The sequence below is a fragment of the Eurypyga helias genome, unplaced genomic scaffold (genome assembly GCF_000690775.1).
Source record: "Eurypyga helias isolate BGI_N326 unplaced genomic scaffold, ASM69077v1 scaffold6690, whole genome shotgun sequence".
Classification (NCBI taxonomy): Eukaryota; Metazoa; Chordata; class Aves; order Eurypygiformes; family Eurypygidae; genus Eurypyga; species Eurypyga helias.
Genome location: NW_010227526.1, coordinates 1 through 50,494, shown reverse-complemented (window position 1 = coordinate 50,494; position 50,494 = coordinate 1). Strand labels below are relative to the sequence as shown.

The 50,494-nt window shown below is 40.3% G+C and overlaps 1 protein-coding gene across 1 annotated transcript; it reads right to left on the bottom strand.

Moving 5' to 3' along the window:
- Positions 1-10,075: 10,075 nt before the first annotated feature.
- LOC104513181 (ceramide synthase 6-like) lies at positions 10,076-43,170 on the bottom strand (the record flags this gene model as incomplete). Its single annotated transcript, XM_010156455.1, has 7 exons — positions 10,076-10,237; positions 12,352-12,375; positions 13,384-13,540; positions 30,342-30,448; positions 32,273-32,401; positions 39,064-39,156; positions 43,098-43,170. Coding segments are annotated over 7 exons (745 nt in total), but the record flags the coding sequence as incomplete, so codon positions are not given.
- Between the last annotated feature and the right edge of the window lie 7,324 nt (positions 43,171-50,494).

Sequence of the window (50,494 nt, the reverse complement as noted above, 5' to 3'; positions counted from 1 at the left end):
TGAACCTGAAATAAACATATGCACACATAAATCACTTAGTCCCACAGGCAGTTTACAATACATTTTTAACTGCATGAATGAACTACACTGAATAATTATGGCAATATTCTTACCTTTTTGAAAGCAATGGTTGCAATCCAATTACATCTGGCTTTACTGCTGAATAGGATTGTATGCCTGAAAGGCTGGGGACAATGGCTCTGATTGCCAGACAGACAGACTCCATTCTTTTTGTCCTTCTTATTCCTAATGACGCTCACAATGATACACAAGGACCCTTCAGAATGTTGAGCTTACAGACAAGTTGTTCCAGCAGAGGTAATGAAGCCCGATTTCCTACAGATCTGTGGTTTATGTCCTTAAACGGTACCATTCTCTTCACTGCCATATCTCAGCTCTTTTTCAGTCTCCCCCATGGGTAACAGCCAGCACCACTCCCGAGTTATGCTAATCTAGCCTCTGCTGGGCTGCTGCTAAAGCCGCAGGACAAGGGTTGCTCTCTGCTTACTTTTCCTTCAGAGTGGAGCAGATTTGGGGTTCTCTTCTTTACCTGGTTGCTGATTTTTACTACACTCTAACAGTGACAGCTGCAACACAACCTCCTTTTCGAATCTGGGCTAACTGAGCAACGGGTTCAAAAGTTGTTAGGGAGACTGGCAGGGTATGCTAAAAATAGTGTTTAATCAAGCCACTGCATAGTAGTTTTTATATGACCTTATATATATTTTAAAGGGGTTATGGACTGAAATGATGACTTGACAGATACAATTAGCATTGATTTGATTTCCTTCCTGTTCAGTCACAGCATGTTGAAAATGCTAATTGCTATTGACTCACCTGTTTTGTGACTGATGGATTAACTCTACATGGAAACATGCTTTCACTGACTTGCCTCAGCAAATTCTTCTGCACTGGCTACTGGATCATGGGCTCATTTCTTCACTATCAAGTTCTAGAGCACCAGAGCTTCAGATGCAATAACTGGCTTGCTAGAGAAACAGGTCTGTTGAACGAACACCAATACATCATTATTGTTTCGATTTAGAAACATGCTATGCTTACTTTACAGTGATGGCAATTACCATGAAGGATTCCAGGCACTTGAAGAGCAGACAGCATACATTAACTTTTTGGCTAGGTGAGGAGTAGGTAAAAGTGATAGAGGGCTGCCCTTGTGGGTGGTGTACTAGCTGTTAAAAGTTAAAGCAAAATACATTCAAGTAAATGCTTACCTTGAAGGTTAAAAACAAAAACAGGCAAATAATTAATACTTAACTTTCCAAATGATGCTAACAAGAGATAAACTTCCTAACCGTATGTCTAACACATCCCCATTAATGGACAGAAAATGCAGCAAACTGGTAATTGTAGTTCTTTTAACATCAGTTATCAGTATCAGCATGGCTTTACTGGCCTGTATTTTCCTACACTTTGTGCAAAGGCAGACAAGTCATCTGATAAAATCTTGTTTCTAAAGGAAAGAGGGAAAACCTCTTCTGACATGCAATCCTCAACACTGTCATCTGCATCTCTGCAGCAATTAGCTGTCATTTTAGGCTCCAGCCTTCTGTAAGGTTAGTCCATAATTCTGACAATCTGCTTGGTACTGTGTTAGAGAGGGACCATCTTTACTAAGTGCTGTGCTATGTCATCGCAATGAATCAAAATACCAAATTTACAGTCAATGTTCATGCAATTGACATGAGAAATGGGTTCACTTTCCTCAGCTGGTCCTGCTGAAGTTACCCTCTATAATTTCTCAACTATATCGTTTGGTGCAGAACTAGCACAAAAAGTTTGCATCCAATCTTGGTTTTGATTGTGCATCAATCCTCTCCAGATGGCAGCTGATGTTAGTAATCAGTTTTTTCCTCTGCCAAATAATATAGTTAGAATTGCATAGAAGTTACCTGTTAAATCTTATAGATGAGTTTTTAGATAAGAATTTTCCCCTTCCAAACAGCTCAGTTTGTGCTGGATGCTTGGACTAGTTGCAAGAATAGCACAGACTCTCATAGCTTAACTAAGAGCAATCTCAATGGTTCACGTGCTCTTTGGCAAAAATTAATTTCCTTGAAAAAATGGATTCAATTAGCAGGAAATTGCTATGAAAGGGGAGCAGCTATTTAAAGAACACGTGATGAGGAAGCTGCTTCTAGTCTGGACAGCAGTCACGGCTACTTCTTACATCCATCAGGTCCAGAGTGTAGGTACCACAACTCAGATCATTACTTCCTCAATGTTGCTGAAGCACCAGATGTTTGGACCTACATTCTAAGCCATCTAGATCACTAATGTGTAAATCCTTCTCCAGAGCTGGCATAAGGATTAGGCTGTCCCATAAACTAACAGCTATAGGCACTGATCGCACTTGGAGATTGTTCAGTGAGAAACTGCATATAAAAATGAGGTATAGTAACATCCAAATCTTTTGGCTGAATTAAGTTTAAATACAAATTAGATGAGAGGCATCACGAATATAACTAAAATAGCAAGCCTTTCTAGTAGGAAGCAGCTATTTCAAAGATACCTTAAAAGAGCAACAGTAATGAAAGTTACTACTACTGGGAGTTAAAAGGGGAGGTTATCTTTAAAGCAAGCCCAGAAACAGGACAGAAAGTTGCCAGTTAGGTTAATGCAGGAGGGAGCCGATGCGATTTTAATTAAGGAAGGATCATAGTCCACCTCTGAATTTCAGGATTATTTTTTCATGTGGAGATATTGCAAAAAGTTGCCTAAATATGGCAAGAAATGCTAGTGTCATGCGGTTGTATGGGAGCCTCACTCAGTCCTATTCTGGAATGAGTAAAAACTAAGCTGCACAGTATTTTCTAAAGAGAGTTCGTTACACTTGGAAATGTTTAAAAAAATACCAGAGGTACAATCGTGTTTTTCAGATGGTTAAGAGAGGATATTAATTTGGGAATGTTGCCAACAAAGTAGCTTTAAAAAGTGCAATATCTTTTCATCTAATTAGTGAACTATAGCACTTGCATCACAAGCTGGTCATGCTGCTCTTACAGATTTGACTACAATACTCAACCAGCTTGTAATACTTGATTTTATATTGCACCTTCCAGTTACTAAGAGCTAATCATTTTGTCACATCTAAACAATTACATTTGAAACTCAAAACCTTACAAATATCTAAGTGTTGCATTCAAGCCTGCATTTAAGCAATCCCTTTACAAGAATGGCTAAAGACTTTGCAGACTCAGGGGTGCAAGAAGATAGACAGGCATAAAACACTTTTCTCAAGCATGTTTTATTCTAGAGTGATAAAGCCACCTTCTAAATTACAAGACAGAAGGCGTGTGAGCCTTACCCTTGCTCCCTGCTCCACTGCATGGTGATGAGGCCTCCTGTGGCCACTACTGCCCTTCTACTGGCAGAGCTCTGTAGAGTTAGGCCTAGCATGGCACATGCCTTAAGTATACCATAACTGCCTAGTTAATTCACAGCTACGGTTTAATTAATTTGCCTTGCACAAATAGGTTTTAGATTATTGGAACTAACTTTTCAAAGAACTGCAACTTCTGGGTTTTACAGTCCAGGGAAGAGGGCAATCACTGGTACAAAACTGGGATATGCAAGTTCGCCCAGTTTCTTCATCGTTACTCCCCCTACCAATATTCATTTGGTATCTCATACATTTTAATACTGTGCTCACATATTAAAATTCTCCAGCACGTGAACTCTATGAGAAACAGCCTGTGATAACTATATGACATCCTGGAGTCCTCTATACCTGAGCACATACTGGCATCCTGCTCTGTGATACCCACTTAAGAAGGTAACCCACTGACAAGGCTAGAGAGTGTAAAATCTGCCAAAGGGCAGGACCAGCGTTCTGCAGAACAGGGCACAAAGAGGACCCCAAACCCAGCATAAATTAGGGAAACAGCAACCCTCCACCCACACTAGCAGAGCCATGACTAATGGCATGGGGTGGGAATCCCTCCACACAAGCACCCAGACTCCGTCCATCACAGCATGATGAGCTACTGAATCATGCAGCAAGTTGCCCATCCAGCACAGTTACATATGTGGATTCCTTCCACTCACCTTCTGTACCGCAGGAGACTCTGGCACCAGCTTTTAGCTCTTCTAAAGCAGCTCCTGTCTTCTTCTGAGAACTACTGTGTTTCTTGTAGAGAGGGACCTTTACAGACTTAAAGGCAGTATATAAAAAAATTAATGCTTTTTCACATTACTCTGAGCCATTTTCTGTACACAGTGGCTCCCCTTTGTGCTGTGTAAGTTGAGGGGTGTACGTGGAATAGGAAGCAAAAGACATCAGACATAGCATTGAACAAATTCCCACATAATTAAATATCTTCTTAAATGCCATATTAAATGCATTACAAGCTTCTCTCTATGTATTATCACAGAGACATATTAACAACTACAGCAATTAGTTCTTCAAACACAATGCAAATCCCCAGGCACACTTCTCTTCCGGAAGCAAACTTCAACTGATGTGTGGAGATTCCTATATAACCAGTATTTGTGTTACGAGAACTGTTACTTCAGTTTTCTGCTGAAGTTGTAGAGTATCTTCATGCATCCCATTTATTAGTATTTCCTCATCAACTTTTACTGCTGCACTGGAGCCTTCCTGACAATGGCATTTTGTAGGTGTTACTTCAGTGAGTGTATGAAAGCAATTCCAGCTCAGTGCACTGCTACACATGGACAGCTCCTTAAATAAAAAAAAAAAAAAAGCTTTATCCCTCCTCCTTTTAATAGCAGTGAAAAAACACAGAACCCTATCAAAAATCAGCAAGCAGATTTGGTCGACTGTAATGGTAGAGCTCAAAGATGCAGCTTCCTTGGACAAAGTCAAGAGCTGCAGCTGTTTCTCAGGAGAACCACTGCACAACAGTGGCCTCTTCTCTCATTTCCACAAGTGGTCAGTAGGTGGCGTTTTGCCTACTGACAGTCTAGCCTGAAACATCTCAGTGAACATCTACTTCCAAGAAACTACTTGTGTAGATTGAAAAAAGGCAGTTTTTCCAAAGTGGGTCCAGCCGGACACTCAGAAATGACTGACATGCAAAATTTTACTTTTGAAATCCTAGCAAAATACCTTCTTTTAAATAAAAATATTTTCATTTGTATAGAGAGAACTTGTTCTTCTAACACCATTACAAAAAGTTTCATATAAAAAGAAACATTAAATACCACAGTGATGATTTGAGCAAAGACATACTTGGATCTGCTCTAAAAATGCTGGAGTCTCCAGTGTGGATAACAATCTTTGAGCTAAAACAAAGGAAAACATTGTTTGCATTTCACAGAAAAGAGAAGAAAACCGACACTACATTCCTAATATTTATGTTTATTATGAAAGTGTCTCCAAATTGAAATAGCCCACAATACTGATTGGTTCCAGAGATTTTATGAGGATAAATTATTTTCCATATTAAAAAAAAAAACAAAACCAAAACCCAAACAAACCCAAACCCAACCGAGTTAAACACAAAATGACCCCCAAAGTTCTACACAACAGCTTTACATGGAAGGATTCTAGCTAGTACATCACTGTGCCTGGGACAGTGGAGTTCCTACAAATCACTGCATTTCTGAAAGAGTTGCTCAAGCACAAGACTGTCATGAAAACACAGGTGAAATAGTGCCATCTGCCTCACCCTGACTTGCAACAGGCAGTCAACCTGCACAGTACGGTATGAGAACTCATGTATGAAAGTTAAACCCCAGGACTGCAAGAAGCTGAAGCTCAACAGAAGCCAGAAAATGTGTTTTGTTGCACAGATGCAATATGGTCATGTAAGAAAGTAATTTTGGTCTGTTATCTGACGTGATCATTGATACGGCTCTGAAACATAATTTCCTAGTATTTCCTACAGTTTTTTTAATTGAAAGCAATTTCAAATACTGAGAATTCTGTACAGACACACTCAAACACTGTGTTTTCATTGCAACTACAATCAGAATTCTTTGCAATTTAAAGGCTATGCACATACACCACTTTTCCAAACTTCCACTAGTGCTTTTAAAAAGAAAAGACAAAAAGAATAAGGTTGTCTTACTGAAGTTCCCATTAGGTCCCTGTTCCAAACCAAAACCAGTCAAAACAAGTAATACAAACTGGTTTTGCTTATGTTTTAAAGGCAACTGTAGTTTGCAGAACACTGAAGTTAGGCCTAATAGGGTCTACATTACAAGAAGGGTAAAAAGTACTCAATAGCTCCTCTCACACAAATGTCACAAGAAGTAGACAATAGAAGACATACAAAAATGAGTTGTAGCAAAGAGGTTAAAAAAATACCAAAGCATCAACTGTAGAAAACCAATGGCAGCCCATATTTCTCCGAGAATATGGAAGGCTGCAGTAATGAGGAGATGAATGAACAGGCACGAGGCTTCCTACTAGAATACTCTGCATAAAACACACATGGTGTCGAAATCAACCTGCGTTGATCGTCACTGACATTTCCTGCAGGGTAATGGCTTTCACCACCGTGTGCCACTCAGAACCAGAAAGTGATTTGCACTTGAAACAGATACAGATGTAAGACAAGAATCACTTCACTGTAAGCAAAGCTTTAGTGCATGTGCTTGGGTCTCAGAAAAAGGATTTGACACTGGCAATCGCACAACATGGTCAGAGGCTGATAGGAGCATATGAAGCTGTGACACCTGTTCAAATTCTGCTGGAATCATTAAATAAATAACACATAGAAAAAATTACAAAATGACAACAAGGAAACAGCATGGGACACTTTGGTATTTTAGAACTAGCACTATTTCACATTGACAAAGATCCAAAAGACTCCAACGTCCTCCCCTTGTTGTTTGATCAGATATTTCTACCATTTTCTGCAATGTTTGTTTTTTATGGGAAAAAAACCCTAAAAAACAAAGTCCCCACAACAAACCACCATGTATTTTTCTTTTGATAAAAAATATGCCAATATTGGAAAAAGTAAACAAAAGGAGACCTGAATCTTATTTTACTATATTCCAGGCTGGCTAAGGAGAGAAGACAAATTCTTACTATTTACTAATAAACTCTACATATCATATTTCCTCATTTTTATACTTCAACATCTCAGCCACTGCGTTGTGTACTGTACCATAAAAAGGGAGCATAGAAGTTGAAGACAAATAGGTTATAGACTACAAACCCTAATTTCTGAAATTACTAAAATGACAATTCTTCAAAAGGTATGAATATACCTTTTAAGATCTCACATTTACCATGAGTCATATGAACAATTTCAATCAAAATTTTGGAATAAGTGTGATTATCCTCTAAATACTTGATGGCCTCCAAAAGCACCTTGCAAAGCTCTTTGTCAGAGAAACAAATTCAAATGCAAAAGGAAATAGTTGCACAACACTCTCTGCAGAGTGGAAGATGAAGCCAAAGTTTTGGCATCCATTAGTTAAAGCAACGAACCAGAACACACTGCCACATACGATCACTAAAACACTTGGTCCTTCCTATGAAGGACAGAAAAAAAAAAAGTGTGAATTTTGAACTTCCATTAAAAAATTGTGGCATGAAAGTTTAGTGATTGTTCAGTAAAGTTTAGCAGAGTCCTCAATTTTTCCTTACTCTTATCCCATTTCCACATACTACTGTATGTAAACGATGTTGTGTACACTGACAGTTCAAAGCAACATTCTGTGCCCATGTAAGAAAACATTTTGCCAGAATGCCATTTGTGTAACCATCTTTCCAGAAGGGAAATGGTCCGGTGGAGGTAGTAATCAACACCATGAAAGAGGTCTAGTTAAACTGTTATTCTTAATTACCATCTTAGTGGGTCAGATTTCAGAAATTATAACGTTCAATTCATTCAGTATATCCCAGGATGGTTTTGTTTTAAAAACTCGGTATCATCTGGACAGTAATTATTAAACAATTCTGACTTCAAATCCCATGGATGGCATACGTTCTGCTGCAATCAGTATAACCTGCTCTGCAGATAAGTGTATGGAATGAGAAACACTGAAGACAGATGAGAAAAATTAGAGGCAGAGAAACCGTCTGGGGAGGAGGAGATTTAAATAAGACTCCCTTGGACCCTCAGATATATTCATAGACATATAAGCTATGCAGCTGCTGAATAGGCAGCTGAAAGGTTACCTGGCTTTTTAAAAAGATGCTCTGTCTACAGTAAAACTGGCAGTGCTCCTTCCAAGATTTAAAATTTTTCAGTTTCCTTACCTTTATTGTCTACTAGGTGGAGTTACTGTTTTTATTCATGCCATTCTGCCCTTACTTTTAGCACATTTTTTGCTAACACACAAGGGTCCCTAATAATAATAAAGGTTTCAGAAGTTTTCAAGAGTGAACAGCAAAATAGGACAAATCTCATTTTTTCAAAAGAAAGAAGTGGCAACACAACTTTCTTCAATGGAGTCTGTATAAAACAGAGCCTTTAAACCTGTTTTATGGCATCAAAAACCATCAATATTTTGCTACTTGCATAGGTGGAAGGAATCAAACATTTCCTGGCTTAGAGTTCCAGCTGAACACGGCACTCCAATCGCTTTGTGTATAAAAAGACACACTGTTAAATTTTTTTCCTGGTTTGTTCCTTCCTTTTTTTTTTCCTTCTTTTCCTTTTAATATATATGTAAGTCTTTGGTCTATAAGCACATTGGTTTTGTGTGCACATACACAATACTGTTGAACAGTAGGTTGCATAGAGTCTGTTACCCAAGAACCTCACCTACTTTTGGCACTGCTGTCACAAATCACAGGAGAGTGTCCTGCAAGAGTTGTATGATCCTTAGCATCCTACATCAAACTTTAATCTAGAGACTGGAAGAAATGTGTACATAGTGATTAAAAAGATGTTTAATTTGGGTGTTACTTTGTCTTCTCTGGGACACAATTCATAAATCTTAAATGAAAAAGGAGTGTAAAATTATTTTACAGACACCCTTCATTTTATTTCTAGATGTGATGAAATACCACTAAGCAATCAAAGTTTGCTGTGAATTATGTTAAGTGAATTTTGCTCAAGTTTTCATGCATTTAAAATAAACTACTTGTAGTAACGTATGATATTCTGCCTTCTCACTCTTCACCCTACCAAGAAAGTGGCAATAATTGTAAGAATGATACCTCAACTGAACTGTGTCCGAGGAAACAATGAACTTTCATCTGCTGTTTTTCCATTACACCTCTGCTCTCATCCATCTGAACCTGAAAGAACAGCTTCAGGAGTGAGGTCTGGAATTGCAGTGGTGCACTTGAACAAACATCTTTCAACACAGAATCTCTGCAAAAAGTTAAAATCTGTAGAGGTCAAAAATTGCAAGGCAAAAAAAAAAAGTGAGAATGAGTTTATCCTAATTGTTGACATCAATGCTTTTGGGTATTTGCACAACTAATCAAATCTACTTCTAATGCAATTAACCACCAAATTGAATTTTCAATTACGCTAAAATAATACCCCACAGTTACAATAATTTTTTCCTCAAATCGCTAATTGACCACATTACCTACTACTCAAAATATCAATCCAGTGTTTTAAAACTTTATGTTGGAGGAATGGCCACTGTGATTTGATAGGCAATTTCAAAACCAGCACTTTAAAACACAGAGATTGCAAAAATATCTGAAGCAGATGTAGAATCTCTAAAGCTATGTTCTATCTTACTGTAAGTAACAAATCAAGCAACTATTACTTATAGCAGACTCAGGAAAAGCAACAGGGATGGACAGAAGAGATCTGAGCATGATGCTCTCTACCACCGAGAATCCCAAGAGAGAAAAGTTTGAGAATGGATATTCCCTTTTGTCCAGAAGTTCCCAAAAGAATACAAAATAAATAATATTTCAAAGACAGTACAAGTGAAAATACTGCCCCCATTGTGTCAGTTACATACACATACAGCATGCCTACGTATACAGAACGGTGTGTTGTCTTCATTCACAAACAGGAAATATGGCAGTGCACTATCAAAATGCTTTGATACTCCTAATTTTTTCTGATGCTGAGTTATATGAAGAAACTGCATTCACAACTTACAATTTACTTCCAGTAGCAAACAGTTCATTCTGTTCATGTCTCACGATTGAACTCAAGGATTAATGCTCCTCTGAGCAAGTGCCACCAGTAAGATACCCGTTTGTCCCATTGGCACCACCGGTCCCATTAGTGGTGATAGTGCTGTGCAGGGTCTTTGAGCGAGGTACTGTTTCTTCCTCATCTGAGCTTGACTCAATGTCACTTCGGTCATCCTTTGCTACCTGTAGCATTTGAAAAAGAAGCAAGTAGTAGGTGATTGGAAGGAAACACCTGAGCTTTTTGGTTTAAGTCAAAATCAGAGAATTCAAACATTTTTCAATTTGAGCTTTGAAGGCAATCTCAGCTCTGGCACATTTCTCTGGATTTGTCTGCATGGACTCACTTCAAACACAGATACTTGTGCACACATGCCATGTGCAAAGGCAGGGTGAGAACGCTGCACTGGTGCACTGCAGATAGTATATACAAGTGAGGGCATGGTGCTCAAGCTAAGGGTTGTGTACGGACTAAAGTAACCAACAATCCAAGCTCCAAAGTTCAGCCTAGCTCCCGTCCCTCCATCTTCCTCCTACAACTTTATTTCCTGTGCTTCCTTTGGGGTGTTTCTCTTTGACCTGATAATAGAAAATATTAACCCCAACTTCCTCCCCTTCGCCTCCAAACTTACTCTCCAGAGGCCACATGGGTCCAGGGAACAGTGCTGAAAGGCTGACAGTAGAAGACAGGAGTACTGGCTGAAACATAACTCACCATACCAGGTAACTCCAGTCTCTGACCTCAGGCAAGTGATGAGAACGGGGCTTGGAAACACTGGACAGAGTCCACTTCAGTACCCTATCACAGTAACCACAAACGTACTTGAGCAGTTCCACAGTCTGCCCCATCATGTCACTGGAAAGCCGTTTCAGAAACAGGCTGACTTTCATTTAACTGCTAGGGATTTCCTGCTAATATCCAGCTGACTTCCTTCCTGACAGTTTCTACCCATTTACTGGGTGAATGCTGTTCCTTAGGTTAAGGGGTTTGCTCCCCTCCTTTTTAGAGGTCTTTGAAGGTCACAGATGACGTTTGCTAAGTTTGAGAGCTGAGTACTGAGTCCCTTCAGAATCCCTGAGTTGACTTTGCTTCACCCCATTCAGTCACCTGCACTCAAAACAAGTAAAAACATGAGGAAGCCAACAACAGGCAGGTTAAGAAGAGCAAACAAGGGGAACAGAAAAGAAAATCCTGCAAAGAAAAGGTCTTGTCTGCCCTGTTTTTAATAGGATGTTTTTCCCAGGGAGATAACAATGGCACTGCCAACACGTAGGATCACAGGATGACCCAGGTCAGAAGAAACCTCAAGGAGTCTGTGACCAATCTCCTGCTCAAAGTAGGGTCAGCTGTGGAGTCAGGCAAGGCTACCCAGAGCTCTACTCAGTCTGATCTTAAAAATCTCCGAAACTAGTAAGAGTACATCAGATGAAGTTAAAAAAAAAAAAATCATCAACAGAAAGAGGTCAAAAGAGGATTATATTCTGCAGCCACTTCTCTTAAACATGTGATCCACTTTATGTTTAAAATGCAGCAGCATACAAGGATCTTTGCACTTAAAACCTGATAAGAATGCAATGCATTTTGCAGTACTTGTTTCTCTTTGACCCACTGGAGTAATTTCTACAGAAACTTTATAAAACTCCTAAGCATAACAGAGAGTAAGAAATAGGTGATCATTACAAATTTAATGATAATAAATTGCTTTATCAGCTGAGCTGTTCCAGAGTTGAATACTAGTAAAATAATAATAAAACAATGCTTAAGGATGAAGATCTACTGTAAGATATCTGTAATGTGCTGTGAAAACACTGCTTATTTTACTGCAGAAATGAAAAGAATGGGGTTGCAAATGAGGAAGTTGTATCTGAAGGAAGAAGAATCCTCCATGTATAAATATTGTACACATGCATCTTTAATCTGGTCACTGTCTTACTGCGAGTGTCTAACTCTGCTCTCACACAGTCTATATTTTCTTCTGTACAATTAACTACAAGGCAGAGGACTTACACTCTCAAGTATGCTTCCTGAATGGTGACAGAGCGGCAGCTTATCCTGCTGATACAAGTGTGTAAAAAAGGTTGTAACATCATAGCTCCCAGATGCTACAGATTGATGTGGATTTGAATGGTATTAGGCAATTCATAGGCAAGGGCCTTTGAAGATTGCCTTCACTTAAATATATAAACACAAACAATGGATAAATACCAAGCAGAAGCAACAAATTAAAAAACCCAAAACACCACAATCACCAGTATTAGGAAGAATAAAGCTTTTGCATCGTAAATTTAAAGAAACTTACATGCAGGGGGTTCCACTTCCCAGCCTTCCAGCACAGCACAAGGGAAAGGGATAAACAAGCGGAGTAAGAGAGAATACGAAGCACTCTTTGAAGTCACTGGTGTAATTCAGACACGACACCTGAGGCTAATAATCGCTAAAAGCAGAGGAGATTGAAGGGTGGCTTCCAGGCGAAGTGCAGTTCATGAATGCACTGTCTTTCATACAGAACGACTGGCAGATTCTGGGCTCCGTTCAGTACAAGGCTGAGCTCTCCAGTACGTTTGTAGAAAGCAGTTTTCTGTGCAGAACAATCCTATTCATTTTTGGGGGTGGTCACGTTCCTGTAATATCTGTTCATGAACTCTACTCTTTAAGGGCAAAATACCTTGTACTTTACATGACCTGTAATTGTTACTTCCATCATCTGAATGTGAATGCTGTATCTGCACAGCAAGTGTAATGGGGCTGGCATTTCTGTGACTTTTATCTCTCTGTCAAATATAATAATGGCAGCAAGACACTAAATTTTATCCCAAATGGTCATGCTGTAGGAATCCTAGAAAGAAAGTCCACAGCCCTCATTAATACCAAAACTCAAAAGAGGCTGTGATTTCTAACTTTGCCACTAGCAAAGACAGCAGAATTTCAATTTGTATTATTACTACTATCACTACCGGGTGGGAAATGAACATTTTGCTAACAGCAACTATAAAGAAGAAAAAATGAACAGGCAGTCCCAAGAAAGCAGTTTATTTGTGGGGTTTTTTTAATACCATTTCCCTAATGGAATTTGGTTCAGTGCACCAGATTATAAAAAAGAAGTGTGGAAGCACATATAAATAAAATTACTATAAAGAGTATATTAACTTATCTGACATTTGTTAGGAGTGAAAAAAAGTTTCCACGAAAGGAAAGAAGAGTTTACGTAAGACACATATCGTCAGCAATGTGTTATGAATTAGAAAGAAAAAGTAACTGAAAAGTCAGAGACCCTGAGCTGATATTGAACAAGTTAAAATACTAAACATGGAACAGAACTGTGCTGTCTTACCTTGCCCTTTGAAACAGCTTTGTAGGCTGCCTTCATGATTAGGTAAGACCAAAAACAGTGCAGAATTTGAAGAACCACAAGCAGCATGTTTAAGACCCATAAGGCAGGAAAATTGCCTAGAGCTTCATACAGTTCAAAGAGTGTTGTGTTTAATATCCTAGAAGAGAAAGGGACAAAAAAATAATTAGACCTTCCTTAAGCCAACATTCTAAAGGAAGCTCTTTTTAAATCAAGATGACAAGTACTTGATTAGATGGGATTCAAATCTAAGATGGTTCTTGGAGCAATAGTGACTCAGGCTACATCACACAGGTGTCTCCAGAGAGAAGCAACCCAAAAATGTTACCCTCAGTGCTTAACTTTATTTTGCAAACATCACATATAGAAAACAAAGATCCTCAGAGTACATTTCTTTTCCTTTACAAAGCTGTCAGGTGTTGGTTGTCTCATATAACTCCTTCCCTGATTAACAACCAAGATGACTTTATTTCAATTTTTAAATCAAGCTTTTCCATCTCAACTGCCTCCAGTAGGGGTTTGGTGCCCCCATATTAGCACAGGGTAAGAGCATGTATGAGGACTGTTATACCGCAGGGCAACGCACACACAGTACAGGCTGTGGCAGTGAGCTGCAACCTCTCCCATGTTTCATGAGACAAAACTATACCATCTGAAGCCCTCTCCGCCCCAATCTCAAAGCTGATGGGTTTGTTTCAGTGTACACTGCTAGGGATGCCTTCGCCCTCTTGGTATCAGCAATGCGAGTGATGTGCTACGTGGAACTGAAAACAGTCTGAGAACATTCAATTAAAGCGAAACTTCAGTGACACGTAAAACAATGGCACATGTGTGGCAGGAGTCAGCTTCTTAGCGGGTTTTCCAAGAACAGGCAGGGGTTTTGGATGAGTATCCCAGCATAAACTCTTACTTAGTGGAAACCTCAGCACCAACAGGAATCCAAAGTCAGAATACACAACCAGTCAAGGGGCTTAACCCTGGGTCTTCAACACCCTGGGTGCCTGCACTACACACCAAGGTACTGGGCAGCTCTGGTGGCCCCTGTTTTCACAAAATCCCATTTGCACACCACTCGTGCAAGAGCGAGGTTTAGCAGCTACATAAAGGGCAGGTGAACAACAGGGATACTTGGGGACAGCAAGGAGTGGGTGTCAAGGAAATCTGGGTAGTTCTAGGCGTTTGAACCAATTTTGAGAATCAACATTTCAGATGCATGTAGTAATAGTGGTGTTACTATACAACTTCTGAAGCTCTGTGAATACAGCACTAATTATTCTGCCCAAGTACTCTGCCACAGCAGATGATTTCAATCTAGAATTCAGCAAACAGCCTAGGAGCAGAGAGTGCACAACAGACAGTATAAACAATGGAATTTCTGGAAACAAATAATGTTCCATGAGTGCCTGTTACTTATGGGGAGAAAAAGAAGACAAGAGGAGGATTTGTCAACCTTCATTTATTTTCCCTGGTGGTTTAAAAATGCACCAAAAGTCCACTGGATTTTTTTTTTTTTTTGACTGAACTATGAGCCGCTGCCCACTAGATGGCACGTTTAACCAAGCCAACGGCTGCGCAGCTCTAGGGCTGCCGCAGCTTTGTCTGAAAGCAGGAGATGGAACTGAGGTTCCCCAAGGGCTTACGAACAGCACAGCTCTTGTTTCAAAAGTTAGAGATACTGGGCTCAGCTTTTTAATAAGCAGTCACATTTGACACAACCCTTTCCAGCAACATAAAAATCAGCTCAAGTAGTATTAATAAGGAATATGTACAGACAGCAAATTCGGAATACAACATTTAGTGGTAATGATTTATATGTATAAATGGCATTGGCCAAAAAAATGATCAGTGATTTCTAATACACTGGCCTTAACACTCCAAGACATTTCATACTAAAATTTCTACCTTTTAATTTTTGCTTTCTTACACTAAACTGCTTCATAATTTATTGAAAAGTGGATGTTTTATAAACATATACAGCTGGTCTTGTATATACACTTATATATACACTTGTATATACACTTATATATTACACTGTCTTCTGTTTATGGACTGAACATCAGAAAAATGAACTGCTTTCCATTTGCAAAAAACCCATCACATTGTTGCTTCTATCAGTTAAAATTCTTCAGTCTCAGCTTTGTGTCATTTGTTCTGCCAGTGGTAGCTGTACATGTTCTGGGTTTGACTGTGACAGAGTTAATGTTTTTCACAGTAGCAGTATGGGGCTATGCTACAGGTTCGTGCTGAAAACAGTGCTGATAACACAGGGATGTTTTCGTTACTGCTGAGCAGGGCTTACACAGAGTCAAGGCCTTTTCTGCTCCTCACCCCACCCCACCAGCGAGGAGGCTGGGGGTGCACACGAAGTTGCAAGGGCACACAGGCAGAACAGCTGATCCCAACTGGCCAAAGGGATATTCCATACCATATGACATCATGCTCAGCATGTAAGGCTGGCGGAAAAAGAAGGAGGAAGGGGGGGGGAATGTTCCAAGTTATGGTGTTCGTCTTCCCAAGTAACTGTTATGTGTGATAGAGCTCTGCTTTCCTGGGGATGGCTGAACACCTGCCTGCCGATAGAAAAGTGATGAATGAATTCCTTGTTTTGCTTTGCTTGCCTGTACAGCTTTTGCTTTACCTGTTAAACTGTCTTTATCTCAACCCACAAGCTCTCACTTCTAACTCTTACGATTCTCTCCCCCATCCCACTTAAGGGTAGAGGAGGAGTGAGCAAGCAGCTGTGTGGTGCTTAGAATACAGCAGGTTTAAAGCACCATAACATGGCATAGCAACGCCCCACCTCACAATTCAAGGGCATGCTCTCATGCATATCAAAACACAGCTGTACTCAGCACTGCTTTACTTCACCCAGTACTTATTTCAGTTCTAATCACTATATCAAATTCAAACTTGAAATTAACAACTCCTGTATTTAAAGCTCCTGTTGTTTACATCCAAGTACCTTTTTTTTTTTTTTTGGTCTAAAATTTTATGTGTTCTAGAAATGTAAAGGCAGTTTCTACAGCTTTCTGTTCATATTTTCATTCACTGGCCCAAACTCACCTCTGGGGACTTCCATAGGAGTAAAGTCAAAAAAACATCATTAGAGATGCGGGTAGTCGTTCTTGCAGGAGTCCAAAATATTAGGAAGACAGCAAGGCCAAAAAGAGTGTTTCTAGTTCCAAAAGGAGTTTCGCTGTACAAATGAGTCATTTACTATGTATTGGATATGGGAAATAAGCCTTCATTGAAAAAGCAGACTTATTTCTAACCTGCTTGTGTCTGGCTAAGGACAGGACTCTAACTCTCCATTATAGCTGCATAAAGGAATCTCACTGATTGCTCAGGAATGCTAAGGCGGGTCAGTGACCTGATGAGCAGGCTGGGTGCGCAGATGGAGCTAAGGCTACATCAGCATGTAGGGCTGAGCAGAAGCTAAATGAAAAATACAGAAAACTATAGAAAAAATGGAGGAAAGCAAATAAAACTTTTTCTCTCTGAGTAAATCAATTATTTCATGTCAAAAGTCTGAAAAGGAGGGAAAAATCTTAAGGTTAGTGGGCAGAATACGAAGAGAAATTCTACTTGTTAGTGGGCAGAATATGAAGAGAAATTCTACTTGTAGAGACTGAGAAAGGGAGGGAGGGAAGAAGGGTTAGACAACTTTCCACCAATTCCACTGCTTCAATGGAAACATTTTAACCAACTACACAAATAACACAGGAAAAGTATCATGAGAATGGATTAAATGAAAGAGAAAGTACCTATGAGACGTATATGCAAATAAATCCTAGGTTCAAATACTCAAAGAGGCATTCAGGCACTTAAATCTGCAAACATTCTTGCTGGAATTTTTCAAAGCTCTCCAGTGGTTAAATCCCAGCTTTTCATAATGAATGGTGGAAACTTTGATTCTTGGCTATCTGACTTGAAACAGCTGGACTTGATCTCACAGGGAGAAATTAATTTCAGCTGCAAGTGCTCTACCTCTCTGAATACTCTGGTCAGCATTTCTCCAGTCTCTGCAATTTGAGACAAATGTTAGTTTCTGCTTTTGAAAATAGGTTTTGGACTGTAGCAATTTTTCTGAGGCCCTTGAAGATTTTGATAGCTGGACAAAACAACGGAATCTCATGGAAGGTATTCTTCTGTCATTAAATGCACCTCAAGCAGAGTTGTGCACCTGGCCATGTGAAGCGCTCAGTTTAGCATCTTGAATTAAGCAGTGTGGCCGATGAAGGCAAATGAAAACAGATTCACCATTAAGATCCAATCTACTCTTACAGAAATCTGTGGTAGACTTTCAGGAACACTGCCACTGTATCTAGGCCACTGGAAAAGGTAATTCTGTACTTACTGTACTACTGCTCTAATTGAACACTCAGAATGAAATTAACATATTTTCATATTGCGTCACAACAACAATAACACAGGTCTTTCCTCTACCATCTAACCCCTTACCTAGACAGTGAAGCAGTACTTGGGAGGCTATCGGCAACAGGCCCATACACTGACTCAGGTAAGATTACATTCCCTCCCCTCAACTTAGCGGGCACAAGTCCAGGCTCTTGAACAGCAGTTACTAAGTCTTGTCAAGCTGATCTCATCTTGCACCAGGGATGGAAGGAGAAAAGGGAGATGGAAGAGAGAGAGAAAGAGAGAGAGACAGGGATGGGTGGAAGAGTAAAATGCTTATTTACATTTGTTTGAAAATTAGCAAGAATGTGCTGTGCTTGCTTCTGAAAGGATTCCAGGAGGAATGAAAGGTGAGAAAGAAGGGCATGTGGAAGGAGTAGGCAGTCTTCCAGTCAGGCAGGAAATTCATGATAAGCTGCAGAATGAAGCATAGCAGGGTGATGGGCACTACCATCACATCCAACGGGAGCAGAAACTGTGCAGCTGAAATGAGCGCTACTGCAAGTTGCCTTAATTTCTGCAGCACTGCCCAGTAACCAACGTACTACACGTGCACCATGCTGAACAAAAGGCATGTTGTTACCACACTGCCACAGCCAAAAGTCTCAAAGTATAACCAAGGACAGCAAAACATGATACCAGCTTGTCTAAATACTTCAGAATTATCTCCTTTACCATTGCACCATAACCATCTGCACTGGGACATCTTTCAATACTGCATCCATTACAGAGCAAATACATAATTACATCTAGGTGGAAGTTCAGATCCTGTTTAGGACAAGTACTGTGACTATACTCTTGCCAGCAATGCTTCAAAGTTTCTGCTTTTTTAAAACTGTCATTTAAAAAATAAACAATTGCACTTACCTCTGTCTCAAAACATAACAGTTTATCCATTATAGGTGGTAAAAAGTGAACAAGACCACAGAATGAAGAGTCAGGAACTCTAAATTCCAGATTTAGCTGTTCTGTTAACCTCTTATGTGATTCAAAGAATTTTCAAATTTCTCTACATAGTTTATTTTTTGCTAAAGTTGGGCACAAGGTACTGGTACATCTTGTCCACCACATCAAGATGCTGGGAGAATTCATTCACCAGCTTGTTTATAAAACTACGTGGACTAACTGCTTAAAAGGTCCCATAAAACTGACAGGTAAAAAATAAATCACTTAGATTCACACATAATTGAAGAGTGGAGTGTCAGTGAGGTGTGAAAGCACATGTATGTGCACATGTTGATCAGCCACAGGATGATAAATCAAATACATTTCATCAGTAGTCAAAATTTATCTCTGATTTAGACCTTGACTGAAATCTAATAGGACCTCAAATCCCAGGCTGTCCAAGTTACTAACCATGACAACGCCAAGCTAACTTTACACAACAGGTGACCTGACACATTGATGTTTCTGCATGAGAGACTTCAGATGACTTACCCGATTTTTCACCTGAGAAGGGCATGAAATGATACACAAAACAGTCATTAAATTCAAGAAACTTTGGTCTATAGCACTTGCATGTCCTGGAGCCCTCACACTGCAGCACAGGCTAAATATTTAATTATAGCAAATCCAGCACCTGAAGAGCTGTACTGCCAACTTCTTCCTCTTCTGAGTTTCAGCTTGGTCAGCTGCTGTTGAGACTGTGTCTATACAATTTTTCTGCTCTGAAGAGGTGCTTCTTGGTTCTTGCTGAGTGGAAGAATAAGCTCATTTCCTGTTCCAGATCCTGTTATATCTTAGGTTTTCAGTCCCCTGAAGTAGGATTTATACTCCTAATCGGTGGATGGCAAATATGAGGGAAGCAACAGAGACCCATTGAGAAGAATCAGAAGAACCAGTCACACACAGGGCAATGAAACTGGGAAGGTGGGGGAGGGGGAAGAGAAAGATGATCTTTCAATAGCATCTCAGGTGGATTCCTCAGATTTTTTGGTTGGTGATGCTCATGACCCTCTTTTAGACAGCAAGTCGATGAAAGATTTTTGCAAAATGCAGTGACAGAAGGGATCTAAGCTCTTGAAGCAGTGTTCACAGCAACACTAAATCGACACACTTAAAATTTTATCAGTGAGCTCAACGTCATGTAGAGTTCTGCTCACCCATACCAGACCCACATCAGAGGATTTCCTGACGTGGTGCTAATACAAGCTCAGTTTTAGAGATGGGTGGCTCCTGTTCTAATACAAATCAGGAACAATACCTCTTTGCAGAAATCACAGCCCTGCCACTGAGACTGTGTTATTCTAAGCCCTGCATAGATCAGTAGGATTTCCAATTACTTAACTAAAATGATGCAACAGGCAGGAAATTATTCATGTTTGATCTACTGTAAAGAGACTATTCTGATCAAGCTGTCACTATCCTGGGTTCAGCTGTGCTTTTCACTCAATTCCCTCTCATCAACAGTTACTGCCCATTAACTGATTTTGCAGCCACTGGTATGAATAATAGTATTTCCACTCTTATAGACAGAAAAAACCCAAGAATACAAGGTCAGAGACACCTTCACAATCCAAGCTCAAATCTCAGGAGAGTCTTTCAGCAGCCATTAGGATATGGAGAGAATTCAAATTTCCTAGCAGAATGTAATTATACTCAGGAAAATGTTGTATCAGTAATGTGTTCTGGCAAAATGCTTGTGTAAAGGCCTGTGATCATAACACACAGGCACAGAGAAACTACATTATGCTAAGAATGACACTTCCAAATCTAAAAATCTCAAAGCACACATAAAACTTTTATATGAACAACAAAGAATACAAATCAAGATCCATTTGCCTGGAGTTCATATTATTCTCCAAACAGGAAGGCGTTTGTTCTACACTATAGGAGGCCAGTTTCCAATCTTTACAAAACAGGGTATCAGAGACCAAAAAAGCCTTTCCCATGCCTCTTTCTCTTGACCAAAAATAAGTGCAGTACCTCTGCTCAAGTATTTCTTCCTCTTGGATCACATGCTGACACACTGCCTTGTGTTTAGCTACATGCCACAGTAGACATTTCAGGAGAAAAAGACTGCCCAAACTTTCTGTAAATGCAGGAACTAAACAGAACTAGTTCAAAGTCCACAAAACATCACAGAACAGCTGCAGCCAGTTTTGTGCCAGGTACCCAATGTCTTTCAGGTGTCTTACATACCAGCAATAGTAGAACTACACTTTAGATTCATTGATTGTTTAGTCCTGAGAACATGTCCTTTAAGTAATAGAATAATTTTAAAATCCATAAAAATCAAGCAGCTTAAGGAAGTGTGGTGGCACAGTGTCTGCCAGGGACTCATCTTTCAAAGAAACGACTAGAGTATTACGGTCCAGTTGTGGAAGAAATGCCAAAGATGTGGATGGGGAGGGAAAAAACCCAGTCAAAACGTACCTTCGCCCCCAACAAGCATCATGAAAATTTCCTTCACACCAAAGTGTGGGAAATCAGGCTTAAACAGTTTTCAGTTCACTCCAATTTTCTTAATAATGATCTCACTCTCATAGTTATTATGGGTCAAACTCTGCCATTGTGCAACACTGATGAAACCAATAGAATGTGCTCACTTACGTGGGTGTTGGGTTTCTCCCAAAGTGTTTAGCCACAATGACCTCCTCCTAACTAAGCACTAATAAGCCCCATACTGCATCACTGCTGTTGATTATGGTGTTCAAAAGCCATTTCCTATTTCAGGGTGGGAAGTTAACTACCATACTCCCATGCTTTTGTACAGCTATGGTTTTTATGTCCCACAGACATGAGCAGCTTGCAGTGAACCAGCAGCATTGTTCTTTTCTATCGACTCTGTAGCACAACAAAATACGCTCCAGTGACAGCAAACCCTGGTGCTACAGATACAGCCTCTTAAGAGGAAAGGGGTTGAGAAGAGGCAGAATGTTTGCACCTGCTCGAACTACCTACAGCCACCTAGACTGTCAGCACTCGTATAGGCTGTCTGTGGGACTACTCTACCAGCACAGCTTCCCCTCCACAGAATGGGCAATGCTTAAAGTCGCATTTTTTCTCCCCTCCTTCCTGCAAGTCATGAAGCTTCAGAGAAGACAAGAACTTCAGCTGACCACAAAGCTGCTAACATGGGAAGCTGACCACCGTGGCAGAAACAACCCTCAGTTCAGCCTCCTCAGGTCATCCATACTCTCCAGTCACCATGCCTTGCTGAGCTGATTTAAAAGTGGCTAACGTGTCTGGTCACAAGAAGAACCAATGCTGTTTCCTTCCCCTGAGACATTTACACTCATCAGAATAATTCTGAGTAACAGAAGTGCCACAGTAATGGCTTCTGTCCTGTCTTCAATCAGAGACCAAGTTTTAGAAGAGACATATTTCAGAATAAAGGGAGGAAAGTGAGAACACTGACTGAACAGCCTTGACCACAGAAAGCATTATTACAGCCACAGGGTACAGTCTGTAGAAACTAAAAATGAGGATAAGAATCAGCTTTGGAAGTCTCATGAAATCCTTTTTCATATATTTTTTTCCCTGTTGCGATCATATGAAAATCTTAAAAATGGAAATACTAAGCAAATGCCACTTCGTTATTTACACTGCAAACCCACAATGGTGAATGACAACTGTAACCTTTCCATTTCTTACAGCTTCCCTGTAAATAGCTGGATCAGTATTAACCTGGCACACTCCACAGACTTCAGCTTTGCTTCATGCAGCACTCAGAAGCCCGAGTTCACAAACACTGTAAACAATTTGAGGAAATAAAATAACCAGGCATTAGGAAGGATAACATCAGACAACATTTTGTCAAAAGCAGATGGGATGACAACATCATATATGCTCTGCTGAAGAGCTAAGACAAGAGCTGTGACTAAATTTATGGACACTTCATTAATTAAACCTTCTTTTTAATCCATAAATTGAAGTCTATGAGTTCTTCAAATATACTGTACTTAGCTTGCCAAAAACTTTATTGAATGCTCTTGATAAACTGATGGGTTATAAGTTGCCTGCTGAAACTGCAAACAGCCTGAAATACAAGCACATTAGATAATTTTTGTAGTTCTATAGCATCCACTCACTGACAGCATGAATAATATCTGGAATCAAGTACCTTGGATCAAAATCACAATTTATTCCTTCAATATCTGCTACCCACAAACAACTTACATTGTGCTCTGGTTTAGACAATACTCTGAGCAAAATGAGCTCGAAACAGTGTCAGAAGATATTTATTTTCTTAATAAAAAAGTGAATTAATTTACTGTTGAACTGTAGAGATCTTTGCCCAGCTCTGTATGTAATATTAGCCAGGCTAGAAAGTTTTTCACTGACTTCAGGATCCAGTGAGAGTAACTAAAACCATCACAAAACACTGTGTACATTCAGAGTCTAGACAAGGTCTGGGCAGTTGGGATTTATCTGGCTACCTAAATTCTTGCCATGTCAAGTAACTGACAGGATTCTTGCTTTAACTAGTACCTGCATATCACTTTGACACAGTAGAATGCTTTTTAAGGGGAGGTTTGAGTTTTCTGTTTTACCAATATGTGCAGACAAAGCAGGGCGACTGCTGGGGTCCACATGCTGCCTTCCCACAATACATGTGATACAAGGGCCAAACAGGAGAAAATATGCTAGGAAAGAAAACCAGTATCAAAGATGACAACTCAACTTCCCTGCATGTTAAGGGCTGCACAAAAACCAGTCAGTATCAGCTAGAAAAGAACAAAGCTAGGAAAAAGAGAGGTTCAGCAAATCTTTGCAGCGGCTGCTACTCATGGGGGCTCTGCACTGCTTCATGCGTAACTCAAGATATAATTTTGCTCATAGAGAAGCTGATTCCAGGATAAAAGAAAGGAGAGAGAACGGTGCAAACTGGCAATACTGGATCACTATTTGGAGACCCAGGGTGTCCATTAACAGCATGACTAATTCCCACGCTGTTGTTCAACCAGTGATGAAACTTGGGAAGAGCTATTCAACCAGTCATGCAGAGATGAGAGAAAGACTGGCAATAAGTAACTAGGGTTCATTACAGCACACCATGGTGAAAAGAAGTTAATTTTAACTCAGCAAGGATCATGCCATGCTTGTCTAGTTCATGCAGATACTCATTGCTGTGAAAGGGCATTAGAAATCAGCCGTGAGCCAGACTGTGTGTACTCGCATAAGTTTTAAAAATTAAAGAATAACAAGGAACAAAGTAGTTTTTCTGAGGTCTGGCAGATCCAGGGTTATATGGGATTTGTTGGCATAAAAATCCCATTTAGCAACTGAATGTTGCAGCTGATGAGGAGACAGGCACCTGAAACAGCTTCAAGTTGTGAGAGTTATTTTTGCCATCACTTTTTGGCAGAACCTTTCCAACAGACTCACAAACAGAAGATGCAGTTAAGACATACCTACCGACATAAAACAAGACCATACCAACTAACCAAAGTGGTTGACTGTCTGTCTGCACAGTTTTTAATGTGGTGCAGTAGTCTGGGCAGTGTTTGAAGAGATGAAGGACAGGAAGGCATACAAACCACCTGGATTATACCAAATTTGCCTTGTCATGTGCTGTCCCTTTGGAGGGACAGCACATGCAGATTATGACCTGTGTTCTTTATAATCAGCTTAAATCAGGATTTCATTTACATTTGTACAGTTAAGCCACTGTTTTACATTTGTCAGTGCATATGTGCAGTATGTGCATACTGAGACCTCACAAGTTGCAGGAATGCCAATGCCATTTCCCTGCTTCCTTGCCTTTTGACAACTGTACCTGTCAGCAACACAACCCTGAAATTCACTGTATTCTCCTTCTCATGCAATATAACTGATTATAAAAATAATCAAAAGTAGTGAAAAACAACCACATACTAATACTAACCAGAGCAACTTGAAGGAACCCAAATTCACCCAGCTTTGTGCCTTCACCTGCTAAATACCAGCCTCACTTTCCCAAGAGCCTTTTCCTTCTTCTTTCAAATCCAAAATTACACCTTTATCTGCAGTTACCTTAAACTAACTTTTAAAATGATGAACAGGTATAGTAACCTTGTAACTCCTTCATGGCAACAATCTTTCTTCCACTGAAGCTCCTGGAATTACCCTGGTTCATGGTCACTCTGTGAAACAAGTTTCAGACACCCAACTCTTCACAGCATTAGGAGATTTATTCCAACAGCCCTGTTAAAAAAAAGGCTGCATTCTAGAAGAATAAGCAAAGTAAGTGAGTAGTCTTGGGTCTCCTGTACAGCCCAGACTTGAGGAGTTTCAGGGTCTCGCAATGTGAGTTCTGCAGCTAGCAACGAGCAAAGAAAGACTGCAAAATGCAATGTGTCACCTTCTTCACTCACATCTCCTGGAATGGAATATGCCAGTTTGTCCTCTGCACACCTCAAAAAATGGTTAATAAGTATCATGACCACATGGAATTTCCCTTCCTGGTTACTGAAAGAAAAACAAAACAACAGCAAAAAGGAAACCATTCCTTTATCAACAGAGAGAAGACTATGGCAATGTAACTAACACAAAAATAAGCATTTGAGGCCTGGGGAAGAGAAATTGCAAGGCTTATTGGAATAAAGAAAGGCTTGAGGTAACTGCTTTGCCCAGCCTGATTAGACTAGACGAGAACTCACATAATTTATATCAATTCTTTGGTTTGAGACTGCTTTCATTCTCCCTACAATCCTGTATCACCTGAGAAGGAATCATGCTCCCCCTGACTCATGGAGAGTTGTGTTTTATGTTGTAATTTGCTAGAACAGTGATTATGCGCAAGTGGGAGAATTTCACAAGCAAAATGTCTTGTCAGTGAAAATAGCAGCTTTACTCCTACATTCACTTAGCAGCAGGAGGCAGAAAGTGTCCTGGGGTTTTTGAATTATTGCTGAAATGAACTCCAGATGCCTGCAGAAAGACTGCTAAATATATACCTAATTGCCAGTTTCTTTTGTCTTAGCCCCACTGCTAAACAACCTTCAAACAGCAGCATCTGATACATTCTGAATTCTTTATTAGCACCTTTATGCAAAATTACGTGACACTTGTGCAAAGCCAGAGCACAACAGCATGCCAGTGCGACGTCTGTGGAAGCCTGTCTTGGGTATTCGCCTTCCTTGGGGGTGGGGGGTGGTGTAGTTTTCTTATAAATTAGTCTTCCTTTTATATTACATGCACACCAATTTTATATCTCTCCGTTTTTATGCTAGAAAATTTTGCATATTTATGTAACATTAATCAGGCACCAAATTTTGCTATTTTGAATATTCAGCAAAGGAGAGGAAAACTATGCTTCCTGGCCTGCTGCCACTCCAGTGACTCATCTTTGCTGACATGCAAGCTAATGAGGGTGAAGATTTAGAACTGCTGTTTCATAGAGAGAAAGGATTTGGGAGACAAGCTTATACATCCCATGCTTCATCCCTGCTAACCGTGACTCCCACACGCGATGCCCACAGTACAGTTGACAATTATGAAACTGCCTCCAGACTCAATGCTTATAGGTGTATGTAAAGGTAACCATTAGGAGCTCACGCATCACAGCTCTGGTCTGGAAATAAGATGGTCTTGAAAATCAAAGATCATATACACCATACTGAACCATTTGAATATTCAAATAAACAAACACGTTCTTTTGTTGATTAAGGGGGAGGAGAAGTAGAGGGATTGGCAGTGTAACTGCTCCATCTGTAACACAGGAGCACACAGCACACTCCTGGCTGCTGCATTCCTGTAATACACAATCTCTCTGCCTTCACTGCCTTCAAGAGTCTATGCTGGTCTTTTCCATCCCAGCAGCAAACCTCACCAATGGCTGTAACCTGCTGACCTCATTAGTCCAATATTCAATGCCAAGGGAGCAGACATCAACAACAGAAGGAACTGTGCAGCTCTCTTCCCTTTTCCTTCTCCCCAGATCTACTCACTTTGATTTTAAGTTGCTTCCAGCACACTGGGCCAGGGCTACCCTGTAGAGCAGGATTTGGACAAGGTTCTATCTGAAGTGGCATGGAAGTTCTGCTGTCACCTAACGTGTGGGAACAATGGGAACATCCAGAATGCCAGCACAAATTGCCACAGCTGTAAAGCAGGGCTTAAATTTTGACATGTTATAGATAACTTATTACTGTGCTGGTAATCTCTTCAGGGACTCCAGCAGTCAGACAGCATGAAGTGTGTATTAGGGACACTTACATGGACTTCAGCTCTATGATGCCTGATTCCCCCTTGCCATGTCAATCTTTAATTCATAATTTGGCTAGTTCTAGAGAGGGGTTCCTACATAACGTCACACTTGGCTGCAACACTTCACAGAAATCACTCAAGACAGCATGAACCTCCAGTTTCTGAGCTTCAGTTCCAGTTATAAACACAGTGTTATTTTAAACACTTCAGGATGAAAGGGTTGACTTTCCAAAACTTGACTACCATAGTAAGGACGTAAAGCATAAGAAAATCATGACTTTGCTGATTTTCAGATGTCTCAAGAGAAAAAGCATAGTGGGCAGCTGCTTCTACTTAAATGTGTGAAGACTAATGACCTCCTTCAAAATCATGCACTTTGGACAAGATTAATCTGCTCTTGCAAGGCAAGCACAGCAGCGATCTGGTAAAGTTTGTGTTTGAATAACAAAAAATTTCAAGTCAGCAGTTCCTTCTTTGCTATTTCAAATAGTACAAAGTGAGGTTTAAATGCTGAAGTCACTGATAAACATGTAAAGCAGCTCACAGAATCACAGAATGGCTGAGGCTGGAAGGAATCTCTGGACATCATCCTGCCCAACTGCCCTGCTCAACCTGGGTCACCTTTAACAGGCTGTCTAGAACCATGCCCAGATGGCTTTTGAGTATCTCCAAGGATGGAGACTCCACGACCTCTCTGCACAACCTGTGCCCCTCCTTGTCACCCTCACAGTGAAAAAGTGTTTCCTCATGTTCAGAGGGAACCTCTCTTCAGTTTCTCTTCCTGCTCATTGCCTTGGGTCCTGGCTCCGGGCATCACCGAAAAGAGTGTGGCTCGGTCTTTTTCACATTCTCCCTTCATATATTCATATATTTATATATACTGATAATATCCATCCTGAGCTTTCTCTTCTCCTTGCTAGCCAGTCCTGCCGGTCTCAGCCTTTCCTCCAGTCTCTTAATCAATCTTGGTGATCCTTTGCTGGACTGTCTCCAGTTGCTTTGCATCTCTCTGGTACCCCTCCCACCCAGAACTGGACACGGTACCCCAGGTGTAGCCTCGCCAGTGCTGAGTAGAGGGGAAGGATCATCTTCCCAAACCTGCTGGCAATGGCCCTCTTCATGCAGCCCAGGATGCCATCAGCCTTCTTTGCAGCAAGGCACATTGCTGGATCGTGTTCAACTTGGTGTCCACAGGACCCCCAGGTTCTATTATTCAAAGCTGCTTTCCAGCCAGTCAGCCCCCAGCATGTACTGGTGCAGGATGTTGCACTTCCCTCTGCTGAACTTCATGAGGTTCCTGTTGGCCCATTTCTCCAGCCTGTTGAGGTTCCATCTCTCTGGATGGCAGCACAACCCTCTGGTGCATCAGCTGTTCCTCTCAGGTTGGAACATGAGCGAACTTGCAGAGGAACTCTGCCCCATCATCCAGATCGTTAATGAAGATGCTGAACGGGGTTGAACACAGCACTGACCCTTCGGGTACACCACTAGTTACTGGCCCCCAGCTAGACTTCATATCACAGACCACCACCCTCTGGGTCTGGCTGCTCAGCCAGTTTTCAATCCACCTCACTGTGTGCTCATCTAGACCATATTTTATCAGCTTCTCTCTCAGGTTCTTCTGGGAGGCAGTGCTGAAAGTCTTACTGAAGTCAAAGTACCTATATCCACTGCTCTTTCCTCATCTACCAAGCCAGTCATTTCATCACAGGAAGTTATCAGGCTGGTCAAGTATGACTTTCCCTTTGTGAACCTACCCAGTCATTGTCTGACTGAGCCTTCCCTGAAGCAGTCATGTACTGCAGTCTCCAGTGGCAGAACTGCACTGATGGAATTGGGTCCTCCCTCCATTTCGCAGTATAAATCAAAATGCAACAGGCAGATGAAATCCTACAAGCAGGAGTGACACCTATTTTCCTATCTGAAATCATGCAAATAGAAAAACTAGATTACTTCATTTACAGAAAATCAGTGAATGGCCAAGTTAGCTTCAAGGAAAGACCGAGGAAAGAAAAGCAAAGCTGTTTAGGAAACAAATAATTGCTCCTTGGAAAAAAAACCAAGCATTTTTAAACACACAGTTTGTGTGTCTCTCCATTTTCTCCTTTTGTCACGGCCTTTCACCAACTCACAGAGCAGTAGGGACCAGACATTATCACATTATTTTTGGATTCATTAAATGCCAAATGAGACTTCACCATTGTGCTGCTAAGCAGAGCTGATGACACAGCTCCCTAAAGGCACTCTGGTCTTACCCTGTTTGCATTAACAAAACCCCAAGGAGATATAATTATAGAGGATTTGAAAGGAAACTGTGGCAGAGAGGTTGATATAGGCATCTGTAAATCCCCTGCATGCTTAAATAAGGAGTTTGGTGGTAATATCTCTAAATAAAACTCTGCGAAGGGTAACATTCCTGGCATTCTTGGTGCTTCCCAAAACCAAAACTGTCAGTTATCTTTTGATGCAATGACAGACTTCTCTTGCTCTCATAAGGATTCAGAGATTTGGGTTAGTTCTGTTCATACAAAAGAAAGGAAGGATCCAGGACACAGAAGACTGAGGCCAACGCTTTCTCCCAGCCCTCCGTATATAGGGCCCAGACAGCCCTCCGTATATAGGGCCCAGATTGGAGAGAAACTTGAATGGATTTCTAGACTGAAGTACATCAGTGTATTTCCTAACTAGCCAGCTGTCTTCTGGATGTTGACGACCCTAGCTAAAGAACAGAACATCTATGTCCTGTTTGTGTGCATGCACATACGTGTACCTAGAGGACAGCTGCCTTTGTCTGGGAAGAGGTGAGATTACAGCAATACCCATATAACTACTTTATAGATGGATGCGTTACATAGCTTCCCCAGGCCTCCCAGTTCAAAGAAGGGGTGGAAAAGGAGTAGCCTGAAGTACTGCAATCTGCACGGCACTAACATCTTAATATTGATTTCAGCAGGCGAGACTTTCCTTATCTCACCGTGTTTTTCTGGTTTCCTTATAAACATGACCAGGTTCATAAAGTGTGCACTGAAAGCTAATGAGAAGATCCTAGCTTCAAGCTTAGCCCCTGGACAGTGTCTTCTTCAGTGACTAATATTTTATTTCTCCTCTAACTTCTTGCCAACACAGACAACCAACTTCTAACCTGAAACTAAGTGGTCTCCAATCTACTTTTACATTAAAACCAGCAGAATGCCCATATGTTTCTTGTCTAGCACACAATAAACACAATGGCACTCTAGCAAATAGGCTATTTCAGCACCTGGTTATGTCTGAAACTCTCCTTGCTGCTTTGGGAAACAGAATAATGTCAATGAATCATGTTCAATTACAACACAGTTACTTCCAAGCTTGTTTGATGCTTAGCATTTGTGGAAAATGATAAGCTTACTCACCATAAGGGATATATGCCAAGCCTACTGACAATGAAGACAATGGCAAATGTAAGGAACAGAAGGTCACTCAGTTTTTGACACTTGCAATAGTTTGCCATTTTGGCAGCCTGTAAAAGAAAGAAATGCCTGTTTATTTCTGTGAGGACAAATGAGTTCTCTTGTACTGTGATTAAGCTATAAGAAGAAATCAAATTTTTATGACATTGCTAACATTTTCATTGGGCCACCTCACAGTGACCCTGTACCTCTTCTCCACCATGCAGCTGGAAAACGTCTTCTCAGAAAAAAACCCAGACTGCACAAAACCACACAATTTACAGGGGTGGTCCATAGACTAAGGAAATGATATTTGTGTATTGTATCAAAGGATGGGATTTTTTGGAAGTTTGATAATTTTTTTCCTCTGCACTGACTTCCCCCTCAGTAATGTCAGTGGTGTGTAGCAGTCCATCTTCTCTCATATGACACTGGGGCCATGACCCACTGCACTAGTAGAACAAAGTCTGTTGAGCGAGTCGTAATGACCCTCTTAGTAAATGCTTCTCAGGGGTTGTGATTCTCTTTCTTACACTTCAGACTGCCTTTAGTATTTCCAGTCAGAACAGACTGAATGAAAATGACCAGAAAGACCAGTGAAGTATGCATCCCATTGGGAAGTGCATTTGCTGAGTGTTTGTAAATCACATGAGAATACCAGCAATTTCTCTGCGTCTTAGCCAGTGAACGAACAGAGGAATTGAGCAAAAAACATGTATCTCGCTGTGTGCAAGGTAAGGTTTCAGCTAGCCTATTACAGCTGCTCTCCAGTGGTTTTATATTTCCACAGGCACCAGTCTGAACTGGAATGAACACTGTGAAGCACACCTGTCTGGTGGTGAGAAAAGAGGCATGAAGAAAGTTTGGGTGAACCCACAGCTAGCAGGATGGATCTACACACACTGCTAAAATTAAAAAAAAAAAAAAAAAATCTTGTAAAGAGGTAATTATTTCTAACCGGAGAAATCCAGATTCTCTGTTGCTTTCTACTTCAGGCAGTCATGTGCCTTCTAGATTAAAAAAAGATTAAAAAAATAAAACCAGATTTACAGTGCTACTGAATCACAATGGCAGGATTTTGACTCCTCAATAGGTGACTCACACAGTGTGACTGTATTCTTGCATAACAGGATCCCTGAAAATGCTTTAGTAAAAAATAATTTCAGACAAAATAGTTATTAAATTTGGATTGATCCTGAGGGAGGGTTCACAGACAGCCCCATCCCAACATCACCCAGAACTGTCTAAAAACTGATGCAGATACAGGATGACAACATCTCTAAACTGCTGCTACAGAAGTTATGGGCCATCTTGACTTGAAAGAATTTCAGTCATCCCTTCTTCTCCAAAGCCAACTGGCATCTGGATGCAGAGGCATGGGCACCCAGAAAACCCTGGGGACAAGAGGTCATCTCACTGCCCACGTTCAGAAGTTGTCCAGCACCTTCTGCCCAGCAGAGCACAGCAGAATCAAACCATGACACCTAGATTTTTTCGGACACGGTTTTGTCCTGCACATCATTTCAGCAGGGTCAAGAACCAGGAGCTTCTACCCACACAGATTTTGCAATTTTGAGCTTTTTACTTTACCATGTTATATTTAAAATCTGTGTGTAACCCGCCCTGGCATCCAATGCCTTACCAGTCTCTGCTCTGTACAAGCAACATACCAAGGGATAAAACAGCCTAAAGTCACTAATATGCACTGTACACTACAAGTGTAATATATTTCAGCAAGGAAATAACACTATATTACTCACCATTGCCATCTTGAACGGGCTCTTTACTTTATAAATAATTGTTTTGAATAGCAAATAGATTCCACCTATTGTCATGCTAGCTCTCAGAATAGTGAATACCATGTACAGACACTGATGATACACATATTATCTCACCTCTAGGACAACATCAGCCGCATCATGGAGACATAAGGTCAGGGTTCCCACTCGTGTCAAATTGGTTACATAAGAGAAGGTTATCAAGGTGACTGTTACAATGTGATGTGTAAACATGATGCCAAAATCCTAGAGCAGCAAGAAGCAGAGAAAAAAAAATAAAACAAAACAAAACCAAAAACTGATGAACCAAACAGTGAGATTCAGTACTCTTATACAAAAATGGATGGATGTTTTTTAAACCCAGCATTATGATGTTACTTGAAGATCTTGCTACGTAAGTGCATTAAATACCACGCTATATATTTCACTTAGTCTAAAGAAAATAATCATTGTACATTAACAAAATGCAAAAATATTATTGAAAGCTACATAACATCTATACTTCTCAGTTCATAGCAATTTAACCTAATGAAGTAAACATTTGTGGCTGAAGTTACTTTGAAAAGGCAAATGTACATACAAATCAAATTACACCATATGTCTCATATACCAAGCAACATATGATATGCAAAATAAAACACCGTTCACAAGAGTTCAAATAGCTACAAAGGAAAAGGAAACAAATTTTCACTGTCACCTGCCAAGCAAAACTGAGAGCTTTCACGTATCTCAGAACCCCAGTTCCAGTTTCTTAGTTGCTTGTTTTTAATGAATCTGCTTTGTTTCTACACTGTAACAGGGTCAGAAAAACCTTTAAAGAGCTGGTGCAGCTCCTCTTACTCAGATCTAACCTGTTGCCTCCCAAATGATGCAGGATAGCTGGTTTCCAGATTGGTAACTTCGAGTTACTTGGCCAGCACTTTACTATTATTGAAAAATACTGGGAGCAGTGAAGCTCCTGTAATACATCACATGCCTCCATACATGCCAAGGGGCAGGCAAAGCAGAGAGAACGACCTGTCTGCCTGCTCTAGACTCCCAGACTGATTACTGAGAGAACAGGAATTGCAGAGATGCCAGGCACCAAGTCAGTTAAAAAGAAGTCTTGCTGTAGTTTGCTGAACTACCCACACAGCCTTGAGAAAGTATCAAAACCCTGAAGAAAAGCCATGATTTGACCGGGGAGTTTCTCCATGCACCAGGTGCAAAGTTACTACCACAGCAGATCTAGCAGCTCTCATGCAGGGCTGTCTGAAGGCAGAGATCCAGGCAGTCAGAAGCAGCAGCTCCTCCAGGCAGCCTGCTCACCAAGCATCCTGGGAGGTGGCATTTCATTTCTGGCAGCTTTCGTGGACCAGTCCTGCTGGTCTTCAGCTAAGTGACCCACAGTGGAGAAACTGCAACTAAACCCTGCAGGCTTCATAGAGGCAGCACCTGGTTTGCAAATGGGCTGCAGGGACACGACGCGTTGGGCAGGAGGGTCCTACAGAAAGTGCTGGTGAGCTCCCACTAACACAGAGTCAACTCCAGAAAAGCAGCCGCTACTGCTGCTGACTACTCTATCTCTCCAATAATGGGAAGAGTAAATGCCCAATGTCACCATACTTCCCTTTGGAAATGCAGCAGGCACGTAGCAGGCACCACTGTTTACAAGGATGTGCAGTGCCCCTACCTCTTAGTGCCAGCACTTGGCTTCACTGCAATGTATACCTGGAGGCTGTGGAAAAACCTGCAGCTTGAGCCACCTCAGTAAATGAATCGGGACAGGTCCTCCTTCCAGCCTACCACTTCACACTGAATGCTCTCAGGTGCTACAAGATCCTATTTCCTACACATACCCATCAACAGGCATTGCCAGTATCGCCAGCATAAAGCTGAGGTAGGGCAGAGGGAACGGAAAAAAAAAAAAACCAAAACAAAACAACAAAACCCACAAAGCAGAGAACCATATCCCAGTTTGGTATACACCCAACATTTCTCAGCCCTGTTATTTGGTCCCCAGCAGTGTGGAACACAATCAAATATATTCAGCACTCATATCAAGCCATTGCTTTAGATTCATATTCTTAAAGCAGACTGCACAAAAAGAGAATTAAAGGCAGTTTCCTTTTCTAAGACTCTTAAGGGCAAGCAGGGGTACGGCACCTTAGTCATTTCAGTAACTACAAACCCACACATGGGGAACATTTCACCATGCCGTAACCAAAATGGCAAAGCACCTACCTTATTCCCTGGGATTAGAAGCAAGCTACTGGCTCTGACACATGGCCATAATGCTGCCTAGATCTCTACCTGCCACAGCTGCAAATCCTATTGCACTGTTCTTTGTTTTCCTTCTAACTGCAATTATGTTAGCACACAGGCAGCCCAAATGGGGGAAGAAACCAAGTAGAAAATTCTTGTCTGTTTTCATAGCTGACACATGCATGTTATACAAATACTAGATTTCTAGTCCCTCTTGGGAACCCTTCAAGGCATTCATGACAATATGGAGTAATGCTAAACAGCCCTAATGCTCTTGGGCAGCGGTCTTCTGCACAAGTCTGCTTACGGAAATGCTGTCTAGGGAACTCCCCTGATAATGTTTCTTGAAAGAGGCAGTTATCTGACTGCCAACTCTGAAACGGAGATGCTGGACTAACCCACTGAAAACTGTTAAGAAAAAAGTAGCAGTGATATAAATAAGATACAATTCTGGTCCTTTCTCCCCTGTTTGTGGCATTTCTATATGTCAGTAATTAATACTGTGCTTTGAAGATGCTGTCTGGTAGATTTTGATTATACACAAGGGCAATGAATACATAGAAACTAATGGTACAAGTCTCCATAATACTAGGTGGTACTTGTGTTCCCAGTTTACTCAAGTACTTTCACCCATACACAGCAGAAGAGCAGCTGTACAGGAATGACCTTTTTCATTTTTAAAATATATTTCAAATTGTATGTATGTTTGTGTAAGATGCACTTACTTACAGCAGATTTGTAGCCTCCAGTTGTAACTGCTGAAAGATACCATGTGCCCGTGTCATGAAAATATGTGGCTAAGAAAGAACGTACTCCTGACACCATCATTAGCATGAACACAAGGCAAACAATGGAGAAACCCCATGGGTCTCAACTTGTAGACAAGCCCTCTGGAATCAAGGCTTCTGCTACCCACACTGGTTTAACACGACACACAGACTAAACTGACAAGTGGCTATGGAACATTAGTGCCACTAAAGGGCAAACTATCATCTGCATTAGTCACTTCAGCTTCTGGAAATGGGCTTCTTCAAGGAAGGAGAGTATCACCAGCTAAAGGTTTCAACCACTACTATTCTTGTAAAGGCTTGCAGAATGTACACATTCTAAATTCCTTTCCCTCTGAAACAAAAGAAATCAGGTCTATGACTTTTTTTTTTACCAAGTGTGAAGTAAGAGATCTAGGATCCAGATTCAGTGAAATATAACATAATTTCCTAGACTCAAAATGGAATATTTTATATAAGCTGTCTTTTTTTTTTAATAAAGTAAACCATAGAAGTTCTAGCAATTACCAAATGGTTGGAACTAAAAGCTGTGAATACACACAAAGGTCTCCTAGATCTTCTACAAACCTGTTAAAACACTGATTGAGTAGGAATTTTATACATTCTTTAAACACACTGGTCAAATGTTTTTCTATCAAACAATTCTTCAGGTATCCAGAAAGCATGTAAATAAGCCTCACTGCTTTTAAAACTCATCAGGAGCTTGTGAGAGTAACAAAATTCCCCGATTTTTTTTTTCTCTCTCTGTTTTACAAAAGAGGAGTATGGAAAAAGCTGGACAGAGATGATTAAAAAAAAAAAAATCATACTAGGCTGCAGACTTTGGAAATTGAAACCCTTAAGGGTAGAGCCTCACTACAGCAGCACAGTAGATATTTATGAATCAAACAACATGCCATTATAAAACCATAAAAAAATCTATTCAGTTTGCTGCCTTAATGCCAACAGTACGTATGTGCAACAGCCTAAATAGTTTGCTCACACCTCTACAGCCAGGCAAAAACAATCTGGTAGAATTTATAAGACCTAAACAAACATGTATTTGAAAGTCAGCAAACCAACTGGAAATCCTTTTAAAGTCAAGAAATTGCTATTAGAGAAGAATAAAACAGAGATGGAAAACAGCAAGTACATTTACCTTGAGCTACTGCAAGTACAATACCAGTACTGCATTTAGGCCAGTGCCATGCGCTGGTGCTTTCAGAGAAGACCTGCCGTGCCTCACCCTGAGAAAAAATCTGGCTACACAAAACAGTTGGCTGAATTCCTGCAGTGCATGAGGCTGACAGGTCACTTTTGACACAGTCTCTGATCAATGTAAAGTATCTAAAATGATAACCAAGACTTAGATAAAAGTATTCCTCTCATTGTAACATGAAAACATCAATAGGTTTCTCAGGCTGAGAATTGTTAATCTGCTCTGCATAAACTGCCACGAAGTATTACAATAGTGTCTGGTATTAGCTGGCAAATGTCCATTTTTTAAACTAAGCCTGCTATTTAAATGAGAACTAATGTGATGCTGCAGGAGCTAGTGTCTCTGTCAAGCTTGTACTAGTTTTTGTCAACTACTGTAAGCTCCCAGTGCTAAAATTTTTCAACTCATGGGTATCCTTGACAGCTTGCACTTGCCTCTGGCCACAGAACAGTTTTACTGTGTGACACCAGCACACCGACCTATTTCTCCAGTCTGATCCTCCCAGTTATCAATTTTGTTTACACTACAAAACTACCTATCTCCACAGTCCAAACTGGTCAGTGTTCTAATAGATTATTTATAAATAATCCACTGTCTCTTGCAGGGTGCTTATAATGATAGACTTCCGGCTGGCTATCGCTGCTCTGCAGATACTGTGCTCCTGCTCTCTGCTGGATGCTGGACACTCAAGATACAGCAGATGCACGGCACACTGCTTTGATATGGTGCTCTGGGTTCAAGCACTACAATTCTGCGAGAGGCGTGCTACTTAGCTGTTGGCGATCCACTTCCTCACCTCTGTATCCTATTCTATTTCCACAGTAGGCTGCTGCAAAGTCTTCCTGTTAACACGTACAAGTCATTTATATGTAACTGAGAAACAGCCTTGCAAAGTATCATTTACTTGCACATGTACTATGGATAGGAGCAGGCTTTAGCTCTGTGCCCAGTTCACCAATGGGAACAAACTCTCCAAATCATAAGGGAAAAAGCTGTAGCATTTGGTCATGAGATGCATTAAATGAGAAAGGTGTTACTGACCCTCCCAATAGCCCTTTTCAGAAATGTACTTCAGCGCTGAACTGAGATGTTCAGGTAGCCTCCGATTACTTTCCACATGCGCAAAGCCACTAGTCAGGAATCAAATATTCTTTAAGGATGTACTGTACTGCAAAATTGTTACGTTTTCATCTCCCTCAAGACATACACAAAGAAAATAAGAGAGAACCGGTGGCACAGTGCAGGGGGCTGTATATCAGTGTAGGGGAACTGATTAGACACAATACATTTCTGCAGCAATAATCTGAACTGTAACATTGCTGCAGGACTTTGGCTGATATATTAACAAATGCCTATTGAGTATTGCTGGGACCTTGAGCTTATGTATTATTAGTCAATGTTACTCTTGATTTAAATTTATCAGCACGATCATAGAGCTCTGTTGAGCACTGTTTTTTTACATCTCTTTTTTGAAACAGTGAAGCTGTACTCATTTCAACCTCATGATTAACAGCATGTTTAGCATCTACAGACAATGCAAGCCAGGGATTTACATGAATTCATCCTAAATTTGTTGTTTTGTTTACAATTTACCCTCCAATATGGATTTAAAATTTGTGGATGTTTTCTTGAGATTTATTCTGGAAAAATTTAGAAATTCAAATAGATGGGTGTTTTGAATATATATATATACACAGCTCTGACACAAGACACCCAGGAGCATCCTGTCATTCCAAATAGCAGATAAATTTATTCAGGACATACTGGATCCTTCATTTACTCTTTTCAGAGTTATGGTCCTGCTAAAATGCTAGTAAAAAGGGATTTTTTTCATTAACATAGCCTATATTCATTTAATTAAATGACAGTAGACAGAGACACATACAAATATTATAAAATCCTTCCAAATGTTTTCAACAAATAATTTTGCAGTATTAGAAAACCCTGCAAGAATAGCTCAATGGACGGTTATTACAGAATGACTGTTGTGCTGCCTATTCTCCTATGGACTAGCGCTCTCCTTGGAGGAGAGAACTTGGATGAAGAAACATGGAACAGGTTGCTACTGAGACTGCAAAAATGTTTTTATCTGGACAAAGTTTTATTTTCTTGATTAACAGGCCCTTAATAGCAAAGCTCAGCTACTTGAAATTCCATAACTGTAAAGGTAAGATTAAATGTAACATCACTTTTTAAGATTAAATGTACCTGTGCTTTTACCATCCCTTTGTAGAATAAATTGCAAGCCCTCATAGAGCTTACCAAAGTGATACTGTGAATTTATGAGGCAGTCTTGCTCTGTCATTGATATTTCACCATTTAACTCCTAGAAGAAACAGTCCATCTACTAGCTAGACTGTAGCTACTACAAGTGCAATGCCATTCAAGCCACTGTATAAGGGCAGAAGGTTGTTTTCAGCTGATGCTATTTCCCGTTGAGTATTTGATTACTTCAGGCTCTTCTTCCCATGTACAGAAAACCCCACATCATCATAACAAAGAATAGAATAAGACAAACACTTCAACACCAGTTTTGCAGTGACAAATATCTATCTGTAAGGGGTGGTGAATAGAAAGAACTGCATTTCCAGTTCACTGCACAGGTAATACAGGTATTCCTCAAGTCAAGAGACGTATGTTCTTAAAGCTTTCAATGTTTTTAGTCGCATTGTTCTTACCTTTCTTTTGATGTCAATGAATTGAGAAAACATTAAGGACCAGTAGAATGACAATTCAACTATGTAGTAATAATGAAGGTCAGGCATCAGTGGCTGAAAGATGGAGATGAGAGAAGGTTAATAGAGTCTAACTGACATTACAGGCAGCTGAGGTCTATAGGAGACATGTTTAATCACAGGGGGATTACTGAATTATACCTAAGCATCCTAAGTAAGAAACATGATGATGGTTGCCTCTTTCAAACTTTGATGGCTCTAGAAAAATAAAGCTCCCCACCCTATTCTCCTCTCCTGTTTTATTCTTGACAGTACTGTAATATTGTAATACCAAAAAATTATAATATTGTCCGTTCAGAAGCTAAAACAAACTAAATTCTGAGTTTGTTTTGAGAGGTTACTGGAAACAACTTGCTGTACATCAGTAATGTGGGTTTAAAGCATAGTAAAAGAAACAATGTTAGAGCAGATTAGAGAAAAGTAATGCTAGTATACAATCTCATCTGCTCATGATGAAAATGTTGTGAGCCTTAAATGGCACTCTTCTGAATATAAAAAGCCTACTTTTAAAGTATTCAACCATTTTCTGGGAACATGTTAACATTTGGAAAAAATAAAATAAAATAAATTTATCCAGACACGTTGCTTGATGTACAACATGGTTACACAGATGTTCAAAAGCAAAAGAAATAAAAATAACAAGACACAGGAACTTATGCACAACCAAAACCAACCTGGGGTACCTCCAAAGAAGGTAACTGGTGGCGTGCACAGGCTATTTAGCCCCAAGCCTAAGACAGCCAGTCCTACGAGCTACTCAAATTTCCATGTGATTGTGCCTCCCTGCTAGTCATGTCTTACATCACAGTAACAGACAGGGGCACTGGCACAGGAAAAGCTCCTGAGGGCATCTCCTGAGGGATTAGATGAACCATCTCTAGAGCAGTTTGCACTGGCACAACCATGCACCCAACCAGGGCATGAGCTATTTCCATTGGCAAGAGGTATTTCAGTTGTTTCTTTCATTCCCATTCCCTTCTGCAGACCAGTTCTTTGCAGCTGAAAAACAGTCCTTAGGTGCCCAGTGAATGCTCTATGCGGGTTATTTAAATATAGACATAAGCTTATGCTTTATGAAAAATGTATACCCTCAAAATCAATCTTTTAAAGCCATTTCTTGGGCCAATATAATCCTTTTCTCATTTAGTGAGACTTCCAGTAAGCTTTTAATTAGGTGTAAGTAAAAAAAGGGAAGAGAACATGAGCTAGAAATGAACCGCGACTATTCTATTCATTATTGCAAGAGAACTCACTGGAGAGAATGTCTAGTAAAACAATGAAAGCAGCTGACAATTTTAACAGTAGCATTAGTATTTCTAATCCCATATAGAGATAGGGGTATTCTAAAGATATCATGGTTTTCCTCCATGAAAGGATCAATAGCGTCTGTTTAAGTTAAGCTTAAACATTAGTTTTCAGTTCTCCACAGACTGAACTTCAATAGGACTATGCTGTGCTTATGGATAGAGTTGTCACTCCATCTTGGTTAGCACTTAGTAGACATTTTTATCTCTCAGTGATTTTGATAATTACTTCTATTTGATGATTGGCTTTCTATTGGACCCTACCCCCTAGAAGCATGATTTTAGATGCCACCATTTGAAAGGTGGAACTAACTTTCTGAATGACCTTGTTCTTCTGGTAAGTCTGGTAAATATACGCTTTAACTAGTAAGATTCATGGTCTTATGTTTTAAGTAATAGCACAAAAATAGTAGAAAACAGGACTGAGAGGCATCAGTGATTACAGTCATATCAATCCTGACAAATGACTGTTCTCAAAATCTCTGAGGGATGAAGATTCAACACTTCCCCCATTCAGCTTCTGCTGCTGCTTCCCTAATGTTATTCAGTTCATCCTCTTCTCCTGGGGTGGAATTTAAGTCACAATTTCTTCTAAGACTAAATGACAAAATTCCTTCTATCTTCCTCAGATCAAGATTTTTGGTCATTCTTGCTGAACTATCTCCCTGAACTATTTCTAACAGGTACCCAATATTCAAGAACAGTAGCACCCAAACCTAAACACAGTTCTCCCATTCAGGCTGTCCAAGGCCATTCACTGTCACAGGGAATTCATATGTCTTTCAGACAATGGGCTTCTTCATACTTTCTATTCCGGCAATAAGAGTGGTTCTTTTTCCACTCCCTGCCCTTCGCAGGGTGGGGTGGGGGGGGAGGCGAGGGAGGAAGTGGTATGCCCCAGACAGGTTAGACTCGTTAAACTGCAAACTGTTGCTGGAGTTTTTGGAATTCAGTGTCAATTATATTTGGAGAGCACCTAGCACAACGTCTCAATGATTCCTACTGAGACTTCCGGATCATGAATTTAAAAAAATAATTTTAAAAAGCATTTTAAAGGTGCTCAGGTTTAGAATTAGAATTCAGACTAATTAAAAAAACTACCAAAATTTATCCTCAAAAGTTATTAAAAATTTTTAAGACCATTTTACTAGGTCACATTTGAAACATGTTATGTCTGATTTGTAACAAAAGGTGAAATTATACTTCACAACTTTGATCTCTTGTTGCGTCCTGTTACACAAAAGGTATTAAGGAAACAGGTGGCACTTAGCTTTCCCAAAAGGGTTTCCTAAGTCTATTCCTAGCCCATATACATGATGATACTTTTTCCTCAAAAGGGCGACCTTACTGTTAGTATTAATAATAATAAAAGGGAGCATTTAATGAATTCACTGATCCTTGCAACATCCATATTGAAAGTTACTTGTACCAGACCAAAAGGCAAAATGAAGCAATGGTACAGCCAAGGCAGAGCTCAGAAGTTATCTTTCCTGAAAAATACATTGAATCCTTTAGTGCAGATTCACTTCATCCCATACTTTAACAACTATGTCCAGTGCAAACTAATGGAAAGCACAGGAAAGGTTTCTCAAAGCTCTTTGAATATGCAAACTTTCAAAGCCACTGTTCAGCCAGATAATGATAGAAAAAAATGTCTACCCTTCTCCTTTCAACTTGCATTGCCTGTTCTTCCCCAGGCAGAGAAGAGTTTTCAGAATTGTAGGGCTACAGTTAATCCTGGTGTTACTGCAGCAGCTGCAAGCTGTTGAAGCAACCACGTTGCTGCGAAAGATGGCCAGAACTTGGGCCTAGGAATTAAATATTCCTGTAAGTAGTTCAAACCTTAGCAGTGCAGTAAGGAATAAATATACTGTTATTGTTCTTTTGAAGATTTTTTTTTTAAGGAAACTAAATTTCAAACTTGAGCAAAAATTGTTTTGAGGACTGAAAGAGGGAATGAGTGCAGCAGGATGCAACCTGAAAGGGCATTTTTACTTTAATAGTGGCATTCTTCTCCTTAATTGAGGAGATAAATGACTTAAGTCTTTTATTTGAGGTTAAGTTATATACTTTGACCTAGAAAAGAGAGAAAGTCTGATGCTTTTAAATCCATAAAAATACAGACATAGCTGAAAAAAAGACTTGAAACCATTCTCAATTCTCTGGTTAATGTCACCTTCTTTTGTTGTAAACTTCCATGAGGCCAGGACTGGATAGCGCCTATTTAAGTTCTAAAGGAGAAACCTACCTTTCTCTTCAGTCTCCTCTTTGATCACACCACCTGCCAGGGATTCAGTCTCACCCTGTGTGCAGTGTAACGGCTATGAGAACTATACTGACTTTTCCCAACTGCTGAATCTGAGGCTTTGCCAAAACGTTCAGTATCATCAGGACTTTGTAAAAATGACCACTCTATCGTCGTTGCAGATGTCTGCTTTCACAGTTAGATTTCCTAGATCTGTTTTCAGATCCTGGGCTTCATTTCAAAATAGGTGTGACAGCTATATTCATCTTTCCCATCTTGAACTCAAGCAGAACGGGGAGCATCTAGTAATGTTCTGAAATGCCAATTAGCCCATTCACACTAACATATTGACACAAAGCTCCACTATAATAAAAACAGAGCTCTGCAGAGGTGTAATATTTGGTTTTAGGCAGCACTGTAACTTTTACCTGATATGGATACCCATTCCAGCACTGTCTGGTATTCCAGAGCCAGGGTGTCTGAGAAAGAAAAAAAAAAAGTCTGTACACACCATTTGGGGCAATATCAGTGTATATGGTTAATACAAGTGAAGGACAAAACTACAGAAACAGCTTAAAATTTGCAATTTTTGATAGAGGTTATGAAAATCGAATACAATAAAGAGAGCCTTCAAAGTTTCACAGCATGAATTTGAGCAACCTGCCTGTTCACAAAGATTTTTTCGTTGGTACACCATGATCTTACATGACTAGCTTTTGCAGGAGTGCAAGCTGAACATAATCAGCTGTGCTCAGGTGGGCAGATCTCCCACTACCTTCTCGATGGCATGAGAAATCTTGGCCCTAGGTTGCTCAAATATTTTAAAGAATGTCCCTTTTAAGTATGTGTTGTTACGTATAAGCATCCTTCCATACAGGATCCAACTATCATCCCAGCCACATCAGTTCAAGATAGCAAATGTACATTTTGTTTTCCTGGCTCAAGACATGACTGTCCCAGAGATAACAGACTTTGCTATCACATGCAAAACACTCTTATACGTTAGGGCAACATGGAAAGTGCCAGGGCAAATTTATCATAGCAAGCATCTACAGATCCTTGCATTGCAAAAAGCTGGGCAAACTAAAAAACTTGAGGACATGAAGCTCTGTTATGCTTCCTGTTTCTTTGCTGCTTGCACAAGATTTATGTGATTATTTCTCTTTTAATGCCACAAGAGAGCCTTTTAATCTTTACTTTTTACCTCCTATTCTGCAGAGAAAATACCCCATGGGCAAGCTCTGCTACCCAGCATACTCAACCATGAAGTACTTTCAAATTGGGCAGCAACATGACCAAGAGCTACCAAGCAGCCACACTTCCCTTTTTGCGCATGAGCAGGAACAACTCTTTCCAGATATGCATGTCTTACAAAGCACAGCTGCACCTCACGTTCTGGCAGCATTTGGACTTTGAGAAGCACAAGTACCCACCCACTGGGTATCTCACTAGAAACATGAATGAAAACTGCAGATTCAAGATCTTTGTGCAACTCCTTTAGATAACCTTAACTGCTCTACATCCAAGTAAAAGGGAGCAGAACATTATCACTAGGCCTCCTGGATTAAGGCATGCATAACCTTACAGCATTAAGAGCTTCCACTAGACTACATTTTTTCAAATAAATCCTCATTGCATGAGAGACGGCATTTTTTGTTTTCACCATCAGGTGGAGCAGTTCAGCTCAGGCAAAGCATAACAACAAACTCATCCAAAATAAAACAGGTGAGCATCAGAACAAATAAAATGGACATTAAGCAGAATGTTAAAGCCCCCACGCTGAGAATCAGGCTAGTCAAATCTCTAAGTAGGAAGGATTTGTACAGTATCAAAAGACAGGATAAATGCTAGTCAGAACTATAGCCCAATTCCCAACTGGTACTGAAGTTCTAACTGTGATTTGTCTTACAGAAGGTCCTTATAGCCTTTGTTGGTTACCAGTGATACAACATGATTACTAAAGGCTCTTCCCAGTTCTCAGAATGTGTCCTTCACACAGAAAATAAAATAAATAAAACTTGCACATTTATAACCCCAGTGCTTCTGAAATGGAAAGAAATAATTCCTACACTAACCTGAGCAGTATACCAACATTTAAAGTAACAGACCTCCTAGAGTTTCTGATATGTCTCTCACAAGGAAGCTGTAAAAATTATTACACTCCATCCAAGCTTCTCTTTCTCTCTATTAGGAATAATTATTTCATGTAAGCAACTTATTTTCCTAATATCTCCACTGTAGTTCCTGTGTTCAGTTCTTCTCACTTCATGCAACAACAAAGGTCTTTGAAAACTGCCACAACCCCTCTGCAAGTGTTACTAGCATACAGAATCTAAAATTTTTCTGTCTGACAGCTGCCTAAATTAGATCCATTGAAATATTGTAAGATAATTCATAGTTTTAGCCAGGTTTGAAAAGCTGTAACTGTCTTTCATATCAGATTCAACAAGAGGTAAGAGATGCTTCCTACCCAATTATTTCACTACCTAAATTACAGGAGCTAGCAAAAAAAATGCATATTTTTCTCTTTCAAATATTATGACATCTTAAGGTTTCTTCGGAGAGATGGCTGCTGTAGGAGCTACAGACACAAAGGTTCACGTGCAACTGATATGCTGATTGCTAAATAAAATAGGCCTCACTGGAGGAACCCATAACCACAAAGCCTGAAAGGATACCACACACTGACAAATACTGTAATATATGCATCAAGCCTCATTCCAGAACGCCTGCCTCTTCTGAGCCACATTAGGCTCAGAAAGCCATGCTGCTTCTGAGTCGCTGTTTGGAAACCTAATGGATCTTATGTGGGCAACAGTGGCTAAGACAGCAGGGCACCTACACTACCTTCTTACCCCTCTTTCCTCCCTGGTCTTCCCTCCCCCTGGCTTGCCTTGGCATCTTTGAGTTGACTCAGTTGCAGCAGCAGGGAACTTTGTTTATGCTTGCTCTGGAGGGTTTTATGGAAGAGGTGGAGAAAGAGCTTGGTTTAAGCACAGCCTTCCCCTCTGACCTCCACAATGAACGTAGTCCTAGACTGAACCTAACTTCTCCATGTAGGCCACAGTTATAGTCGGAGCAAACATCTTTCCATTCTATGATTCTATGATCTTGTTCAGTCCCCTGTAAACCTCACAACTGTGGGATGCTCTGTGCAGGCTTCAGCCGGAAGGAGAGAATTCCAAAAAAGCCCACAGTCTGCAGTGTGTCACCTAGACACACTGGTGAAGGGTAGATTAATCAGAAAGCACCTAATACTGGCATTCTCAGGGGTCAGCCTGAGTCCTGCATGTCCTTGCAGGATATGTCTGTGAACTTCCTCACACCCGGGAAGCTTACCACGGAGCAAAGCCCAGCTCTTCCTTATAAGTCCCATGATGAGTGAGGAGAAAAGGTCAGTGACTTGGCTTTGCAACAGATCTGATGAACATAAAAAGTGTGCTACTGTTTCCACTGCCTATTAAATACCCAAATTTCAATTTTTCTCCAACTGAGGAATGACTGAGAATGACATGATTTGGGAAAAAGAAAAAAGAACAGATTATCTGAGATGTGTACACACTTAGCCAGAAGCCCCAGGTTGTTTTGCATCTACTGTCCCATTCACAGTCTAGGTTCTCAATGCGATGGATAAGAGTCACACACATCACAAGCAACTACTTTCCCACACTGTCAGCAAGCCAGCCATCAGATGTCTGTACATCAGGCATGTCACAGGGGCAAGTAAATTCCATGCACATTTTATAGAATCAGCTTGTGTCTGTAAATATAAATATATATACACATAGGTCACAAATTTTTTTAAAAACCTGCTTTTGAGCAGCTTAAAGTTACTTCCACAGTTCATCTCACCTCAAGTTGCTGCATCAGCAACTGAGTAATTTTTCCTTCTACCTAGCAAAACTAGAAACCCAAATATGCACGTTGCATCCACAAGCACTGGTGTTGCTTTGCCCTTGGAGGTGTGAGCCTTCAGGAAAGTAAGTGCAAGAAAAGAAAACAACATTGCTGGCACTAATTTTTTATTTCTGTAATCCATAAACTTGCAACAAGTAACATTCTGAGTAAACACTTCCAGAAGTACGTCACTAAGCCTCATGATAGCAAAACCCAGCTCTCCACAGAGCAGGTTCTGCCCTAGCAGTTTGGAGTATTAGAAAGAGCTGTTATGACCTGATTTATTCCTGACCACACGGGCATGTTCTCACTCTCAGTGGGGTTCTTCCTAACTTCACAGATAAGTAAGAAAAATCTTCTGACATTTCCAGTAGCTAAAGAAACACAACCTGCCCATCGTTCTTATCAGAATAGAGCAAGTAAAATTCCAGGAACATCAATCACCACACCTCAGAAAAGCACATCTCTCAAAACCACATTTCAAACCAAATTGGGGCATCCTCATACAAAGAAAGATTTTACGTTGCTTTTTAAATTAGAAAACTTTGACTTCGTAAACCAAAACCAGCACAACACAGAAATCCTGAGCATTCACTGTGTACATGCCTGCTACTCTACATAATCTCCAAAGGCCAAGATTTTATCTGGCTTGGTTAATGTGTTTGGATACAGCTCTACATAATTTGTCTCTGACAGCTAAAAGCAATACTAAGTAGAACAGAAATTAGCACTATTAATTAAATCAAGATAATACATACTTTTGGCAAAGTTCTAACCATGTCATTTATTTTGGGCTGATAACAGGCAAAGACATCTTAAGTCATTCATATCTCTACTTTCATCATGCCAGAACAGGTCCTAGCTCTTTATAGAAAGAAGTGGTACAACTAAGGCCAGGTTTCCTCTTGGTTAGCGTTTACTTAGCCCCCCAACTGCTCTGTGCAATTTGCTCCTGCCTTCTCCCACTGCAGGCAGAATGCCAGCTCCTGCTCCTGTGGACCCTCATCTCGCCGTATTCCGAGCTTCACAGCGTATCTACCTAGGACTGCAACAGTAACAGCAGGGAGGAGGACACTGCAATTTTTCTGTTGACTGCAAACATACAGAAATATTTAACACTTTCCACCTCTTTATTATCCATGAACTGAAAATTAGAGGCTTTTAGTGAACAGCACCTTTCATAACATCAGAACAACAATTATTCATAATTAACAGTCGTTTTGGGGTGTTGGGTTGTGGGTTGTTTTTTTTTTTTCTCATTTGATATTCTATGTGCTTAAATTAAATGGTATCTCAATGTACACTTCTTTTCCCAATTACAGCTAGGGACTATAGCAATTTTTTCTTGTTCGATATATTCATACGCATTCCTCTTGCACATCACTTGGTTGAATAAGCACTCGCTTGGAGGGAAATTACTTAAATTGCCTGCTTTCTTTTTCTTTCTGGAACACCTGCATCCTCCTGGCATGATATGCTGAATGGCTGCTGTTAACAAGTCAGATTACCAGGCAGCACAAATCTGTAGTTTCCCATGCCATGGACTCTATGTTCTACTGTAAAAATTACTCCACTCGTTTATGGTAAAAACAAGAGACTGTTTATTAAATTAATTTCTTAGATGAAATTCTATAGTGACCCTGGGTTTCCTTCCCTATCTTCTTACTTGGCTCAATGGGGTTCAGTAGAAGTGTAGACTACTGCAGCTTTTCTTTCTTAAGAAGAGTATATATCCATGAAAAAATTTGCTTCTGCATATAATGTATAAAGTAATACTTTTTTTCCTCTTAACAGAAAAACTCATCAGTATTAACTGTTGTAAAACAAGTCAGTTTTACAAGTCACTGAAAGTGACCTTTTTTCACAAGTATCAGTATTTTACAGCATTCTTCTCTCCATCAGAAAGAAAATGAAACTCTTCCTCTTTTTTCTTGATTTTAAGATGAATAGTTATAAAGGAATCATAGAATGGTTAGGGTTGGAAAGGACCTTAAAGATCATCTAGTTCCAACCCCCCTGCCATGGGCAGGGACCCCTTCCACTAGACCAGGTTGCTCAAAGCCTCATCCAGCCTGGCCTTGAACACTTCCAGGGATGGGGCATCCACAGCTTCTCTGGGCAACCTGTTCCAGTGCCTCACCACCCTCTCCGTGAAGAATTTCTTCCTGATATCTAAACCACCAGAATGATCTGTGGCAGCTTTTCAAAGTTTCCTCCATCAGATTTATGATGTCTTGCCAACTTTCTCTGATCACCTAGAAATGTGGTTTTCCCTTGGTATCCTCAGAAAAATCTACCCTGGATAAGACGTAACCTGGTGTTAACACCATCCTTGTTATTGTTCTGTTTGCTTTGCTGCTACTTAAGCACTCCTCATACTACAGTCTCACTGATTTAACAAATACATCAGGCACTTTCCAGCCTCCACTGGCCACCTGTGACAGGCACTGAGAGCACAACCTTAACCACCAACGATGCCAACAGCACTGGCTGGTATTGTCTACGGCAGGATGAAATGGAATAAACTGACTCCCAACAAGCACCAGTGCTTAGGCACCTACACATCAAAATTAAGTACACTTCCCCCTACCCACAAAATCAGAGTTCTGACAAAACACCATGCTGGGAACACAGAGAACTCAGCAAAATGACAAAACCCATGGCTACTACTTTGCATCAACTTTGGTGTGTTTTTCCTTCTAGTGACTGGTGATCTGGTTTGGGATGAAGTTGCTTCTCACACCAGGAATAGCATTTTCATCAAATCTTCACAGACCCAAGCAGTCATTCATATTTCTTGGCACAGCTGACAACAGAAGTGAAGACAATGCGACACATGCCTGAAGAACCTCCTGAGATTCTCTTCTCACATACTGTGACTAAGCAAGCTGCCACAAGTTTCTGCACACTGTTTTTTCTCTAGAGCTCAATGCTTTGTGCCTGCAGAAACAAGGTGTTTAGAGAGAAAAATGCTTTTGCAATGAAGAGCACTCAGCCTCTCCTCTTGGCAACCTGCACTGCTGATTTCCAAACATAATTAAAAATGATACTTCTATTAATCAGAAACTAAAAAAATATAAGGAAGGATGCAGAAAAGGCCAAGATTAACAACAATAAGTGGAAGATGCACTTGACATTTCAAATGCAAATATATGTGTGCGCACAGAAATATTTTTAGAAAATGTATTAATTCAAGTTTGGATTTATTTACATAAAATGATGTCCAGAATAGCAGAGTAAGCTCCATGCACCACATATATCCACTTTCCTCTTTAAAAATATGATGTACAGAGATCTGGTGTTTATGCCTTGTGCTGATAAATGAGTAATTTCAATTTCCAAATGATGTAGAAAATGAAGATGGCAAAAGGAAAAGCTAATCCTAGAAAATCTGGAAGGGTCCTATATTGAGGCATTGCATGCATTGAACAGAAGTGAACACTCCAGCTGGAGAAGCTCGTGGCTGCTCCATCTCCCCCTGCTCTGCCCAGCCAGCCACCAGTCAGTCCTCTTATCAGGTCCCACCATCAAAATACTTGCTCTCACGTGCCACCTTCTTCTGACACTTCCTCTGTCAGTTGCTTTGTACTAAGCAAAACTTTTTAAAACTTTTGCCTTCACGTGTAATGGTAATTACATAATCACATATTCAAGGACTGTTCCATCATGAGCAAGTTGGGAGGCCAGTGATGCTAGGACAGTTTAGAGCTGCTAAATATTGCAGAAGCCAGGGTAAGGTTCCTATTCGTTTGCAAGTTAAACAGGTTTCCCAGTGACACTACTCAATGCATTCTGTAGTACTGCTCTTCAAGAAGAGTGCATAAAAAGTGCTGAACACATTCAGCCGAGCAATTCAGATGCCCACTGACACTCTGGAGAAACAAAGCAGTTGTAAACCTGTTAGCTTTACAGCTGCCTTGTATTTTTT